The following is a 71745-nucleotide window of genomic DNA, read 5'->3' as shown; positions in this document are numbered from 1 at the left end:
GGGAGGAGAAAGCCGTGGCCACTGTCACGGCGGCGAGAGTGCAGATTGGAGGAGAAGCAAACGCGGCGGACCCGTCTAGGGTTTGGAGTGAAGGTAAAGGGGGGTTCTCTCATTTGAACCCTCCAAGTTCTTCCAAATCACGTTTTTTACCCCATCCCCATAGACTTATTGTTTCCAGCCCCAAAACTCCTCACATATTGCACCCCGTATCCCACTTCGAAAATAACTCCTCTAAACTCCCCAAAATTACTCATAAACACATTCCAACCCCTAAACCTTGTGAAAATCTTGTGATACATCCCACAATAAAATGCCAAAATTCCTTTGAAGCCTTGGCCATGTCATCTACCTCAGAAATAGGAGAAAAGAATAAAAATTGGATTTTTTTTATTGCGGTGCAACTGACACAATGTCTTTTGATATGTCTGATTTTGAAAGTATTTCCAAGTCAAATAAAACCCATGTTCAAACTGCGAGTGGAGATCTGGCACCTGTTCAGGGGGCGGGAACCATCACTATCTCCCAAACCCTTCGACTCTCGAATTGCTTATTTGTTCTGTCACTATCTCACAAATTATTGTCAGTTAGTCATGCGACTAAAGAATTGAACTGCAAGTTACTAATGCAGCCTCGTTTCTGTTTACTGCAGGATACCCAAACGGGGACGATAGTTGGGCGTGGCACTGAACGACACGGACTGTACTATGTGGATAAGGTGGCCCATCAGAGTAATGCGTTGCTGTCTCACGGACTGACCGATAAGCAGGCTTGGCTTTGGCATCGCCGGTTAGGGCACCCATCTATAGGAAATTTCCGTCTGCTTTTTCCTAAGTTGAATTCTTCTTTTACCTTTAATTGTGAAACATGTTTTTTGGCCAAAAGCCATAGACATTCGTTTAAGTTAAATAATACTAGAGTGAAAACTCCCTTTTCATTAATTCATTCGGATGTGTGGGGGCCTGCACCTGTTACTGGGGGATCGGGCTTTCGCTATTTTTTGTTGTTTGTTGATGATTATACACGCATGACTTGGGTTTATTTCTTAAAAACAAAATCTGAAGTTTTTGACAAGTTCACCCAATTCTATACCTTCGTACAAACTCAATACAAACACAATATCCAAATCCTTCGATCCGATAATGGGGGGGAGTTTGTCAATTCTAAAATGCAGTCTTTCTTCACTGAAAAGGGATTAGTACACCAAACCACCTGTCCACATACTCCTGAACAGAATGGGGTAGCAGAAAGGAAAAACCGATATATTCTAGACGTCACACGAGCCTTCCTAATCGAATCCCGAATCCCAAAATCTCTTTGGCCAGAAGCCGTAGCCACTGCTGTCTACCTTCTAAACCGTGTCCCTACCAAAATCCTGGACTTCAAAACACCTTTGGACATCCTATCTGCCCAAGCCACTATCCCATCATCTTTTCGTCTAGAACCTAGGATATTTGGGTGCTCCGTCTTTGTCCATATTCCCAAACACGAGCGGTCTAAATTTTCCCCTTGTGCTGTTAAATGTGTTTTCCTAGGGTATGGCCGGAATCAAAAGGGCTACAGATACTATGATCCTAAAACAAGAACCATGTATACCACCATGAACTGCGACTTTGTTGAGGGAGAATACTTCTATAGCCAACCTAGCGGTCAGGGGGAGAGTCGACCAGAAATTCCGGAAAATGACTCACTAGGCTGGCTACCGACACCAATACCCGAACCTACACCTGCACCCGTACCCGAACCTACACCAATACCCGAGCCTACACCAAACCAGGAAGAGAATCACAACAGTCAGGGGGAGGGAAACTTGACGAGTCCAAGTCAACCTGTTCTAAACGTCGGTCCACCAGAGACAGTTAGCGGTAACGCCGGGCCGTCAAGTTCCAATGTGCAGGACGAGGAGTTCGGCGACACCTCGCTATCTACCCCGGTCAGGGATCCTGAGGTAAATAGTCATAACTCTGGAAATATTACTCCTGTGGAAGAAACTAATAGTGACAGGGAGAATGAGGAAATTGAGGAACAAGCAGACATGGGTTATGAGTTACCGCTAAGGAGTACGAGAGGCGTTCCTCCTCGGCGATACTCTCCAGACTGGAAAGGACGAAAGTCCCAATATTCTGTAACTAATCTTGTGCATGGACATCTCACAGAAATGGCTAGAGATTTTGAGGCTGCCCTCTATGAGGATGAGATTCCTCAATCCTTTGAGGAGGCGATGAAACACAAACATTGGAGGGAGGCAATGAAGAAAGAGATAGATGCCTTAATAAAGAATGGAACATGTGAGAAGTGTACTCTACCAAAGGGAAAGAAGCCAGTAGGATGTCGATGGGTCTTCACAATCAAAAGACGAGCAGATGGTTCAATCGAGAGGTATAAAGCACGACTGGTGGCTAAGGGATACACTCAGGTCTATGGAGTGGATTATGCAGAGACGTTCTCTCCGGTAGCCAAGCTAAATACAATTAGAACACTGCTGTCTATAGCTGCATCTAGAGATTGGCCTTTACATCAGCTGGATGCCATTAACGCCTTTTTACAAGGAGAGTTGGAAGAAAATAAGGAAGTCTACATGGAAGCCCCTCCAGGTTTTCTTGGAGAATTCAGAGATGGACAGGTGTGCAGATTGAGGAAAACCTTGTATGGACTAAAACAGTCTCCCCGGATATGGTTTGGGAGATTCTGCCAGGCAATGTTCAAGCATGAGTATGAACGAAGCCACTCTGACCACACATTGTTCATTAAGAAGAAGGGCGACAAGGTGACATGTCTGATCATCTATGTGGACGACATGATTATCACAAGAGACGATGAAGAGGAAATCAAGAATCTGAAGGAGAGAATCTATCTAAGGAGTTCGAGATGAAAGAGTTGGGGGCACTGAAATATTTCCTTGGAATCGAAGTCTTGAGATCGAAGAAGGGAATCTTCTTGAGACAGAAGAAGTATGTACTGGATATACTAGCAGAGACTGGTTTACTAGATTGCAAGCCCTCAGATATTCCGATGGTACCCAACCATGGATTGAAGATAGAAGAAGGAGCAAAGCTAGCAGACCGGGAGAAGTATCAACGATTGGTGGGAAAGTTGATCTATCTCTCACATACTCGACCAGATATTACCTATGCAGTTGGTATAGTCAGTCAGTTTATGCACAAACCGCAAGAAGACCATATGGAGGCTGCCTTGAAGATTGTAAGATATCTGAAGGGGACTGTACGATACGGAGTACTCCTACAAAAAGAGGAGATCTGGAGGTTCATGGATACACTGACGCTGATTGGGCAAGCAATCCAGTTGACAGGAAATCTACGGGAGGATACTTCACGTTCGTATGGGGAAACCTGGTCACTTGGAGAAGCAAGAAACAAAAGGTCGTTGCCTTATCTAGTGCGGAAGCGGAGTTCCGAGGAATCAAGAGTGGTTTAACGGAGATTATGTGGTTGCGGAGGTTACTTACGGAGATAGGATTTCCTCCAACGAAGAAGATTCAGTTATTCGGCGACAACAAGGCGGCGATCGGTATTTCAGAAAATCCAGTGCAACATGACAGGACTAAGCATGTGGAAGTAGATCGACATTTCATTAAGGAGAACCTAGAAAAAGGAGTCATAGAATTTCCATTTGTGAGGTCAGAGGATCAGCTGGCAGACATCTTAACCAAAGCTGTGAATTCTAAAGTGTTCAAAAAAGTTCTTGGCAAGTTGAGCATCGGAGATGCCGCGGCTCAACTTGAGGGGGAGTGTCAAACCCTAGAAGACACAATTCAAGGAAAGAATCAATGAAAGAAATAAATCTATTTTAGGAGAATACTAATTAGTGATTATACCTAGAATAGATTGATATGTTTCCAAATATACTTGTATTTCTCTCATATAAAAAGAGATCATTGTATACAATGTAAAACACACAGAAATACAGAAATAAGAGAATCATAAACTTTGTTCTCTGCAATTCACCATGCCTAGCCTTTTATCCCTTATCCCTCTCGGTTACCATCTTCAAGAGTCATATCTCATTTAAATCATTTAAATATTTAATCACTTTCCAATATGTGTTGTTATCGTGTCGTGTTGACCCGAAGTGATTCGTGTCGTTAATGGGTTCGTGTCGTGTTCGTGTCTGAGGGTAGCGGGTCGTGTTCGTGTTCTGTTTGGGATTTTCTTAACAGGTCGTGTTCGTGTGGTTATCGTGTCGACACGATAACGACCCGACACGCACGATTTGCCACCCCTAATCGACTAGTTGGTTAACAGAAAAAAAATTGACTTTATTTCTTGCCGTGGGCCATTCAAATTGCTATAATTAACACTGGGTAGTACTACGTAGCACCTTGTTGGCCATGAGTACTCTCTCTTTCCCAAAATATATATTTTTGGTTGGATATGATTTTTAATATATAATTGGTAAAATAAGAAAAAAATAAAAAGAAAAAGTAATTAAAGTATTGTTAGTGGAGAATGAGTCTTACTCCCACTTCATTAGAGAGAAAAAAGTTTTCAAATTTAGAAACTACGTATTTTTGTGGGACAAAATAAAAAGAAAAAAGTAGATATTCTTGTGGGACGAAGAGAGTATTATAGTAAGTTGTTTTAATCGTGCTTCACATGTTATAGAGACAACGAGAAGATATCTAATCCAATTTCAAATTAAATTTATGAATGATATACATTATGAAATGCAATTTAATTTATTCACTTATACTACTCCTATAACAGAATGATTTAATTCATTCAAAAAGCGTGTTAAAGCATTAAAACTAATGAAAATGACACTTGAAAATTACAAAAGAAAGGATTCGAGGTTCAATACATTTATAAAGAATGGTGAATCCTTAAATTAGAGCATCTGCATCGGTGTTCTTGCAGGCTCTTGCCGACGCAAGAGCACGTCAGTGCTTGCCGCTGTGCTCTTGCTAAGAGAACGTCCGTGCCGACGACAAGAGCACGAACAACCAACGTGGCATGCTCTAGTTGGCCAACGACAATGCCGTTGGTTTATCATTTTTTTTAAAATTTGAAAAAATCTGAAAAATTCAAATTTAATAAAAAAAATATTTTCTCACTTCCCAATAAAATATATCTGTTTTTTCCCCACTTTTAATTTATTTTTTCATTATTTTTACCTCAAAATTCACACTTTTATTTATAAATACCCCCATTTCAACACAAAAAATCACACTACATCAAACAACTCTCTCAATCTCAATTTTTAGTATTTTAATTATGTAATTTTTATTTTTTAGGATTTTAACTATATAATTTTAAATTTTTTAGTAATTTGTAATAGTAATTCGGGTATTTTGAATGCATTTTAATATGCGGAAACGTTTTTAGTAATTGAAGTATTTAAATTGAATAATAAAATGATGGGACCCTTGAATGGTGTAAAAGCATGCTCTTACGGAAGAGCATGGATGTAGGTGTTGTGCTCTTGTGGAAGAGTAGGAAATTAAAAATGAATAAATGTGGGTTCGGGCCCACATCTATGCTCTTTGGCAAGAGCATGGATGGAGATGCTCTTAGTGTTAGGTTTGGTATACTGAAAAGCATGTTTCGAGCAAGTTCGCGCGAATAGGCCCACATTGTTCATTAAGAAGAAGGGCGACAAGGTGACATGTCTGATCATCTATGTGGACGACATGATTATCACAAGAGACGATGAAGAGGAAATCAAGAATCTGAAGGAGAGAATCTATCTAAGGAGTTCGAGATGAAAGAGTTGGGGGCACTGAAATATTTCCTTGGAATCGAAGTCTTGAGATCGAAGAAGGGAATCTTCTTGAGACAGAAGAAGTATGTACTGGATTTACTAGCAGAGACTGGTTTACTAGATTGCAAGCCCTCAGATATTCCGATGGTACCCAACCATGGATTGAAGATAGAAGAAGGAGCAAAGCTAGCAGACCGGGAGAAGTATCAACGATTGGTGGGAAAGTTGATCTATCTCTCACATACTCGACCAGATATTACCTATGCAGTTGGTATAGTCAGTCAGTTTATGCACAAACCGCAAGAAGACCATATGGAGGCTGCCTTGAAGATTGTAAGATATCTGAAGGGGACTGTACGATACGGAGTACTCCTACAAAAAGAGGAGATCTGGAGGTTCATGGATACACTGACGCTGATTGGGCAAGCAATCCAGTTGACAGGAAATCTACGGGAGGATACTTCACGTTCGTATGGGGAAACCTGGTCACTTGGAGAAGCAAGAAACAAAAGGTCGTTGCCTTATCTAGTGCGGAAGCGGAGTTCCGAGGAATCAAGAGTGGTTTAACGGAGATTATGTGGTTGCGGAGGTTACTTACGGAGATAGGATTTCCTCCAACGAAGAAGAGTCAGTTATTCGGCGACAACAAGGCGGCGATCGGTATTTCAGAAAATCCAGTGCAACATGACAGGACTAAGCATGTGGAAGTAGATCGACATTTCATTAAGGAGAACCTAGAAAAAGGAGTCATAGAATTTCCATTTGTGAGGTCAGAGGATCAGCTGGCAGACATCTTAACCAAAGCTGTGAATTCTAAAGTGTTCAAAAAAGTTCTTGGCAAGTTGAGCATCGGAGATGCCGCGGCTCAACTTGAGGGGGAGTGTCAAACCCTAGAAGACACAATTCAAGGAAAGAATCAATGAAAGAAATAAATCTATTTTAGGAGAATACTAATTAGTGATTATACCTAGAATAGATTGATATGTTTCCAAATATACTTGTATTTCTCTCCTATAAAAAGAGATCATTGTATACAATGTAAAACACACAGAAATACAGAAATAAGAGAATCATAAACTTTGTTCTCTGCAATTCACCATGCCTAGCCTTTTATCCCTTATCCCTCTCGGTTACCATCTTCAAGAGTCATATCTCATTTAAATCATTTAAATATTTAATCACTTTCCAATATGTGTTGTTATCGTGTCGTGTTGACCCGAAGTGATTCGTGTCGTTAATGGGTTCGTGTCGTGTTCGTGTCTGAGGGTAGCGGGTCGTGTTCGTGTTCTGTTTGGGATTTTCTTAACAGGTCGTGTTCGTGTGGTTATCGTGTCGACACGATAACGACCCGACACGCACGATTTGCCACCCCTAATCGACTAGTTGGTTAACAGAAAAAAAATTGACTTTATTTCTTGCCGTGGGCCATTCAAATTGCTATAATTAACACTGGGTAGTACTACGTAGCACCTTGTTGGCCATGAGTACTCTCTCTTTCCCAAAATATATATTTTTGGTTGGATATGATTTTTAATATATAATTGGTAAAATAAGAAAAAAATAAAAAGAAAAAGTAATTAAAGTATTGTTAGTGGAGAATGAGTCTTACTCCCACTTCATTAGAGAGAAAAAAGTTTTCAAATTTAGAAACTACGTATTTTTGTGGGACAAAATAAAAAGAAAAAAGTAGATATTCTTGTGGGACGAAGAGAGTATTATAGTAAGTTGTTTTAATCGTGCTTCACATGTTATAGAGACAACGAGAAGATATCTAATCCAATTTCAAATTAAATTTATGAATGATATACATTATGAAATGCAATTTAATTTATTCACTTATACTACTCCTATAACAGAATGATTTAATTCATTCAAAAAGCGTGTTAAAGCATTAAAACTAATGAAAATGACACTTGAAAATTACAAAAGAAAGGATTCGAGGTTCAATACATTTATAAAGAATGGTGAATCCTTAAATTAGAGCATCTGCATCGGTGTTCTTGCAGGCTCTTGCCGACGCAAGAGCACGTCAGTGCTTGCCGCTGTGCTCTTGCTAAGAGAACGTCCGTGCCGACGACAAGAGCACGAACAACCAACGTGGCATGCTCTAGTTGGCCAACGACAATGCCGTTGGTTTATCATTTTTTTTAAAATTTGAAAAAATCTGAAAAATTCAAATTTAATAAAAAAAATATTTTCTCACTTCCCAATAAAATATATCTGTTTTTTCCCCACTTTTAATTTATTTTTTCATTATTTTTACCTCAAAATTCACACTTTTATTTATAAATACCCCCATTTCAACACAAAAAATCACACTACATCAAACAACTCTCTCAATCTCAATTTTTAGTATTTTAATTATGTAATTTTTATTTTTTAGGATTTTAACTATATAATTTTAAATTTTTTAGTAATTTGTAATAGTAATTCGGGTATTTTGAATGCATTTTAATATGCGGAAACGTTTTTAGTAATTGAAGTATTTAAATTGAATAATAAATGATGGGACCCTTGAATGGTGTAAAAGCATGCTCTTACGGAAGAGCATGGATGTAGGTGTTGTGCTCTTGTGGAAGAGTAGGAAATTAAAAATGAATAAATGTGGGTTCGGGCCCACATCTATGCTCTTTGGCAAGAGCATGGATGGAGATGCTCTTAGTGTTAGGTTTGGTATACTGAAAAGCATGTTTCGAGCAAGTTCGCGCGAATAGGCCCACATTGTTCATTAAGAAGAAGGGCGACAAGGTGACATGTCTGATCATCTATGTGGACGACATGATTATCACAAGAGACGATGAAGAGGAAATCAAGAATCTGAAGGAGAGAATCTATCTAAGGAGTTCGAGATGAAAGAGTTGGGGGCACTGAAATATTTCCTTGGAATCGAAGTCTTGAGATCGAAGAAGGGAATCTTCTTGAGACAGAAGAAGTATGTACTGGATTTACTAGCAGAGACTGGTTTACTAGATTGCAAGCCCTCAGATATTCCGATGGTACCCAACCATGGATTGAAGATAGAAGAAGGAGCAAAGCTAGCAGACCGGGAGAAGTATCAACGATTGGTGGGAAAGTTGATCTATCTCTCACATACTCGACCAGATATTACCTATGCAGTTGGTATAGTCAGTCAGTTTATGCACAAACCGCAAGAAGACCATATGGAGGCTGCCTTGAAGATTGTAAGATATCTGAAGGGGACTGTACGATACGGAGTACTCCTACAAAAAGAGGAGATCTGGAGGTTCATGGATACACTGACGCTGATTGGGCAAGCAATCCAGTTGACAGGAAATCTACGGGAGGATACTTCACGTTCGTATGGGGAAACCTGGTCACTTGGAGAAGCAAGAAACAAAAGGTCGTTGCCTTATCTAGTGCGGAAGCGGAGTTCCGAGGAATCAAGAGTGGTTTAACGGAGATTATGTGGTTGCGGAGGTTACTTACGGAGATAGGATTTCCTCCAACGAAGAAGAGTCAGTTATTCGGCGACAACAAGGCGGCGATCGGTATTTCAGAAAATCCAGTGCAACATGACAGGACTAAGCATGTGGAAGTAGATCGACATTTCATTAAGGAGAACCTAGAAAAAGGAGTCATAGAATTTCCATTTGTGAGGTCAGAGGATCAGCTGGCAGACATCTTAACCAAAGCTGTAAATTCTAAAGTGTTCAAAAAAGTTCTTGGCAAGTTGAGCATCGGAGATGCCGCGGCTCAACTTGAGGGGGAGTGTCAAACCCTAGAAGACACAATTCAAGGAAAGAATCAATGAAAGAAATAAATCTATTTTAGGAGAATACTAATTAGTGATTATACCTAGAATAGATTGATATGTTTCCAAATATACTTGTATTTCTCTCCTATAAAAAGAGATCATTGTATACAATGTAAAACACACAGAAATACAGAAATAAGAGAATCATAAACTTTGTTCTCTGCAATTCACCATGCCTAGCCTTTTATCCCTTATCCCTCTCGGTTACCATCTTCAAGAGTCATATCTCATTTAAATCATTTAAATATTTAATCACTTTCCAATATGTGTTGTTATCGTGTCGTGTTGACCCGAAGTGATTCGTGTCGTTAATGGGTTCGTGTCGTGTTCGTGTCTGAGGGTAGCGGGTCGTGTTCGTGTTCTGTTTGGGATTTTCTTAACAGGTCGTTTTCGTGTGGTTATCGTGTCGACACGATAACGACCCGACACGCACGATTTGCCACCCCTAATCGACTAGTTGGTTAACAGAAAAAAAATTGACTTTATTTCTTGCCGTGGGCCATTCAAATTGCTATAATTAACACTGGGTAGTACTACGTAGCACCTTGTTGGCCATGAGTACTCTCTCTTTCCCAAAATATATATTTTTGGTTGGATATGATTTTTAATATATAATTGGTAAAATAAGAAAAAAATAAAAAGAAAAAGTAATTAAAGTATTGTTAGTGGAGAATGAGTCTTACTCCCACTTCATTAGAGAGAAAAAAGTTTTCAAATTTAGAAACTACGTATTTTTGTGGGACAAAATAAAAGAAAAAAGTAGATATTCTTGTGGGACGAAGAGAGTATTATAGTAAGTTGTTTTAATCGTGCTTCACATGTTATAGAGACAACGAGAAGATATCTAATCCAATTTCAAATTAAATTTATGAATGATATACATTATGAAATGCAATTTAATTTATTCACTTATACTACTCCTATAACAGAATGATTTAATTCATTCAAAAAGCGTGTTAAAGCATTAAAACTAATGAAAATGACACTTGAAAATTACAAAAGAAAGGATTCGAGGTTCAATACATTTATAAAGAATGGTGAATCCTTAAATTAGAGCATCTGCATCGGTGTTCTTGCAGGCTCTTGCCGACGCAAGAGCACGTCAGTGCTTGCCGCTGTGCTCTTGCTAAGAGAACGTCCGTGCCGACGACAAGAGCACGAACAACCAACGTGGCATGCTCTAGTTGGCCAACGACAATGCCGTTGGTTTATCATTTTTTTTAAAATTTGAAAAAATCTGAAAAATTCAAATTTAATAAAAAAAATATTTTCTCACTTCCCAATAAAATATATCTGTTTTTTCCCCACTTTTAATTTATTTTTTCATTATTTTTACCTCAAAATTCACACTTTTATTTATAAATACCCCCATTTCAACACAAAAAATCACACTACATCAAACAACTCTCTCAATCTCAATTTTTAGTATTTTAATTATGTAATTTTTATTTTTTAGGATTTTAACTATATAATTTTAAATTTTTTAGTAATTTGTAATAGTAATTCGGGTATTTTGAATGCATTTTAATATGCGGAAACGTTTTTAGTAATTGAAGTATTTAAATTGAATAATAAAATGATGGGACCCTTGAATGGTGTAAAAGCATGCTCTTACGGAAGAGCATGGATGTAGGTGTTGTGCTCTTGTGGAAGAGTAGGAAATTAAAAATGAATAAATGTGGGTTCGGGCCCACATCTATGCTCTTTGGCAAGAGCATGGATGGAGATGCTCTTAGTGTTAGGTTTGGTATACTGAAAAGCATGTTTCGAGCAAGTTCGCGCGAATAGGCCCACATTGTTCATTAAGAAGAAGGGCGACAAGGTGACATGTCTGATCATCTCTGTGGACGACATGATTATCACAAGAGACGATGAAGAGGAAATCAAGAATCTGAAGGAGAGAATCTATCTAAGGAGTTCGAGATGAAAGAGTTGGGGGCACTGAAATATTTCCTTGGAATCGAAGTCTTGAGATCGAAGAAGGGAATCTTCTTGAGACAGAAGAAGTATGTACTGGATTTACTAGCAGAGACTGGTTTACTAGATTGCAAGCCCTCAGATATTCCGATGGTACCCAACCATGGATTGAAGATAGAAGAAGGAGCAAAGCTAGCAGACCGGGAGAAGTATCAACGATTGGTGGGAAAGTTGATCTATCTCTCACATACTCGACCAGATATTACCTATGCAGTTGGTATAGTCAGTCAGTTTATGCACAAACCGCAAGAAGACCATATGGAGGCTGCCTTGAAGATTGTAAGATATCTGAAGGGGACTGTACGATACGGAGTACTCCTACAAAAAGAGGAGATCTGGAGGTTCATGGATACACTGACGCTGATTGGGCAAGCAATCCAGTTGACAGGAAATCTACGGGAGGATACTTCACGTTCGTATGGGGAAACCTGGTCACTTGGAGAAGCAAGAAACAAAAGGTCGTTGCCTTATCTAGTGCGGAAGCGGAGTTCCGAGGAATCAAGAGTGGTTTAACGGAGATTATGTGGTTGCGGAGGTTACTTACGGAGATAGGATTTCCTCCAACGAAGAAGAGTCAGTTATTCGGCGACAACAAGGCGGCGATCGGTATTTCAGAAAATCCAGTGCAACATGACAGGACTAAGCATGTGGAAGTAGATCGACATTTCATTAAGGAGAACCTAGAAAAAGGAGTCATAGAATTTCCATTTGTGAGGTCAGAGGATCAGCTGGCAGACATCTTAACCAAAGCTGTGAATTCTAAAGTGTTCAAAAAAGTTCTTGGCAAGTTGAGCATCGGAGATGCCGCGGCTCAACTTGAGGGGGAGTGTCAAACCCTAGAAGACACAATTCAAGGAAAGAATCAATGAAAGAAATAAATCTATTTTAGGAGAATACTAATTAGTGATTATACCTAGAATAGATTGATATGTTTCCAAATATACTTGTATTTCTCTCCTATAAAAAGAGATCATTGTATACAATGTAAAACACACAGAAATACAGAAATAAGAGAATCATAAACTTTGTTATCTGCTATTCACCATGCCTAGCCTTTTATCCCTTATCCCTCTCGGTTACCATCTTCAAGAGTCATATCTCATTTAAATCATTTAAATATTTAATCACTTTCCAATATGTGTTGTTATCGTGTCGTGTTGACCCGAAGTGATTCGTGTCGTTAATGGGTTCGTGTCGTGTTCGTGTCTGAGGGTAGCGGGTCGTGTTCGTGTTCTGTTTGGGATTTTCTTAACAGGTCGTGTTCGTGTGGTTATCATGTCGACACGATAACGACCCGACACACACGATTTGCCACCCCTAATCGACTAGTTGGTTAACAGAAAAAAAATTGACTTTATTTCTTGCCGTGGGCCATTCAAATTGCTATAATTAACACTGGGTAGTACTACGTAGCACCTTGTTGGCCATGAGTACTCTCTCTTTCCCAAAATATATATTTTTGGTTGGATATGATTTTTAATATATAATTGGTAAAATAAGAAAAAAATAAAAAGAAAAAGTAATTAAAGTATTGTTAGTGGAGAATGAGTCTTACTCCCACTTCATTAGAGAGAAAAAAGTTTTCAAATTTAGAAACTACGTATTTTTGTGGGACAAAATAAAAAGAAAAAAGTAGATATTCTTGTGGGACGGAGAGAGTATTATAGTAAGTTGTTTTAATCGTGCTTCACATGTTATAGAGACAACGAGAAGATATCTAATCCAATTTCAAATTAAATTTATGAATGATATACATTATGAAATGCAATTTAATTTATTCACTTATACTACTCCTATAACAAAATGATTTAATTCATTCAAAAAGCGTGTTAAAGCATTAAAACTAATGAAAATGACACTTGAAAATTACAAAAGAAAGGATTCGAGGTTCAATACATTTATAAAGAATGGTGAATCCTTAAATTAGAGCATCTGCATCGGTGTTCTTGCAGGCTCTTGCCGATGCAAGAGCACGTCAGTGCTTGCCGCTGCGCTCTTGCTAAGAGAACGTCCGTGCCGACGACAAGAGCACGAACAACCAATGTGGCATGCTCTAGTTGGCCAACGACAATGCCGTTGGTTTATCATTTTTTTTAAAATTTGAAAAAATCTGAAAAATTCAAATTTAATAAAAAAAATATTTTCTCACTTCCCAATAAAATATATCTGTTTTTTCCCCACTTTTAATTTATTTTTTCATTATTTTTACCTCAAAATTCACACTTTTATTTATAAATACCCCCATTTCAACACAAAAAATCACACTACATCAAACAACTCTCTCAATCTCAATTTTTAGTATTTTAATTATGTAATTTTTATTTTTTAGGATTTTAACTATATAATTTTAAATTTTTTAGTAATTTGTAATAGTAATTCGGGTATTTTGAATGCATTTTAATATGCGGAAACGTTTTAGTAATTGAAGTATTTAAATTGAATAATAAAATGATGGGACCCTTGAATGGTGTAAAAGCATGCTCTTACGGAAGAGCATGGATGTAGGTGTTGTGCTCTTGTGGAAGAGTAGGAAATTAAAAATGAATAAATGTGGGTTCGGGCCCACATCTATGCTCTTTGGCAAGAGCATGGATGGAGATGCTCTTAGTGTTAGGTTTGGTATACTGAAAAGCATGTTTCGAGCAAGTTCGCGCGAATAGAATCTTGCTTATGAAAAACTCTACAATCCACTTTTAACCCGATTCAGTATTATTCGAGCAGTTTTGCACGAATAGAATTAGTATATTATTATATTGTGTTTGCTTGTGCATTTATAAGATGTTTTATAAACATTTAAATATATAAGAAGCAAACAAAGTCTAAGTCTTTTACTTAGTAAATTGGTTGTGGGCGTCGTCCACTTTAAGGTAACACAGTCGGTTCTATGCAATGCTTTGCATAAGAAAAAAAAAGAATTTCACAACCCAGATAGGCTTAGACTACCTATCGTGAAAGGTTACAATGTCAGTTCGATTATTTCTAAGCCTTTCTGAAATAAGACGACGTTGGTGTGGTATAGCACGGAATGGATCTAATAGCAAGACGTGTCTTTATGCTATCTACTGAAAGACTAGGTCTTGATAAAATACTATTTCTTAATCTACATACGTTAGCATTGAGCATACTGTATTGGTTATGCACTACTTTGACTTATCAAATGGTGCAGGTTTTTCGCAACCCAATAATCCTGATATATTGGGTAGTGGTGATTAATATCTAGCGGTGCTAAGATTGCTATTATGTTGAATCGTGCGCGAGGTGAGTCTCGTTTGATAATGTCCTCAAGAGGAGCTTGAACAAGGTTTTATTATTCGAAAACTAGTCAGTTGGAGTTTTATTACTCTATGAATAATAAATAAGTGTTTCTTGCTAAGTCCACTCCTGGAATAAATAAGATGTTGATTAATTAAGTCCATAGCAGACATTAATAAATTAATAGACATTTATATCTTAAGCGTGAGAAATAAACAATAAACAAAACGGAAACCTAGATTACTTGTAATTTCGGATTTGGATGGACAGTGCAATATTACTTCTGTAGTGGCTGCTCGTAATATTTCAATATAAGCTTATATTAAATTGTGGGCTCAATTTAATTAGTAAAAAGCTAATTGGTAGAGGCCATATCCAAAACATTTCATAGATCTCTGACATGACCCAATATGAATTTAATATAAATAGGAGAATAAATGAGACATAAAACACACTTATTTTTATTGATAATTTTCAGTCCATCTCCTCTCTTTAGTAGGAGATGAAATTTTCATGATTTTATCCTCCGTGAGTTTTTCAGCTCTCCTCCGTGAGAAAGTTCTATCTTCTTTATTCGAGTCCTAATATTTTGATAAGATCAGCCCACCCTGATATCGAGATACAGTTCGGGAACTAGTCAGAAGATCCGTGGTCTAGTATTGAAGACCACCACGTGGAGAAGGCGCGAGCAATCGACGATTCTTTGGAGAATCAAATCGGTAACTCTAAACCGTAGTATTCATGTTTAGGATATATTTTCCTTGAGCATGAATTATTTGCGTTCTAGCATGCAATTATCTGTTTAACATGTGAATTGATTAATCGCATAATCGGTCAAATAGATCCTTATCCGATTTATTTGTTTTGTACAAGTTTTCCGTTGTTCAAGGGGCTTCAAACCCCAACAATTAGAGTGCTAAGAGCATCCACAATAAGACAGACTAACCAAACACACCTCCTGCCACGTCATTAGGACTAACCACTGCCACATCACTAGGACTAACCACTGCATAATAATATCCTAGCACTAGGACTAACCAACAGCCTAGCCAATAAAACAAATTCAGAAATTCACAAATACGGAATTAAAAATTTGACACGGATACGGACGGATAAAATATAATAATAATTTCATTAAATAAAAACAAATTTACACAGTACTAACTCAACAAAAAAACCGCTGATAAAAACAAATTATATTATAGATATCAACGTGCACTCATCTGTGCCCATAACTCTTCAATTATTTCTTTTTGTAGTCGAATATGGGTTTCTTGTTGTTGAAGATCGGCAAATGCGGCGACCCGTTCGGCGTCTGCATGAGGTATCCACATTCGTACATTGGCGGTGGCCACGTCGTGGCTTGGACCGACAACATCTTCATTGGCCCAATCAGTTAGTTCTAGACCTTCATGTTTGACGATCATGTTGTGTATGATAATACATGCATACATGACATCAGCAATGCAGTTTTGATACCACAACCGTGTTGGACCCTTCACTGCCGCCCATCGAGCCTGGAGCACACCAAATGCCCGCTCCACATCTTTGCGCGCCGCTACCTGTCGTTGCGCAAAGTAAATTTTCTTTGGATCTGTTGGGCATCTGATCGTCTTCACAAAGACGGGCCACCTAGATATATCCCATCCGTCAAATAGTAGCCCATATCGTGTTAGTTGTCGTTTGCGTCGAAACTGATGGCCGAACCAACGCTCATGCACTGCTCGTTGAAAAGGGGCGACGACTGGAGGACGTTGATGTCGTTGTTCGACCCGGTTACCCCAAAATACGCATGTCAAATCCACAGCCGGTAGTCAGCTAAGGCTTCGAGGATCATCATGGGATTCTTGCCTTTGAAGCCGATCGTGTACATCTCTTTCCAGGCGGTGGGGCAGTTCTTCCATTTCCAATGCACACAATCTATGCCCCCAACATTCTGGGAAACCTGTGCACATTCTCGTGCATCTGCATCAGACCCTGGCAGTCTTCGGGGGTAGGCTTTCGAAGATACCTCTCCCCGAATATGTGAATGATGCCCCGACAAAAATGCTGCTGACACTCGCGGGTAATTATCTCGCCGATGTGAAGGTACTCGTCGAACATGTCGGCCGCACCTCCGTAGGCCAACTGCTTGATTGCGGAAGTGCACTTCTATATGGACGAGTGACCGGGTCTGCTACTTGCATCATCCCTGAACCAGAAATACTTGTACCGACGCTCTAAAGCGTTCACGATACTCATAAATAGATCCCGGTGCATCCTAACACGCTGCCGGAAAAAGGCCTCCCCAAACTGCGGCTGCTCAGCGAAGTAGTCGTCAAACAACCATTGATGGGCACCAACGTGGTCCCGGGCTACTACGTCTCGATGATGGTTGAGGCAAGGTACCGCCGGCTGCTGCTGCTGGCGCAAGTTATCTTGCACCATCCGATTTATCTCCGCGGACGTATAGACCCACAACTCTCCGTTAATTCGCCTCGACTCGTCTGCATCCCCACCACTAGCCATTTTTCGATCCACAAATCAAATGAGAAATGTAGAGAGAAGGAAGAGAAACTCGTTAATACAAGTGGTGTAAATGAAATAAAATGCAACGAGCCGTATATATAGAGTTTTAAAAAGAAAACAAAAAATCAAAAAAATGCGTTCGTCCGTCGCGTCTCCACAATAGCGGATGAGCGACCGACTAACGCTAGCTCATCGCGGATGACTGCTCGTCCTACCCGTTAGTCCGTTGCCCGCTCGCCGACTACAATAGTGGACGAAGGCAACAGACGAGCCGCTAGCCGGTCGCTCGTCTGTCCGAACGTCCGCTATTGTGGATGCTCTAACATACATCTAATCTCGTGTTGCCACGTGGCACAAAAAATGCAATATTGTAAACACTAAAATGCAATATACAATGCAAAATTATAGGCAAATTGTATATGCATTTCTGCACGTGTGTATGCATTTCCGCAGATTGCATTTTAGTTATAGGCAAATTGCATTTTATATTGTTGAGTTTTGCATTTTAACATAAATTGTCTACAATGCAAAATAAACTACATATAAATGCAATCCGTCTATATATAAAATGCAAATTAAATTGTCTATATCTAAAATGCAAAATTCAACAATAAAAAAATGCAATCGACATATAACTAAAATGTAATCCGCCAAAATCCATCTATCACTCTTACAAATGTATATTACATTTTAGTGTTTACTATATTACATGTTTTGTGCCATGTGCTAACATGAGGTTGGAAGTACGTTAACACTTTAAAATAAGTTACTCCCTCCGTCCTCCATTAATTGTCCACTTTGATTTCGACACTAGTTTTAAGAAATGTAAAGGAAACTGGGTTGAAAAAGTTAGTGGAATATGAGTCTCACTTTTATATATTAATTTTATATAATAAAATGTGAGTGAAATGGGTTAGTGGAATGTGAGACTTATTTACCTTTTATGGTAAAAAGTGAAAGTGGATAATTAATGGGGGATGAATGAAAATGATAAAAGTGGAGAATTAATAGGGGACAGATGGACTACCATATTAGTACTCCATATCCCTATATAGAAGACATTATGTGTTTAAACTTAATTATTTAAAAAAAAAGGAACAAGTTTCAACCTCACACTATCTTTAACTAAGATGTAGAAGTTGTTTGTATATAAGTTACGAAATTTAGATAAATTAGAGTAATATTTAGATCGAATATCTCTATGAGAATATAACCATTTAGGTATCGAATACTGATCTTAATTGATGGTTAATCGGTAATCAACTACCTGAATATTCATTCCTAGATCGACTCGCACGTTTCGGTTAAAATTTTTGGAGGTGATGAATTTGAGCACTACTACCTGTTAGCGTAACAGCATCCACAATGGCAGATGTCCCGGCGGACGTCGGACCGGCGTGCCGGATGTCCGCGCGGGACATCCGCCATTAGGCAGCATGCATACGGATACGGACGTCCGCTGTGGACACCAGAGTTCTGCGGCTTTCCGGGACGTTTGCCATTGCGTTGACACGACGGACGTCCCAGCGGACGTCCCGATTTTTTTATTGTTTTTTGTGGATGTCCGCCATTGTATAGTGAGATGTCATTATGACATGACAGTGCAGTGGAATGTCCTTATAACGTGGCATGCGGTGTTTTTAGGAAGTCCATCGGGAGGTCCGCCGGGACATCCATCCCATTGCGGATGCTCAAGAAAGAAAGACAAGGATTTGGTGTAAATAAATACTCCATGTATACAATAGTGGAACAGATTGACCTATTTAATTACTACTACTAGCATTTATCATCATCCATTATGAAGTTGGAATCTGGATTTAAATGAATTTCAAATGAAACCAGTAATTAATGATAAAATTAAACCAAAGATAGTTTTGGCTGATAAAATTAAACAAAAAAAAGTATAAAAATAAAATGAAATAAACAATAATTCTTTCTCTCTCTACTCTCTTGGGCCTAATTTTCAGGCTTCAATCAGTGCCCCCTACTCACATAGTCTCGATCTTTTAGCCTGTTTTTCCATCAAAATCAACCAGCTATATATGCTTCAATGACCCACAATTCTTGCACTCTCAATCCCTCTTTTTTCATGAATACTTTCTAACTTTTCTCTGCACTGATTCTTTTGTTACTTTTTGCCATTGTGATTCCCTATAAAGGAATCGTAGCTGGGTTTGTCTAGATCGTGCCCGGATCTTATTATTTGCTGATCTAGAACTGACATGGAGTTGAATTTGAGGTCAGAATCTTGCTTCACTTACTTTCTTTTCCTTTTAGATTGTGCAATTGGGTGCTATCTTGTTTTTATTTAGTTACTTTAGTTTAGTCTCTAATTTTGACTTGTTTCGCCAATTGGGAGTTTTTATAAGCTTTATGACTCTGATATGCTGATTATTTTGCGGGATTTGTAGTTTGATGTAGTTCTCTATTTAGTGGTGGTGGAATTTTAGCATTGTTTTCTTTCTTTGTAAGGTTTTGATAAACTTGTTTTTGTAATATGGGTTGATGAAATTTTGGTGTAGATGTATTGTTTCAGTTTTTCCCCAATTGCTAATGTTTGAGTAGTTGCCCTAATTTTTGCTGAAGATAGTTTTGTACATTAACTTGAATATGCAGTACTCTTTGTGGGAGAGGAGATTGCAAGTGTAGAAGGGACTAGATTCTGAGCTGACCGCGGTTGTTTTCGATATATGATCAGTTGAGTTCACTACATCATAAGTAGGAGGGTGTGCCGTCTGCATCCTAGCAGTTGATTGGTGGCTGCTGTTGAGTTTGCTTGAAGAAGGTTGCATTTGGTGGCATTAAGTGAAGTGATGATTAAAAATTTCCTTAACAAGCTTCCAAAGAAACAGGGAAAGTCGGCAGAGAGTCGCGATGGAGGGTCTTCGGCTCTCTCTTCAAATTCTTCGACTTCTTCTAGAAGCAATTCTGCTTCAAGTGCTCGGTCAGGCAATGTGAATTCGACGGGGACCAATTCTAATCAGAATTCTGGTGTGAATCATGGGAACAAACTGCAAGACCCATTACATAACAAAGCAAATGGAAGTAGTCCGCCCGTGCCCTATGAGGCTTTACCTGGTTTTAGAGATGTCCCGAGTGCGGAGAAGCAGAACTTGTTTATCAGGAAACTGAGCATGTGTTGTGTAGTATTTGACTTCACTGACCCCACGAAGCATTTGAAAGAGAAGGACATCAAACGACAGACTTTGGTGGAGCTTGTGGACTATGTCTCTTCAGCAAATGGGAAATTCAGTGATGTGGTCTTGCAAGAGATCGTGCGAGTGGTGTCTACGAATTTGTTCCGCACCCTCTCTACCCAGCCTCGTGAAAACAAAGTCTTGGAAGGTCTTGACGTAGAAGAAGAGGAGCCCCTAATGGATCCTGCGTGGCCCCATCTACAAATCGTGTATGAGTTTCTCCTCAGGTTTGTGACTTCCCCAGAGACTGATGCGAAGCTGGCAAAGCGCTACATTGACCACGCTTTTATTCTAAGGTTATTGGATCTGTTTGATTCGGAAGATCCGAGAGAAAGGGAGTACTTAAAGACAGTGCTGCACCGCATATACGGAAAGTTCATGGTGCATCGTCCGTTCATTAGAAAAACCATAAACAATATTTTCTACCGTTTTATCTTTGAAACAGAGAAGCATAATGGGATTGCAGAGCTGTTAGAAATTTTGGGAAGTATTATAAATGGATTTGCGCTGCCGTTGAAAGAAGAGCACAAACTTTTTCTTGTCCGAGCACTCATTCCACTTCACAAGCCAAAGTGCATACCTATGTATCATCAACAGCTAACTTATTCCATCACACAATTTGTAGAGAAGGACTGTAAGCTTGCAGATACTGTTATCCGAGGCTTGCTTAAATATTGGCCAGTAACAAACAGTTCAAAGGAGGTCATGTTTTTGGGTGAGCTAGAGGAAGTGCTGGAAGCAACTCAGGCTCCAGAGTTTCAACGCTGTATGGTTCCTTTATTCCGCCAAATTGGTCGTTGCATGAGCAGCTCTCATTTTCAGGTTGGCTACATTTTAAATTGCTTATGATTCTTGTCATTTGTGAATTTGTGAGAAACCGTCTTGTTATTTCTTGCTCCATACTCCATCTAAACAGTATCCTTTTGTTTATGTATTTGCATCCTGCCCTCGTTTTTTAACATTAAACAATGTTAAACTCATAAAGAATTTGGTTCGTGTTTGATGCTCATATTTTCCTTGTTATATTGTGCCACTGTCTTCATTACTTTGGTTTCATTTCACACCTTAAATACCGACAGATGTGGCCTGTGGAGCTTAGTTACAGTATGTTGGTATTATGAGGCTCTCATGTTATAAAATGATATATTCGCGTTGCTTATGAGTCATGAATCAATTGGTGAAAATTACTGATATTATAAAATCAGCCAATCCTTTGTTTAGGTTTTCCCTTTGTCCGTCCATGTTCTACATATTTATCACCGTCTTCCATACATACTTTATGTGTTATGTTGTCTATTGTTTTTGGTGATAAAAAAACGATGAAACCGCAAGTTTGAGATTGCCAAATAACTGAATAAGATGCTGTCTTTACTATCTCTGTGTGTGTGTGGTGACTGTGGTCAAAGAATGCACTCATTGAATTATTTTGGACAGCAAATGCGGTCCTTGCCAACCAACATAAGGATTGGAAAATTAAAATAATTTACGATGTGGAAAATTAGAAGAACCAATTTTTACTTTCATTCTTGATGGCTGCCTACGACACACCATCTGGATTATCTTAACTCTGTACTTGCATAGACGTTGATCTTAGCAGATAGTATTAACAAACTACACCTTCTTGTCCAATACCGCTGCTGAAGGAGCCATTTCTAACTTTACAGATGAAGATTCAGTCTGGTCATAGAGGTCTAATAGAAACAGTGGTTTCTAGATTGATATGATCACAATCAGTGTTGTCAAAATGTCGCTCGGGTCGCTCGGGTCGCCCGGGTCGCCTGGGTTGAGACCATCACCGCCCCAACATGGGTGGGTCGATCGAGATACAGGGTCGCCGCTGGGTCGGCTGGGTCGAGTGGGTCGCCTGGGTCGAGTGAGTCGCCTGGGTCGCCCTAAACACATGCTATCTCTGATTTTTTCAAATCTCTCACATGTTTTCTGACTCTCTCAATCACAATTCTCTATATATATATGCATGCACCACATCAAACTTTTCAAACCTACTTTCTACACTTTAGAATTCGGCCTCTTCACTCCTAAACAAATAAACAATTCAAAGATCTGTTGCCGCCACCCTTCATATATTCCTTTGTTTTGATATTTTCAGAAAATGGTTTCAATTATTTATTGTGTTATGACTTATGAATTGTTTTGATATTTTGATCATTTCTATTTTCAGACAATGGTTTCAATTATTTATTGTGTTATGACTTATGAATTGCGTCTACATTTATATTATTTGATATATTATAAACATTAGAGCAATATATTTATTTTATTTAATATTAAAAGGCAAAAAAATTAACCTAGCTTTGTGGGTCTCTCGACCCCGTCGACTCGTCGACCCGCGACCCGAATTTTCACCCCATCGACCCGGTGCGCCCCGCGACCCTAACAACACTAATCACAATGATTAAAAAAAATCATTTTTTTCATCCTATATGATCTCTATCCTCTTGTGATGTCAGTATTATGTTTTCCCCGATTTCGTTTGTGCTATCCACTTATCCTCCCTGCTCGTGTAGGTTGCAGAAAGGGCTCTCTTTTTATGGAACAATGATCACATCGAGAACCTGATCAAGCAAAACCGCAGAGTTATACTTCCAATCATCTTCCCTGCATTGGAGAAGAACGCACGAAACCACTGGAATCAGGCGGTGCACAGCTTGACGCTAAACGTCAGAAAAATCTTCTCTGACGTGGACCCCGAGCTATTCGAGGAGTGCTTGCTGAAATTCCAAGAAGACGAAGGGCGGGAAGAAGAAGACAAGGTGAAACGCGAAGCAACCTGGAGACGCCTCGAGGAGATTGCAATCTCTAAGGGTGCAAGCAGCGAAGCAGTGGTCGTCCCTCGCAAGGCCATGCTGCCACTATCCGGCTAAGTTACTCCACCACATCTTTCTTTTGCTTGCATATGTTTCGTTATGACAGATGCATCATGTGCTTGAAGGTGGAAACCTGAAATGAAACTCTGCATAATTTATTGATTACTTAACATTTTGAAGAAGCACAATCTGATCGACGGTCTATGACCTTGTCGTTCCGATACGAGATCAGAGGGAATGTACATACATAAAATGGATTGCCAGCCAACTGCAGGTGGGGTTATAGGTGCTTTAGCCCCAGTGATCAAAGGTTTTCTCATCTCTAGCTCTTAGAAATGTTGTTGAGATCAATCAAGACTTGTATTTCTATGTTGATGTGAACCATTCATTGTAAAAGTTATTAACAGTTGAAAGAGTTTTAGGATTTTTTTTTGCAATAGAGTGAGTGGCTTACTATTTTTCAATTTTTACTAAGAACTTCTTCAAATATACATTCTATTCGACTTTTGGTATCCTACTATTGGGTTTTAGTTTGGCTTATTGATTTTTTCTGCAATTTCTTGTAATTCTTGATGAGGGTTAATTCTGGGCAGTTAGGCTTTGTAATCATTTTTGCATTTATTTCATTTTAGTTAATTAAACTGTGTGTACCACTATTAGTTTTTTAGTTTACCTTACTTCGATTTCAATTTCTTGTATCTTAGTTTAATTATATAATTCCTGATAATGGTTGATTATGTGCAATTAGGCTTTATAAGCATTTGTTCACTTTTAGGTAATACTAGTAGTAATTGATTGTGAAGATTAATATTTTTTGGCTCGATCGTAAAAGCTATTCTATGAAACTGTATCAAGTTATATGCGTTTGCATTTAGATGGATCACTTGAAGGGATATTCAAGTAACGAAGGTCTTTAGCTATCCACAGCCTCATTTCTTAAATCATTTGCTCACTACATTATTCTTGAGTCTAACGTCTGACACCACTTTTTACCCTATTTTTCACTCAAGAAATAGCACCACAATCCACCATTCCTTCATTTAACAGATCAAGTAGAACTCACAATTTTTGGCATGATACGATAACTAGACAAGAATTCACCAAAATTAATAAGTTTGGATCAAAGCTTAGAGCATCCACAATAGTAGACTAGCTCACGGACTAGCGGCTAGTCCGCGAGCTAGTCCACTATTGTGGCGGACTAGCGGTTGGAGGACGAGGCCGACGGACAATCTCTTGTCCGTCAGATAACGCGCTAGTCAGCTATTGTGGGCTCCCGACGGACTAGCGGTTTTGTCGATTTTTTTTATCTTTTTATTCCAAAACTCTATATATACGGCTCGTTGTACTTCTTTTTTTTCGTGAACTATGTATTTTTTTTTATTATGTATGTTTTTTTTAATTTATATAAAATGATTGCATTTTTCCCGTATTCGTGTCGAAATTTTAATTCCGTATTTGTGAATTTTTTATTTTGTTTGTTGGGATGTCCTAGTGCTAGTCCTAGTGCTTGTCCACTATTGTGCAGTGAGATGTCCTAGTGATGTGGCAGTGCAGTGGCTAGTCCTAATGATGTGGCAGGAGGTGTTTTTGGCTAGTCCTAGTGTTAGTCCGCTGGCTAGTCCGGTCTATTGTGGTTGCTCTTATTGGCTCGTGTTCTTATTGGGTTGACTCGGTAAGAGCACGAAAATTTCGTGTCGGGTTATCCGTTATGAAATATTATTATAATATTATTAATTTTTATTATTTTAAAATTTGAGTTAGGATACGCAGTGTGAGTGAAATGTGATTTTTGATTCCTAAAGTCTGAATTTGTTAATACTTAAATTACTTATCGTGTCGTGTCGACTCAAGGTGGTTCGTGTCATGTTGGGGTTTGAGGGTAGCAGGTCGGGTTCGTGCATGAAAGAGGTTTGAAAGAGGGAACGGTAAGGTTTTTTAGTGTGAAAAAATTTGTGGATTGAATGAGATATTTATAGATGAGTTTGGGATAGTATTGTTGGATAAAAAGATAGTAAAAAAATATTAGATTAAAAAGTGTAATACTATTAACATACAGTACTAGTATATATTTGGAATAATGAGATAAAATTTGAATTAACAATTAATTTTCATTTTTTAATAAAAAAAAATCCCTAATCTACAACGGTCTGCTGCAATTCCAATCACAGGTAGAGGTGCCCACAGTTCCGGAATCGGCGGTTACGGTTTTGAAAATTGTCGAACCGGAACCGAACTGCGATAGTATTTTGCGGTTACGGTTCCAGTTCCAAAACCACCGATTTTAGTTTCGGTTCCGAACCGGTGGTTTTCCAATGATTTTTTAGGATTTTTCACGGTTTTGAACCAACGGTTTTGGCGGTTCCGGATCGGTTTCACGATTTTCCGACGGTTTTTTACGGTTCTGATTTCGAACCGACTGGAATCGTAAACCTTGGGCACCTCTAATCACAGGGGCGAGTCATGCCAACCGCCCATTGGTTCTCGGAGGGAGGGTGCATGGCCGAACAGCCTGCCCATACTCACCCCTCCGCATAACCCACCCCGGGAGGAAACGCGGCTTACGCCCCTCCTCGTGCCGCCGCAACATGATGCAACATCCGCAACAATGTATATAGAGGGATCAATTCTCACTGTTCTCCTTCTCTCAATTAAAAAAAATATATATCATAAATAAATATTTTGTAAAAAGTATCTATTATACTATTAAAGAAGTAGCAATAGATTGTATGATTTGTAAGACATAACATCAATATGGTTTCTAACGACCTTCCTTTGCTTACAATTGAAGATCAAGTAATATATGTGACAAAATATCAATCATAAGTGATAACCAATTTGCTTTTTTTATTTGATTATAACCAATATTATTAGTTTAGTAATCGACATATATACAATCAGTCACACTAGACATGCACAAACCGAACCGGACCGGCGGTTCACAAACCGGAACCGGAACCGGCGCCGGCGGTTCGGCGGTTCAAGCAGGCCGGTTCAGGTTCAAAAAGCGTGAACCATAACCGGCGGTTCAGTCGGTTCGCCAGTTTGAACCAGCGGTTCAGCGGTTCCAACGGTAGGATTCCGGCTAGAGCGTAAGTTTTCAGGCTAGGTGTGCAGAAAAACCAGCGGTTTACGTCAGAAACCGGCGGTTTCTGACATAAACCGCCGGTTTCTGACATAAACCGCCGGTTTCTGACGGTTCAGCACCTTTTTCAGGTGGCAGCGTATAGGTGGCAGTGTATAGGCCTGAAAACCGGTCAGAAACTGGTGGTTGCCATCAGAAACAGTGGACTGAACCGCCGGTTCAGGCAGTAAACCGACCGAAATTTGAAATTTGATTTTTTTTTATTTCTTCCAATTTTACTCCTATAAATACCCCACTTCCCCCATCATTTTTACTCACCCCATTCTTGTGTTAACAATGATTTCCTTCTCAATCTCAATTTCTCTATTCTCTATTCTCATTCTCTCTAATTGCTCTAGTTGTTTACTACTATATTTGTTGTTGTGTTCGCAATTTACCATTTATTCAATACTCCATATTCCATACTACTTTCATTTTGCACTATGTCTTCTTCTCGTGGTGGACCGGGACGTGATAATCGGAGCAAAGGAATTGCCCAAGATCAAAGTAGTAGTCCCCAAAGATCAAAGCGACCTAGGTTTCCCGAGTGGCGGCTGAACGCATGCAAGTAAGTTCTAAAAAATAAAATTATTTTTACAATTCATAATTTCATAAGATTGAGTTTTTTAATATTTTTTTGTGTTCCTAATTAAAACTTCAACTTATATAATATTTAAAGATAGAAGAAGATCATAGGATGACCATGCTACTTGCTGAAAATGCATCAAGGTGGGGGAGGGGCGGTGGTAGTTCCCAACAACAAGATGACGAGTACGACGTGTCTATATCGTCGGACTCGGACAACAATGATGATAGATCTCATTCTCATATTCCGTCTAGCACCGGCGTAAATGAGGACATGCCTCCCCCTCCACCCACTAAAAAAGCATTGAAATCTGATATTTTGTTAAACACTACAAGAAGGTCCCGATGGTAATTCAAAGTCCTAATGATCCGCTCTCTCAAGAAGAGACATTGGCGTTTCATGCATATTGGAACTATTGTGATAAAGTCTACAAATTTGCTAGTGGTGGGGGATATGGTACCCTCCGTCGTCATTTGGTGACAAAGCATCCGGTAGAATCTGGCACTGCCTCTACCCAAACCCAACTAAACTTCCAACCCGGTGGCTCAGGTTCGTCAGGTACTCCTCTTTTTAAATATGATCCTAAAAATTTTGCTGACGTTATGACTAAATGGGCTGCAATGAAGCATTTTCCTTTTAATGTTTATGATGACAAAAAAATTTGAGGTTACTATGCAAAGAGGTTTGAACGTAGCTGTCAAAAGAGTAGGTCGAATGACCGTTCAACGATCTACCGTTCAATAATGTTAGGAGAAAAAAGTTGAATTATCACGTTATTTCAAAAAGCATGTTAGTCCTATTAGAACTGCAGTTAGATTAATCCATCAAAAGCCGCCTATTGGCAAAGCTTGGAAGAAATATTGCCATCAAAAGAAGGTAAGATATACGAATTTTACCATGGATGTGTCTCATAGATGGAATTCGACATATGATTGTCTGAATTCTACTTTGACGCATAAAGATTCTTTGTGTGATTTTTTAGAACCTATCCCGTTTATGATTTATATCTGTCGCATAGTTGTTGGGATCATATCGTGACTTTATTTAAATTGTTCAAATATTTCAAAAATGCTACTGTTGAGTTATCAGGTGTTTATTATTGCACCGCTGTTCTTGTTTTAGAGCATTACATGTATATATCACTTAGTTTTAAAACTGCGATGAAAAATGCTTCATCTCCTCCTGAATTGATGTCTGTTTTATATTATATGATTGAAAAATGGCTTAAGTATTTCAGTGAGATTCCAACGGTGTTTTTGATTGCAAAGGTCTTGGATCCAAAATGGAAATTAGCCGGTACCTCCAGGATTTTAGATTTTTATTAAAACAATTTGAGTTCTATTGATCTTGTTCCACTTCAAGCATTGCAAGCGGATACCAATGACCAATGGAGAGTAAACCTAACCGAAACATTTCAAATAAACCTCCCGGACCGGTCAATTATCCAACAAACCTTCAAGTTTAACTTGCGTGCTCTCTACACCGAATATGAAACCAAGTATAACAGTACCCACCAAGTCAGAAGACCTACCCCTCCTCAACAACATAACTTTGGCTTCGCATTTCAAAATGATGAACCCGTCGCGCAATCCCAATTAGCCGACCTATACAACTACAGCATCAGCGGAAGGTCGTACTCAGGTATGGTAAGTGAGTTAGATTTATATTTCGATTCACTCTTTTCCTTTGGTGATGAAGGTCCTACTCCTCCCGCCAAGGAGATATTTTCGGTTCCGGCTTCCACTGTCGCAGTCGAGTCCGCTTTCAGTGTTGGATCACGTGTGTTGGATGAATCAAGAAGTAAGCTCTCCGCGAAAAATATGGAAGCCGTGATGTTACTTGATATTTGGGCCAAAGCTGACGTCAGAGAACAAGAAAATGATTGGGATGATCGTCAGGAGGAATCATAAGAAGAATGCACCGGGGATGAATCGTAGGCCAACCGTCAACCGCCGGCCAACCCAAATAGGTAAGTAAGGCAAGAGAACTACATGGGCGTTGATTCCCTAATGAAAATGAGCATTGGGGATACGTAGGCACCTCAACTTAAATTTTAAATTTAAGTTGAGCTCAAGTCCTTTTTCCTTAATTTTTTTCCCATTTGTTTCTACTTTAAAAATATGTAAATACAATTAAATAATTGTATTTGTATATACTCTACTCGGTGAAATATATTTCTCTATAAGGCTAAATCCGGGAAACTTTTGACAATTCTACTATAATTGTTGATTGTTAGACTAAACTCAACATTTAAGGTTGAATTGCTAAAGATGTCCTCAATTTAATTATGTAGAAACATCTCCTTCGCCGACTAAGAGTATATATACTTATAAATTTATTGTTCAAAACTTCAAGTCTTTTTTGTAATTAGCTTCGTTGTAGACTAGTAGTCTCGTTGTATTTAAATTTTTTGTTTAAGACTTCAAGTTTTTTGTGATTTGTAATTGTTGTAACTTGTAATCTCAATAAAATTGCAATTTTCATCGTGATTTTTTGAATTTTATTTACGCACATTTTATAGATAAATAAATAAAAAAATGCAAAAAAAAATTACGAACCGCTGAACCGGCGGTTTTGAACCGCTGATTTTTTAAACCGGAACCGGAACCGCCGGGGACCTTGGCGGGCCGATTCAGGTTCAAGGAAATCTTGAACCGTCGGAACCGGCGGTTTTTCAAACCGTGTGCATGCCAAAGTCACACTCTAGTTTCATGTGAGTTTTCAACTACTTTTATCAATTATCGCATCATGTGATGCACTTAACATCTTTTCTATAGTGAAAGTGGTACTCACTCAACCTTTCATAATTTTCATATCCATTTTTTTCATTTTTTCTGCAATACATAAAAGAAAAAAGTTTTTTAAAAGTAAAGCCAATGGGCATATTGTTTTGTGACAAATATGCTTTAGTACTCCATAGTTTAAAGAAATTCATCTGATATGTATTTAATTAATTAAACACAAAAATGTATTAGAGCATCCACAACCGTGCTCTTGCCAGCGGCACGGTTGTGGGCCCGGGCGGTACTATTCATGCCTGCTCTCTGGCAAGAGCACAACACCCACAACTGTGCTCTTCCGCAAGGACGAGCACAATTAATATAAAATTCAATTACACAACAATATTTTCATAATACTAAAATTCATTAAAAAAACCACAATAAAAATTACAAATTACAAATAAAATAAAAAGACATAATTAAAATCCTAAAAATTAAAAATTACATAATTAAAATATTCCGAATATTACACCCCGAATCTTGGGTGAGAGGAGGGGCCGAATATTCCGTTTCCGGACTAGGAAACGGTTGCGAACCGAACCATTCGGGGTTCCAACCGTGAGAGCCGCTTGGGTTGTCGTCGTTACCGGACATAGTGGTGTTGTAGGGTGTGAGAGGAAGATGAAAATGGATATGAGAGATTGAAGATGAGAATGGAGATGAGAGAATGATGATGAGAATTGTGTAGTGAAAGTGTGAATTTTTGGGAGTGAAATTGGGGGTATTTATAGATGAAAGTGTGTATTTTTGGGGTAAAAAACATAAAAAAAAATTAAAAAGTGGGGAAAAACGGTTATAAACGGATATAATTTTTTGGGGAAGTGAAAAATTTTTTTTTTTATTTTTTATCGGTTTTTTTAATAAAAAACCGATTTTTAAAAAAAAAAAATAAAAAATTGTTTGAAACCAACGGCTATGCCGTTGGCGAATGGGAGAGTGACACGTGTGCGTCCGCTGGCACGGACGTGCTCGATACATCGAGCAGCGCCGTGCCAGCGGCGCGGTTGCAGCGGCGGCGGTTCTTCGCCTTGCTGCTGGCACGGACGGCGGTGGCGCCAACCGCCACCGCTGCGGATGCTCTTAAGTCACAAATAAGAGTAAATCTATTTCGGTATTTGAAAACATATAAATTCTCTCACTCTTCCCATTGCGCCATTCATTTTCATTCCCAAAAATTTCAGCTTTTTTTTCAACCCATATAGTTAAAGTGATCTATTTGAATTTCGCAATTCTCGACAAAATTGCAACTTGGGTTTCCTAGATCGCGCTCAGATCTTCACACCTCCTGATCCAGCTAAAAAAGTTTGAATTTTGGGAGAAAACGAACTTTGAGGTCAGTTCAAATCTTGTATTTTTAAAATTCTGTGTGTTTATGGTGTGATTAGAGCTCTTCGAAGTGAATATCGTTTTATGCCCAGTTGAGTTATGATTTGAACTCGATTTCTGCACCTTGGAGTTTGAGCATTGAGGAAATTGTGATAAGATCTATGTTGCTTTTTTAGAGGTGGAACTTAATTTATTTATTTTAGGTTTCATTTCAGAGATTGAGAGAGCTGGTTAAATCTCATTCTTGTTCAATCTGGCTTCTGCAGTTGTTTTTTTTTGGAGTTGATTCTATCTGAATTTCTTTGTTTATTTGTGATTTCTCTGTCATTTTATGTTAACATAGGAGAATTCATGAGGCTGTGGCTTTGGCAGCAGAAATTGAATCCATTAGGCCATTTTTGGCATTTGATGGTGAAGAGGGGAAGGGAAAGTCAGTGTGAAATTGGGTTGATGATCAGTATGTCGCGTTATGTTTAGGTCATTTACCTCTGCATTTGTGGCTGGTGATTCTTTAAGAGTGGTTGGTTGGATTTGTTTGAAAAAGACTTTGATCTGTGGCTCCGAGTGATGATCAAGAATATACTCAATAGGATCCCTCGCAAGCAAGGGAAGTTAGGAGAAGGTTGCGATGGAGGGGCCATGACACTCTCCTCAACGAATTTGAAAAGCAATGTAGTTGCAGGTTCTAGGTCAGGAAATTTGAATGCTGAAGCTGGGTTGAATCCAGTTGTGAACAATCTTCTTGAATATGATCCATCAAATGTGAAGGCAAACGGGGTTATTGGAAGTGCACCGTATGAGGCTCTTCCTAGTTTTAGAGACATTCCAAATTCTGAGAAGCAAACCTTGTTTATCAGAAAATTGAGTTTGTGTTGTGTAGTGTTTGACTTCACTGATCCCTCGAAGAGTTTAAAGGAGAAAGACATCAAACGACAAACATTAGCCGAGAAAGTGGATTATGTCACCTTAGCAAATGGGAAGTTCAGTGAGACAGCTACGCACGATATAGTAAAGATGGTGTCTGTGAATCTATTCCGGACACTCTCAACTCAGCCTCGTGAGAACAAATCCATAGATGGCTTTGATTTGGTAGAAGACGAGCCCTTGGTGGATCCAGCATGGCCCCATTTGCAAATTGTGTATGAATTTCTCCTGAGGTTTGTAGCTTCACCGGAGACGGATGCCAAGTTGGCAAAACGCTACGTTAATCACTCCTTTGTGTTAAGGTTATTACACCTCTTCGACTCAGAGGATACTAGAGAGAGAGAGACTACTTAAAGACTGTCCTACACCGGATATACGGAAAGTTCTTGGTGCATTGGCCGTTCATCAGAAAAGCTATCAACAATATATTCTACCGTTTCATTTTTGAGACGGAGAAGCACAACGGGATTGCTGAGCTGTTAGAAATCTTAGGGAGCATCATAAATGGATTTGCATTGCCACTCTAGGAAGAACATAAGCTCTTCCGTGTTCGTGCTCTGGTTCCACTCCACAAACCAAAGTGCGTATCCACATACCATCAACAGCTATCCTATTGCGTCACACAGTTTGTGGAGAAGGACTGCAAACTCGCTGATACAGTTATAAGGGACTTACTCAAATACTGGCATTTTACAAGTAGTTCTAAGGAGGGAATGTTCTTGGGCAAGCTTGAGGAAGTGTTGGAAGTGACCCAGCCCCCAGAGTTCCAGTGTTGTATGGTCCCACTATTCCGCCAGATTGGCCGTTCCAGTGTTGTATGGTCCCACGTTCTTGCAAAATTATACGACGTGATGTTGATTTGTGGCGATTTCTTGTCTTTGTCCATTGCTGTGAACATTTTCTTGATTTTAAAATGAACTAATGTAGGTTCTGATGGCTCTTATGAATTAGAGGAACAATAATAAACAGTTATGAATAAAATTATACGATCATCCTCGTCTCCCACCTCCCCTGCGCACAAACTCACTTTCTATCCGATTCTTGTATCTGCAGGTTGCAGAGAGGGCTCTCTTTCTATGGAACAACAGCCACATCGAGAATCTGATCAAACAAAACTGCACAGTCATACTGCCAATCATCTTCCCGGCATTGGAGAACAATGCAAGGAACCACTGGAATCAAGCCGTGCAGAGCCTAATGTCCGGAAAATCTTCTCTGATGTGGATCCGGAGCTCTTTGAGGAGCGTCTCCTCAAGCACCAAGAAGACGAAGCAGGGCAAGAAGAAACCAAGAGCAGACGTGAAGCAACTTGGAAGCGCTTGGAGGATATAGCAACCACCAACAACGAGCACTGAATGAGCCCCACCGGGTTGAAGAGAGGAACACATTTTTTGGTTAGCTTCGGAAAATGGATGAGTATTTATTCCACTGTGTGATCGGCCTACACGGAGTGTATATACACAGCTCAAGGAAGTGTCAAATTCTTCAACACACACCTTCCAATTTCCTTGGAGATGGAGGTAATTTATGTACAAATACACCTTTTTTTTTCTCTCAACTTGTGTAGCTTATAGAATGAAGTGAAACTAAATGAAAAATTGTATTTGCAGTCCATTTTGGTTGGCTTGGTTAATACCCAGTTTGATTTCATGTGGTATATGTGTATGTTTGATTGTAAGGTCTATGAATGTATACCTACACGATAAATTGTACTCCTATTTTCAAGGGTATTTTCGAGTTGGTTCCTTTAACTTTTGTTAAGTGGAGTACTAGTTTTGCATACCAACTTTTAAATTTGTCTATAAATTACTAAACTAATGATTTATTTTGATTTTGCAATCAATCAAGATCTTCGAGCATGACTGTATGACTTCCTTGCGTGGCACGTCAACCAAAATGAAATCAAATTATAAGCAGCGAAACCTTGTATTAACGAAATTAAAGTAATTTATAAGTATGTTGTACTCTCTTTCTCTTCAATATCATTTTTCATTTTCTCCCTACACTCTCATTTTTCTTAATATAAACTCTAATTCAACAAATGAATTATTTAATTTAATATAATACGAATTTGTTTGTCGCCTAAAAAGTGATGTCGTTTTGGTTAATGTGCGATGATATATGTTAATGTTAGAATCGTGATTGATTGTCAAAACAAATCAATGTTTGGTAATTTTAAAAGTTCTAAAGTTGGTATGCAAAACCTGAATTTGGCAAGACTCTTACGGAGTATTATAATTTTAGGCAAATTACATTTTTTTTTCTAATTTGGTTAATGGACAATCAATTCCAAGGATCATGTGAAGGTGGACACGCATCTAAGATATTTGGTCTCATACATTGACGATGCTAACATCGAACCAACGCACACACATTTATGCAAGTGTTGCTTATTTATCTGCTTCGACTCATGACACAAGAGATCTTATGTTCTCAGTGCACTCAAATTTGGTCTTAGACATGCATATAGAAACTGTTTATTACTTACGGGAATGTGAACGAACTTCTTTTTCCGAATATTTATTTTTTTTATAAAAACAAAGAAAAATATTTTAAAATTCAAAATTATTTCTGAAGATGATTGTGGGACTCGAAAAGAAGTTTGGGTTTCTAGTTTAATTATTTTGGATTTTCTTTGAATTTTAATTAAATAAATTTTAACTAGTTCTACATTTCAATTATAGTATTTTATAATGAATAAAGTGAAATAAAAATAAAAAAGTGGCATGAGTATTCGATGAAATTAATGGATAATTTAATTTTCTAGTTTTTTACTGAGCTTATTATATTTGGTGATGAATCGGAAAATTCCAGAAGCTGAATTACTCCACTCCATAACCGCTTTCTTCATTCCTTCTTTCTCAACTCATTCACCTTCGAAAATTCTGTGTTTTCTTCATGACAATCGCATCAATTTCAGCTCTCCGCCAGAAGTTACCGCCGTTCCTCATCCGCCAGCACCGTTTCATCTCCGCCGTTCAAAACCCTATCAATGCGAGAAGGCAGCAGCAGCAGAAGCAACATCAACCCAACAAAAACGTGCTCAGAGCTCGAGATACCTTCAAAAAGCAACTCTCCTCTCTGGCGCCGCTCCTCTCCCCCGACGACAAGCCGCCGCTCACCGAGAATCAGGCAATCGGCACGGTTGTTTCGTCCCAGGCTAATTTCATGCGCGTCGTTGTCAATTCGGCGTCGCAGTCGGAAGATTGGGGGAATTTGGGGATGGAGCTGCTGTGCGTGGTGAAGGATGTGCTGAAGAAGATAAAGAGGCGCGTTTTGGTGGGGGATAGGGTTCTGGTAGGGGCGATTGATTGGGTGGATAAAGGAGGCCGGATTGAGAATGTGTTTGAGCGTAAGAGCGAGATTTTGGATCCACCTGTGGCGAATGTCGATCATTTGCTGGTGCTTTTCTCGATTGAGCAGCCCACCGTCGAGCCGTTTACTCTTACTAGGTTCCTTGTGGAGGCTGAATCCACTGGAATTCCGCTCACGCTTGCGCTCAACAAAGTAGAGCTCGCTGACGAAGGGGTATGAAATTGCAACTTCAGTTTTTTGTTTCTTTGAATTTGAATTCATATTTCTTTTGGCATGGAGTTGTTTATGTTTTAGGGCCTAATTTAGGCTTTTTTTGATTGGATTAGGTCTTGCTTTAGAAGTATCGTTTCACATCTTTACTCAAATCAAATGTCATTTTTGTACCTATTTCTCTCATATATGGTTGTGTTTTTGACTTGTGCTTATAATTAATTGGCTTTTGAAGGCTCTGAAGGAATGGAAGTCTCGGCTTCATCAGTGGGGCTATGAACCAGTATTCTGTAGTAATGATACCAAACGAGGCCTTGATACGCTGCAATTTATTTTGAGAGAGCAGACCTCTGTGATTGTTGGTCCCAGCGGTGTTGGTAAATCAAGTTTGATCAATGCTTTAAGGGGCAACAGAAGTGTTGTTGGGGCTGTTGAAGATGAAAATTTGTTTGAAAATGTATGTTTGCCTTTCGTTGTTGTTTCTAGAGTAGGTTTGGCTATTACATACACGTTGCTCCGTGTTTGATGATTTCTGAATCCTCCTTCAAATAATGAATTGTTCAGACTCTAGGAAGCAAGTGGTTTGAAGAGCAGCGTGTTGGAGAAGTGTCGACAAGGAGTGGGAGAGGAAAACACACTACTCGAAATGTGTCGCTCCTTCCATTATCTGGAGGAGGATATCTTGCGGATACCCCCGGCTTTAACCAGCCTAGTTTGATGAAAGTAACAAAGCAGTCCCTCGCACAATATTTCCCCGAGGTTCTGCTAGTGATGCTTTTCTAGATTTGCTTGAATTTTAGATGCTATCGGGAAACTGAGCTGAATGATTGAGTGATTGATTCTTTTCCCAGATTCGGAAAATGCTGGAACAGGATGGGCCTGGGAAGTGTTCTTTCAGTGATTGCTTGCATATAGGTGAGCCTGGGTGTCTAGTCAAAGGAGACTGGGAAAGATTTTCGTACTATCTTCAACTGCTCGATGAGATTAAAATTAGAGAGGAGTTTCAGCTCAGGACTTTTGGAACTAAAAGAGAGGGTGGTGTGAGGTATGTTCATTTTAAATTATGAAAGCTATATGTACATACTTGCTTCCAATAAACGTCTTGTGATGAAATTTGGTTAAGGCTCAAGGTTGGAGAACTGGGTGTGAAGCAAGCTGAACCAAGATTGGAACCCAAGAAGCACAGGAGGCAATCACGCAAGACGGTAAACCAGTCCATACTAGACGAGTTGGATGATGAAGATGATGACGACGAAACTCTTGATAGTGAAAATCCTATTCTGAGGGCAATGAAGGAAGAAAATCAATGAGCCAGCATTGGTATATTACAGAATAGCAAAACCTTGTAAATAGACTTAAGGTGGCTCAACTAATCTGAGAATGGTAGTGTTCATAGTAAAACTCTGTCGTTTTGCATCTCGAAAAAGAACACCCTTTTAACTGGTAAATCGAATGAGAAAGATGATTTATAAAATCTTGGTTGTTTTTCTAGTAGTTTGGTCTAGTTCCTTTATCTTCAGAGATCCTGAATCACTAGATGGTGTTTCATCTTTTATACGAGATTGTTGTCACATGTATCTCGAGAAATCCCGATTCATTGCTATTAGTTTTAACGGGTGGATTTGGGATTTCTGAAATGCATGTGACAACAATCTAATTGTTGGAATAAAAGTAACAGTTGTTATTAAAAGTGATAGTTGTTGTGTGGCGATGTAGTAACTAGAGGAAGATCGAAGCTTTACATCGTTAAATACTTCACTTCAACAAACAACTCTTCCTCACCAATTTTTCCAGCGGATTAATACCCTTTTTCACAAGCAAAAGCATCACATTTTTTACCCAAGGTTTAACCAACACAGCCTTAATCAATTTTTACTTCACTTTTAGACAAAATCGACATGCACCTTACGTTAAGAAATGCCCACTTGCACTATTTTGATATTCTAAGAGGAAGAAAGGAACGATTTTGACATTTAGTCAAACCCTATTTTTATAAGTACATGAGATATCGTTTGTATTTTGTAATTAAATTTGAGTTTTAAAATTTGGTTGCTGGAATGAGTATCCTTTACAATTTAATTATTAATCGTTAAAAGTTGGTTAAGATAAAGATTCTTATACTAATAATGAAGTTGTCGTATAAAAACATGCCGTCATTTCTCATTTGACCAAATGTTGCAATTCCAATTATATCAACTATGCAAATGCTCAAGAAAACTAATTTGAAAATAAAAAAAATACTCCATTTGTTCCCAAAAAATTAGCACGAGTTTTAATATGCAATTGGTAAAATAAGAGAGATTGAACAAAATAAGAAAGAGAGAGAAAAAATATTGAAAGCAGTGGAATGTGGGGTCCATATTATTAGTGGTGTGTAATTGGTTAAAACTTTCTATATTTACACTTTGTCTAATTTTTGGGTACGACCCAAAAGAGTAAAATTGTTCTGTTTTTTTATGGCCGTGGGAGTATAATTCAATTTTACACTTATTTTGCCTATCATCCTAAAATGATAAACTATCTAAAATTGGAGCGAATCCTCTACTCCACAATTTCTACTCAACTCCTACTCCACACTCACAACAAAATAAAATAATCCACCATCAATTATTAAAATTGCACATAATTATAATATTATTTTATTTTGTTGTGAGTAGGTGGAGTAGGAATTGTGGAGTAGGGGATCAGCTCCGATCTAAAATGACACAATTATCAAGTCATAATGCTTAATCAAATTAAATGTCTTAGATTTAAATCTCAGGCCATCCGCAACGCTGTCTCTTATCCGTCTCTTAATCGTCTTATCTTTTTACTATTCATGGGCCCCACTGTACTTTTCATCTCATCTCTTAACTAAGAGACAACACCTGCAACCCTCCATCTCTTAACCATCTCATCCCTTAACTATTCATTCAATTTTATTTTTATTTCCAACAAATTCAATTAATAAAAACACACTTCATTAAATAAAATAAAAATACCAACTTAAAATTCAAAAAAATAAAAAAAATACATAATTAAAATCCTAAAAAAAATAAAAATTACATAATTTAAAATACAATTTTATAGAAATTGAGTAGAACTACTCCGCCGGCGAATCATCCCCCGAAGGCGGTGGCGGAGCACTCAAGCTACCTGAAGGCGGAATACCAATTTGTCTTGCCATATACTCAATTCCGACAAGATGGGCATGGTATTGGGGAGGCGTCATGCGGGAAGTGTCTGCCATCGTGGTGGTCAAATACATGGACAATAGAGTGTTCGAGCCCGAGACCGAGCCAGCTTGGCTAGATTCGCCTCGGCCCCTCCTCCCTCTAGCCGCCTTCGCCGCTTTGGCCCCATGCGGCCGACGATGCCCACGAGAGTAGCCCCCTGCATCGGTGGTCGTGCCCTCAACCTCTTGTGAGGCGTTGCCTGACCCGCCCTCACTAGACGAGTATTGGCCACCCGCCGTGTGCTTCGTGCGTTTCGAGCTCGAGCCCGTGCTGGACTGGACACCGCCGGTGCACCTTTCAACGTCTTTGACGGCCTCCCAAACATTGACATGTTTGAATTCTTTGTCGTAAAAAAAGACTCGCATATCCACTCTCATAATGTTGGCTCCACTGGCTCCGCTTTGGTATTGAGCCGCTTCATTCTTGTAGATGCCGCAAAATTTTTTGACATCTCTGTCGACTCGATCAAAATGACTGCGGAGCATCTTCATGGTGCGGCGGCGGGACCGAGACGACTTGTTCTCGTTGTAGGCGTCGGTGACCTTTACCCAAAAACACTTGCGGGTTTGTTGATTCCCAACGATGGGATCGTACAAGACGCTGACCCAAGCGTTGAACAGAGTCATCCTGTCCTTGCGGCTGTATGGATGACGGTCTATATCCTCCTCCTCCTCGGCCGCCTCCTCCTCTTCCTCCACGGCGTTGAATGCGCGACCCCTGGAGCTTCCACCACCTCGTCCTCCTTCCGGATTGGGTTCATCCGGAAAATCCTCCCTAATTTGGGATAATCCCTGCGATTGCCCATACCTCGGGACGGAGGGACGAGAGTATGCATCCACATCAAAATAGGGTGGTTGGTACGCCGCCGCCGTCGACGAACCGGAACCGGCAGCACTCAAGACATTGTACATACCCCCTAATCGCCAAACGTGTTCAAGTCATATCCGCCGGAGCCGCCCTCGTTTCGGTCGCCGAACATTTTGAGATGAAAATTGGAGAGGAAAGAGAGATGATTTGAGAAGAATAGATGTGTGTTTGTGTGTATAATGAGGATGAAAGATGAGTATTTATAGAGTAAAAAAAGGAAAAAATAATAAAAAAATACCGTTGAAAACGGTAAAAAAACGGTAACATTACCGTTTAAATTTTTTATTTTTTATTTTTTTAATTAAAATCGTTTTTTTTTAAGAAAATTATTTATTGCGTCAGCTTGACGACGCCCACTCCCGAGCCAGCGAGTGAGCGTCACGCCTAGCGCCACCGCGCGCCACGTGGCACTGGCGCGTGGCGAGCTGTCGCGCCAGCCATCCCTCCGGGACGAGACACCCGCCGAGACGTATCCCTGCAACGCCGTCTCGCTGCCGTCTAGTCTCTGTGAGACGAGATAGAGATAGCAACGAGACGCGTTGCGGATGCTCTCACCAACACTTTACAAGTAAAGTCCATATGCTTAATTTTTCAACGTTACTTAATAAACTCAATCGGTACATTATTTCGGATTTGAAAAAGAGAAATCGAACGTTATGTATAAAGTGGAAAGTTTATCCCATAAACAAAGAGGTGAGAGAGTTTAAATGTTAGTTGTACTCTTTTATACGCATGGGCCCACCTTTTTGCGTCCCAACGTCTGCTTTTCTCTTTTGAAATTCAAATCGCTCACTATGCACACGCCGTTAAACATAACCTTCATACCTCACACCTCAAAACTAACATTCCATTCCACTAAAATAATGATAATTATATTATTATTATTATTATTATTATTATTATTATTATTATTTTCCTTTCGCCCTTCTTTCTTTCCATTTTTGGTTTGAAGCCGTTTATTTCGTCTGTAAAAAACAATGGGAGATTCTTCTTGTCTCTTGCATGGCTTCTCTTATGCTTCTGCTGTACCAAATGAATCCAAACAGGTAGCCATACATTTCAAAATCAAATCTTGTTTTCTTTTTCTTTGTGGGTTGCTGAATCAGGAATCTCATTTTCATGACTTGATATTTGCTTTATTTGATTGGGAAATTGAAAAAAAGTTAGCTTTGCAGTTGCAGTGGTGAATCAAGATCCTCATTTTTCAATTTTGCGGTTGTGAATGAGTTGATATTTGCTTTTTATGATTGGGAAATTGGAAAAACTGTTTGCTTTGCAGTTGCAGAGGTGAATCAAGATCCTCAATTTTCAGTTTTCATGTCTGCGGTTGTGAATGAGTTGATATTTGGTTTATTTGAATTGGGAAATTGAAAAAATGTTTGCTTTGCAGTTTCAGTGGTGAATCAAGATTCTCATTTTTCAATTTTGCGGTTGTGAATGAGTTGAGATTTTCTTTTTAGGAATTGGAAAATTGAAAAAAATGTTTGCTTTGCAGTTGCAGTGGTGAATCAAGATTCTCATTTTTCAGTTTTCATGTCTGTGGTTGTGAATGAGTTGATATTTGGTTTGTTTGAATTGGGAAACTGAAAAAAATGTTTGCTTTGCAGGGGAATCACATGCATGCTTTAGGTGAATCCATTTCATTTTGGAGGTTCACAGCAGATTCCTTGTCATGGGAGAGATGGTCCACATTCCCTCACAAGAAATACGTGGAGGAGGCCGAGAGCTACGCGAGACCGGGCTCTGTCGCGCAAAAGAAGGCCTTCTTCGAGGCTCATTACAAAATGATTGCAGCTCAAAGGGCTGCTGCTGCAGCTCTTCTTGAGCAAGAAAATGCTGCTTTGACTCAAAAGGCTCAAAATGAGAATGTTGGTTTGAAGGATGATGGTGGTGATCATGAAGAGGGAGGGGTTTCCTTGAACCCTCCACCGGATTTAGCTGATTTGGGAAGTGGGAGTGTCAAGACTCTTGATGTGAAGGGAGATGATGGAGTGAGAATCAGTAATGGAGGGAGAGAGAGTGGTGTGGTGAGAGGAAATAAAGTATCAAAGCAGCCTTCAGTTAGAAGAAGTAATCTTGAAAATTGTGCTGCAGTTTCTGCTGCTTCAGAGAGTAGTGAGACTTCTTCACAGATAGAGAAGCCATTGCTAAAGGTGGTTGGCTAACTAATTGCTATCTCTATTTTTGTTTAATTGGAATGTTTGTGTTCTGAATTTTTTGGTGTTTTTGCAGAACAAAAATGTTGATAGTGAGGAAGTGTCGTCAGGGATGATTAGCAAGAGAAGAACAGGCCTTCCTTCAATGAAGACGTCCGCTCATCACAAGCCTCGAAGAGTCCCATCCACGCCTGCAAAGGCCATGACTCCACAACTCAATAGAGAGAGCAATGTCAATCGCAGCACGAGGAAGTCCAATGTGGACGCATTGGATGGGAGAAGATCGTCTCCAAAGTCGTTGCGTGCCTTGCTAAGCTTGGGCTCTTTCCGGGAGTCTGAAAAAGAGCCGGTTTCCAAGAACAAGGGGCCTGAAAGCTCGGGCCTTGCACAAAGTTCCACTAGAACGACTGGAGAGTGCCCGACTCCTTTCAAGACACCTGCTCCGGTGATTCTTGTGGAATTCAATTTGATCGTTTCGTGCTTATTTTTTAAGAAACTAATCCTATTTTTTCATTGCAGGCATCTACTAAGAGTAGTGTGTCTTCATATCCTGCAGCAGCCACCCCTCAAACTGAGAATAGAAGGTAACTAATTCAACGTGTTTCCAAATATTTCATCCATCTAATGCTGTTCAACAACGATAAACTTGCCCTGTATGTAAAATTCACAGGAAGAAAACACCAGATCCCTCAGCCTCAGGGAGAAAAACTACTGGTCCTAAATGGCACATCTTGTCTGCAGTGTAAGTCCATATTTTCCTAAAGTTGCTGCAATTATATTGATTGGGAGCGAACTATACATAAATTCGGACGTTACTCATGTATGAGCATGATAATTAAACCTTATATCTTTATGATCAATTCAAGAATGTGAAACAATGTTTGTAACTTGGTTTAATAGCAATACTTGGTTCAATGTGATCTGATAAAATGATGTTACCTGTGTGTCAGCTGCACAAAGTCGTTGTCGGCCTACAGGAACAAACTACAGTCACCTACTGTATCCACTCCATTCATGCTGAGAACTGAAGAAAGAGCTGCAAAGAGAAAACAGGCAAGAAACTGATGCATAACTTGTCTCATTCATACATTTGACTTCCTGTCTTTTTTTTATTGGATTTGTAGTTTAGTAGTCTTCCTAAAATCAATTTTCTTACGAAATATTCAGAAACTTGAGGAGAAATTCAATGCAACAGAGGTGCAGAAGACACAGCAAAAGACATTAAAGGTTGACTAGTCGAAGCCAAATTCATGTCTTCTCTTCTTCTGATTGTAGCATCAGTTGTTCCTGTGCTAAATTGGCAAAGGGATTGATTCTTTTTGTAGGAGAAAGCAGGAAATGAGTTTAGAAAACTAAGCTGTAGCCTTTGCTTCAAAGCTCGTCCCTTGCCCGACTTCTACAAAGAAAGAGAACCTCCAAATAATCAGACGAAAAAGGTACAAAAATGGTTTGTAGTGTTGTGTTTTTTCCAGATTTTGTCGTATGTATCTTCTAACAGACGTTTTTTAACGTTGTGTAGCCTCCAGCAGTGCAACCGCAGACAGCAGTACTAGGAAGAAGTGTCCCAAACAAGAAGCACGGCACCATCTCAATGCCGCCTCCTCCTCCACCACCGAGAATCATAGCCAAGAGCAGTGTTTCCAAGAATTTATCAAGAAAGAAAGTTATCAACCAAAGCAAATTTCTCAGTACTTCACTACCTGAAAGAATGGCACATGAAAATGCTTCTCCAAATATCCAGCAGTGATCAGTGGATATGCTGTGCATAAATTCTTTTTCATGATCAAATTCAATTTGTCATTGTTTAATGTGGGAGATGTAATCTTTACATATATATAAAACTGTGTTTGTGTGTGTTCTGAGATTAGAATTCAACCCCAAAAAGATGAATTATTATCTGTCTCAGTTTGGTATAAAAGGACTTTTTCTGTTTCAAATTTAAATCTATATCAAACAGATGCTGCAGAAGTACAAGAGGCAACAAAAACTTATCTAAATTAGTAGCCAATTGACCACTTTATAGAACCTTAATTAATTTCCACAAAACTGTACAATCAGCGAATATACAACTGTATAGGGTTGTTACATGATAGATACATTTCCATGCCAAAATACAAGCTAGAAATTAATTTCATGCCCTTGAGTCTCTGGTCCAACGCTTCAATATATATCGGCTAGGGACTATCTTTATATTCCTATAGTCTAGCACTTTCAGTGCATGGCTACACAAAATTCCTCCAGACTCGAACTTCATACAATTGCAAGCAACTAAATCATCTTCTAAGCTGTATAAAACAGTGTAATGACGGACCTCACCATATGTACTGACTTTATACTCGACTGAGGACATTGCATCCATGCATTGGTTGATCACGATATTGAGAGAGTTTTCGTATTCTTGGTGAAATGCTTTTAAAATGATGGGCGTGTATATTTCCCTTACCTGCTTCAGCATTATGACGTCTCCCATCAGTCTTGGCACGTGCTGGCCCATGTCATAGTTAGCTTCCAATTCTTTGTAGCGCCAATCGTTTACCACCCTTCCAAAATGCTTGACAAACTGGAGAATGTGCGATTCGTGCTTCACGTACTTTTTCAGGCTAGCGATAGAGCACTCAGAGAGGAGAGTAGTTTCTATGTCAGCTGAAAATATATGCTTGCTGTATGGCAAAGCCCACATCACTCTCTCTTCAAATACACCATGCAACCACTTGTTTTCCCATAGACTGTAAGCATCCAGCATGACTTTCCAGGAGTTAACAAAGTCTTCCTCATCCGAGTGGAGAAAGCAACCACATAGATCGCTGGAAAAAGAATCTGAGCTGGCAACTACTTGGTTGAGATGTTTGAGTGCATTTTGATATATTTGCCATGTGCATAACCCGTGTTGAGTTTTAGGCAGTTCAGAGCTGATTACTTGCGATAAAACAGCATCTTTATCAGAGAGAACAGTCTTTGGGATTTTTCCGGACATTGTTTTTATGAAAGTTCTCATTAGCCACTTGAAAGACTGAGCTGTGTCATCGTAAAGAAATCCAGCACCGAAGACCAGTATCTGCTTATGATTATTTATTCCAAGAAACAGGACTAAAGGCCGCCAATCTTTGTTGAGACGGTATGTTGTATCAAAGCAAACTACATCACCAAAATCCCCATAGTCCACCAGCATCTTCTCGTCGGCCCAGAAGAAATTGGTCATTTCCTCTTCAACATCAAGTTGTACAGCATAAACAAAATATGGATCCTTCAGATTCTTGCTCTGGAAATACTGGTGGAAACTTTCAGCTTCTTCCTGCGTCATGTTCCACGCACGTTTGGATGTAAGATTCATCTCATGATCTATGGGGTCAAAAATGGGATCATCCTGACCTCCTACTCCTGTTAGTAACATCTCAGCAACTGACTTTGGCAGCATATCAGAAGCTCCGGATGCAGATGCTTCCACAATTTGATTTGTCATAGACCTCCTCTGTGATCGCAGCATACGAACTTTACAGGCAGGTACAAGCTCATGATTGTGGCGTTCATCAAAGTGGGTAACACGGTATCTACCATCAGCTTGACGAGAAATGACTAATTGTGCCATGCACCCAACTCTGGTTTCCTTTCGAGGTCTCTTCACTTTTAAACCTCTTTTGTCGTTCTGCCTATAGCCTTCTCTGAAACAAGTATATCTCCTAGATGCCACAGCTCCATCTACTTTACTCCTGTTCACATAATCCTTTCGAATACTGAAACCTAGTCGCCCAGCATATGCATTGTAGAATTCATAAGCATGATCCTCCGAGTCAAAACCCATACCCAGCTTTGGAACCCCATCTGGCACCGGAGCAGCAGCTAATTCGGCCTCAACAGCCTCAACAAAGGATATCCGCTTCTGCGATGGTAGCAAATGGGCTGTGAATGGTGTCACGAACACATGATTGTGCCTTGTCTCGAAATGGATGACACGATATTTTCCGCTTGTTTGACGTGTAATTGTCATGTGAGCTAGACAACCAGTTCTTGTTTCTTTCCGGGGTTTTGTGTTCATATCACGCTTACTGGATCCATAGCCTTGTCTATGGCATGTATACCTCCTTGATACGACCAAGCCAGTAATCTTACTTTTATTAACAAAATCTTTTCGGATGCTGAACCCTTCAATCAGAGCATATCTATTGTAACACTTGTGCGCATGCTCCTCAGATACAAACTCCACCCCAAGTTCCGGCACAATGTACTCTTCAGCTTCATCTTTTACATCTTGAATGGATCCAGATGAGGCATTAGAAGGGGTTTCAGCTATAAAAACTCGTTTATCATCAGTATCCATTCCCAGCTGATTGTCGGAGGAAACACCAGGACTACGGTTATCCTGCTCACTCTCAATATCTCTCCCATTATTGCCACCGATGCGTGTCTTAGGACTCTGACACTCGTGATTGACATCACTGTTTAAACAACCATTTTGGCTCGCGAACTCACGTTTACCACTGCTATTAAAACCTTTTTCCTCTGATGACGAAGAATTGAGGCAGCTATATGTGCTCTCACTATCCACATCCATACCATCTTTCTCAGTAGAAGAAGCTTCCTGACTCAACAACAAAGACCCCCTTTGCATCATACGAGAAGCTTGAAACTTCACGTATCTGATTTACACTAGCATCCACTAGTGCAGTAGGATCACATTCCCCTATGACCGCATCCGCAGAACTATCCCTCACCCCAACACCAAGGCCAGAGTCCATGGGCCTTCATTTACACCAAAGAATCCTGAAAAAACGAATTCTTAATTTCATACGCATCGATCTATACAGGCTAAGAAAGATAGTGATTATAATCTCAGTTATCCTCCAGACTAATGCATCAAAACAAAACCACCAATAATGGCTAACCAAATTGTACTAAGTTGGAATAATATCAAATTCTTTGATATCTATAGCTGAAACAATCAATAAAAGTTTTTACTGAATTATTGAATCTTCGATCTGTTTATAAACAAGCTGCATTGACATAACTAAAGATTAATTTCCATAGTTCTGCATTTCATAAAACAAAATACCATGTTTGCCTCCAGAGGTATATCTATCCCGTTTCATGCCTCCAGGGAACAAAGAGCCATAATTACATTGCATGAACTTCAAAAATCGAAAAACTAAGCTTAAATTTAAATTCCATGAAGTTTGTATCGCACAATAGGCTAATTATGCAAAATCCCCAAACCAAAACCTACTGGGAATTTGTTAACTGCTTGCTCTAGGTCGAACAAATAGTAATGAAAAAAAAATCGGCTCTTCTATTCTATATTAAGTCCATCAGAGAATATACGTATATATACATACATATATGAAAACTGAAAATAGAGATTGATTTTGCTTCCATTCATGTTCAATTTGATATAGAAATATGCAGCCAGAGGAAACCTGATTGAAGAAGGAGTAAAATGAAGATGCTCCAAACGACGTCGGATCCGCTCCGCCGTTGAAGTGAGACGGAACTCAGAGAGTAGCGCGGTGGATAGAGATTGAGAGAGAGAGAGAGAGAGAGAGAGAGAGAGGAGCGGCGCCTCTGCTGTAACTTTCACTCCAATCTTATCAAGTGGGAAACAAATCTGTGTTTTATGCTCAGCGACTCTAAAGTCGATATACGGCTTGAAAAGCGATTTATGCTTTTAACTTAACATTGCATAAAACCGGAGAAATAAATCGATATTCAAAAACATGGTTAATGGGAAATAATTTTATTTAGACATCAAACAAGTGATTCGAAGAATATGTTTTTCTTCATATCACTTATTTTTATTAAGTTGACAATTATAAGCCTAACTTACCTGATGAAAAGACACTGAATCAAAAACAACTTGAAGTTGTTATAAAATATAAATAATTTGACTCGATCAAATTACTTCAAATCAAGTACTACCAATCTTCATCCCATTTAGCATTCACTAACTTCCAATTTGATAGAAGATAATTCTAACATTGTGTATCTTCGTCTTCATCACCACCTTTGTAATAATGATCCGCACGATCGATCCTATCTAAATAGTCCAAAATATCAATGGTTGAAAATCCCGACAATTTCATACTAGACTTGGTATCCACCACCCTCCAAGTGGTCAATCTATAATCTGGAACCACGTCGACCGACGACTTAAGCCTTTGCGCCTCCTTAGTCCTCTTGTCTTTGGACTTGGAAGACGGGCACATATAACATTCATGGCACGTTGGACGACCACGCTTGCCTGCAAACTTTGAGTGATTGGTGGGCTTGATCTGAGCTTGATCGGCCTTGGGGGCGGAGGTGGGGCCATTGGAAGCCCGCAGTCTAGGTCGCGTGTTCCACATAGCGGATATGACGGGATAGGTCTTGGCCATGCCATTTTGGCGACCCTATTTCTTCATTTTGGTTGGCTAAATGTGAGTTGAGATGATGAGTGAATGGATGTGAGCTTTCTTAGTTGTGTGGATTTATATAAGGCCAAAAAAAGAAAAAAAAAAGCCTGGGGAGCAATGCCAAATGAGATAAGTCAATAAGTCAACCACTGTATTATTATATGCGTGCATATAAAGTAGATATACGCGTACAATATATTATAAACAGTGGAATAGTAATTATTCGTTGGAAAGGTAATTTCCTCAATTCATATTCATTTAGAGCATCTCCAATGCACGGATTTCCCACTCGGACATCCACTAGGACTTCCCAAAAACACCTCCTGCCACGTCACTAGGACTTCCCATCCCACTGCCACGTCAGTAGGACTTCCCCTGCACAATCCGCCCTTCCCATCGCCCTTCCCACTAGGACTTCCCGCAATAAAAAAAAATCACAAATTCACAAATAAAGCAATTTACGTTTACGGAAATAAAATTTCAACACGAATACGAACGGGAAAAACTAACAACTTCATTAAAAAAACATACATGATTCGAAAAAAAAATACAAGTGGTGCGAATGAAATGAAGTTCAACGAGTCGTATATATAGAGTTTAAAAAAAAATAATACCAGACGTCCGACCCGGACGTCCGAGGACATCCGACGTCCTTACGGGACGTCCGTATCCGAGTTGCTTCGTTACAATGGCGGACGTCCCGGTCGCCCGTCGCGGATGTCCGACCGGACGTCCGCCATTGGAGATGCTCTTATGGACTGAGTCGTGTTCATTATTATCTACTTTCTTCGTTCTGAAAAATTAGACATATTTATAAATAATACATATTTTAATTACATTCATAAAGTAAGAAAAAGATGAGAAAAAACAAGAAATAGGAAAAAAAATATAGTGAAAGAAGTGTTAGAGGATCGTATGGTCCATATTATAAATGATGTGTAAGATTATTATTTATTAAATACTTTATATATTTAAATTTGGTATAAAACGGTCCAAAATGGTAAAATTAGTCTATTTTTTGAGGACGAGAATTACAATTAGATTATTTTTTTCATTTTGGTAAAATTAAATATATTTATCTTTTTCTTATTTTCTTCCATCTTTATTGTATTCTCTACTCTATATTTTAATCTCATTTCTTAATAAGTTTAGTCTCATTACTTTTGTAACATTCCAAAACATGGCCTAGTTGAAAGCATTTTCTAACCTGAAATTCGCCGATTTGGAGTGAAATCCTTAGAAATCAAGAATAGAATTAATTAATGAGTCAATAAAAATTTTTATATGAAATTAAGGAACTAAGAAATGTCTAATATGAGAATTAGAATAATGGAAATTATTTTAGTAGAATGTGTAGGAAAATCGATCGAATAAACTACCAAGTGTGGTTTAAAAAAATAATTTATTGTAATAGTACTAAATATTGGTAACTAGAAATATGATGGATTATATAATAAGAAATTAAATAATACAAGAAAATAATTCTTCAAATATAGTAACATATCTATTTCTAGATAGATATGTGGTGGACGTTTTTACCTTGTTGGAAAGTATGAAATGATCCAATGACTAAATCTTCTAGTAGAAGATATAAAATAAAATAAAGACAAACAATGTAAAACAATAAAAAAATCTAGTAAATCAAATAAGAAAATAAATAAAGAGAACTCTAGAAACTTGGAAGCTTGCTATAAATATCCTCTAACCTCTCTTTTGAAAGTGTGCTTGGACACCTCATTCCTAGTTTAGCATGGGAGTCTCGGTGCTTTGTGTAACATTCTCTCTACTAGATTTTCAAAAAAAAAAGAAGTCTCGGTGCTTTGTGTAACACTCTCTCTACTAGATTTTCAAAAAAAAGAAGTTATTGTCATCTCAGAATTTAATTTTCTTTATTCAATTATCTTTAAAATTACCAATGATTATTTCAATCTATACAAAAGAGTCAAAAGATACTTGCATAAACAAAGTTTTTTAAAAAAACTTATTACATGCCACTGAACTAACGAGCTTAAAACTCACTTAGAAATTTAGTGATCTGGCCTTCAGCTGCATGTTTAACATGATGAGATTAAAATCATAGTCTACAAATATATAAGAAGAATATCTGACAGGGGTGAAATTCACAAGCCCAATAAGGCCATCCACAATAGGAATAACACAGCAATAGCCCAGTTATAGTCTAGCCACAAACTCCTTCTGCCACATCATCAACACTAAAAATCCTCATGCCACATCATCAAAACAACCAAATAGCCCAGGCATAGCATAGCCATAGCCTAGCCACATCACTCAAAATTATATAAAACAAATAATTAACAATCACACAACATACGGAATTAAATTTACGACACAGATACGAGAAAATTCAATAATATTATTACAAATTGAAAAAGTACATTAATTTAAAAAAATTACATAATTAAAAAAGTACATTAATTAAAAAAAGTACATTAATTAAAAAAAATACATAATTTAAAAAAAAACTAACGTCGTGCAGTCCTCCGCGCCCATAAATCTTCAATTAAATCCTTTTGAAGTCGAATATGAGCCTCCTTTTGGCGCATGTCGGCATGTGCTTGGAGGCGGCCGGCTTCATCCTAAGGTACCCCACTCCGTACGTTGGGGGCGGCCACGTCGTGGCTTGGACTGGCTTCATTATCGTCGTTGGTCCAACTGGTCAGTTGTACAACTTCATCTTCGACAATCATGTTGTGCATGATAATACAGGCGTACATTATATCAGCAATGCAGTCGACATGCCACAAACGCGTTGGACCCCTAACTACCGCCCATCGAGACTAGAGCACACCAAATGCGCGCTCCACGTCCTTGCGCGCCGACTCCTGCCGTGCCGCAAAGTAGGCCTTCCTCTCATCTGATGCGCATCGGATCGTCTTCGCAAAGACGGGCCACCTAGGGTATATCCCATCCGCCAAGTAGTAGCCCATATCATGCCCGTTGCCGTTGGCGACAAAACTGATGGCCGGACCGACACCCTGGCACTGCTCGTTGAAAAGTGGCGACGAGTTGAGGACGTTGAGGTCGTTGTTCGAACCGGCTATCCCAAAATACGCATGCTAAATCCGCAGCCGGTAATCAGCTACGGCCTCGAGGATCATCGTGGGATTCTTTCCCTTGTAGCCGGTCGTGTAGAACCCCTTCCAGGAAGCGGGACAGTTTTTCCACTCCCAATGCATACAATCTATGCTGCCTAACATCCCCGGGAACCCATGCTGTTCTCCGTGCATCCGCAAAAGATCCTGGCAGCCTTCGGGGGTAGGGCTTCGAAGGTACTGATCACTGAATATTTCAATCACGCCCAGACAAAAATACTTCATACATTCAAGGGCAGTCGACTCACTGATGTGGAGGTACTTGTCCCACATGTCTGCCGCGCCGCCGTAGGCCAACTGCCGGATTGCCGCAGTGCACTTTTGAATAGGTGTGTGGCCGGGTCTGCCAGCCGCATCGCACCTGAAGCGGAAATACAGATATCGATGCTCCAAAGCGTTAACAATACGCATAAACAGGGCCCTACTCATCCTAAAACGGCGCCTGAAATGGTTGGCGTTGAACCGCGGCTCCTGTGCGAAGTAGTCTTCGTATAGGCGCTGATGTGCAGCTACGTGATCACGATCAATCACTTCTCGGCGGTGGACACTGGGCGAGGTCGAGGTACCGCCGGCTGCAAGGCCCTCTGCATCCATCGATCAATCTCACGGTTCGTATAGGCCTCTAGCGCTTCGTTCATTATACGATCGTACTCCTCAGCATCCCCACCACTACCACCACTACTACCACCGGCGTTACTCAGTTCTCGGTGTTGATCTTGTACAAAAATTAATATAGAGAGGGTACTAGTTAAAACAAGTGGTGCGAATGAAAATGACGTGCAAATCGTGTATATATAGTGTTTCGAAAAAAAAATAAAAAATAAAAAATTCTGCTCGGCGGTGCGCTAGGTGATCCGGGCGCTGCAATAGCGCCGAGCGGATCGCCCAGTGCACCGCATAGCGCTGCGAAACCGCCGAGCACTCGGCGGTTTTTAATTCCGAAATCTGCTGAGCGGTTGCAATGGACCGCCTAGCGCCGGCGCTCGGCTAGGCGGTGCGCTAGGCGCCATTGCAGATGGCCTTATGAGATGGCTAATCTCAGAGACACAAGCCAGATACAAACGCAACTCTAAGATTGCAAGTTGACTAAGAACAAGATTTACAATCGGAAACCCTAGACTAATCTCAAGTACACCACTGGACTTGAGACTCCATCTCTTCCAACAATACCTGCACACTTAGTAAACGAATCAATAACAGAGATAAGATCCCTAAGGATCAAAACAGAACAGAACTCGAAGAGACAAGGTCACAAGCACTGGAATATGGCTCAGGTCGCAACAGGCGACTATGCCGGGACCTCCCCACAGCTTCAACCGACAGTCACAAGATGAGCACTGATGAACACAGTGGCCAGAAACCTTAGTTTCACCGACCACCAGCCAACACAGCCTACTCAACACACGGATCAACACAGATCCCTTACACCGCTTCACAACATAAGAACCCTCCAGAATATCTCCAATCACAACTAGATCCAACATAAGAATTGGACCTAACCCTAGATCTGAGAAGGACACCGAAGAAATCGCCCAACTCAAGATCTAATCCGATGGACCTCTCTAAAACCGAGAATCATCGGTACAACTAAGAGATCGGAGAAGATGACCGGCAAACAAGGCCGGAAAACCAGAGGGAGAGAGAGTAGAGAGAAGGCGGAGAGTTATCGCAAGAGAGAGAAAGAGAGAATGAATGAGAAAGAGAGGAGTAACAGACTAATAACAAACACACTCATCAATCCAACGACCTAGACGCTTGATCCGCGTGGAGCTGCTACATGGCAGCCATTGGCTTCATCAGGTAAGTAACAGACTAGCCACAGAACGGGCCAAACTCACCAAGGGTTTGGGCCTATCCAATTAATTAAATCAGGCCAGCCCAATTCAATTAATACATAAGTCCACACCAATAAAAGTCCACATAATATCCAACATTCTCCACCTTGGACCTATTGGGAGCACATGGGGAGAGGCTTAGTCAGCTGTTGCTTCATCATAGCCTACAAGGAATTCCTACCACCAATGAACACAAGGTTCATTACATAAGAAAACCAGGTTGCCTAACAAAACACCAAATGGTAAACCAATTAGTTTTGTAGGACTTTAGTTGCCTAGTGACTTCATGAGTCAGCAAGGTCTTTCCCCGGGACATGCACATGCTCAACCAAAATCAAAATGCAACTTTTTGATGCATGAGAGCAATTTATCCACAACAAGACATTTAGTACCCATATCAGCATGGTTATTATCAGTATGCACCTTTTGTAAAAGAACTTCACCTTTTTCCACAATATCTCCAATGAAATGGAGCCTAACATCTATATGCTTAGTTCTATCATGGAAAACAGGATTTTTGCACAATTGTATAGCAGACTGACTATCAGAATATAACATAGGAGCAGATTTAATAAACTTGAGTTCAGAAAGAACTCCCTTTAACCATGTTGCCTCCTTCATAGCTTCAGTGATAGCTATATATTCTGACTCTGTTGTAGACAGGGCTACAATATGCTGGAGTTGGGATTTCCAACTAACACAAGACCTGCAAACTTGAAACACATAGGAAGTGGTTGACTTCTTCTTATCCTTGTCATTAGCATAGTTAGAATCCACAAAACCACATAGCTCAACACCTTGATCATGCTTAGAAAAACAGAGACCATACTTGGAAGTATTTTTCAAATATCTAAGCAACCATTTAAGAGCTTCCCAATGCACAGGTCCTGGATTAGACATGTATCTACTTAAACAAGAAACAGCATACGCAATGTCAGGCCTAGTACTAACCATGAGATACATCACAGAGCCAATAGCATTAGAATAAGGGACCTTGTTCATAGCTTTAATTTCAGACTTAGTCTTAGGACAAAGGTCCTTGCTCAGCATGTAATGGGCAGCTAAAGGAACAGAAACAATTTTGCACATAAGGTTCCTGGTGAAGAACCAGAGAAGATGACTTCCTATCCCTAAGGATATTGATCCCCAAAATCTTTTTTGCATCACTAAGATCTTTCATGTCAAAATTATCACATAAAGCAGATTGCACATGTTTAATAGACTCAATGCAAGGACCCATGATGAGCATATCATCAACATAAAGCAGCAAGAACACATACACATTATCAAGATTTTTCACATACAAACAAGCATCAAAGGTACTTCTAACAAAGCTTAACTTCTGCATGCATGTATTAAACTTGATATTCCACTGTCTGAGGGACTGTTTTAAACCATACAAAGCCTTTTTAAGCAAACAAACATGATTGGGAGAATTTGGATCCACAAAACCCTTAGGTTGTTTCATATAGATAGGTTTATCCAAACCACCATGAAGGAAAGCATTTTTGACATCATATCGAGACTTATAGCAGAATTTGTCATTTAATACAACAAGTATCTGAACTGAATAGAATCACATAACAAAATCCAATTACGTAGTCCAGATATCAACACATCATATCAAAGTTACCATATATTCCATATATTCACACATTATTACACGTTTTGATCACATATGCTAGTTCGCACATTATCATGCATAGAAACAAATATACCAATCATTATTATTCTCACATATCAAAACACATACTGCATTTTTATCCACATACCAACACGCCTACACATCACATACATCATTGCATACCATAACAAGTATAGCCCCTTAAAGTGCTTAGTGACAAACTAGGGTACGCGGACTATATCAGATACAAAATCAGATGCAAATCGGATTTTGTCCTCGAGAGGACTCCGCACAGACCACCCATTTAGGGTGCAGACAGATCAGATAGCAGATCATCAGACCACCCATGAGGGTGCATATCAGACAAATTAGATGACAGATAGCAGACGATCCTCGCTTTGATTATACGGAAGATGACAGAAACTTGGAAGCTTGCTATAAATATCCCCTAAACTATCTTTTTAAAGTGTGCTTCGATACCCCATTCCTAGTTTAGCATGGGAGGCTCGGCGCCGTCTGTCTATTTAAGAAATGGTATCATTGATGCAAACCAAGACAAACATTATGTCGTGCATGATCTACGCTGGCCAATGACGAAAGCGATGACTTGAAAGCGACAAGAGGTGATAAGCGCCGCTCTTGGAGGAGGAAATTTGGAGTCAACATGGGGGGTCGACAAGCTGTAGCGGAGGAAGGGTCGAACATAGCTGGCGGCTCGCTAGCTTCACTCTCTGATGAACCTGTGACTCACCAAGCATGCCGAGGAATTCGAGGAATCACGAGGATCCAATGGCGGATCTAGGAATTCAAAATCGTGAGGTCGGATGAGACAATATATATGATATAATAAATATATATTTTTGATAAAATTACGTTACAAATGAAATATTTGTTATCTTAGGTTAAACGTGATAGTTAACTTATGATCCAAATGATAATGTCAAAATGAAATGTAGGAATCATAATAAAAAAATAACGATAATTATCATATAGGGGTGTGTTATACTGCTAACTCCCTCTTAAATTGCTAACTACAACTAAATGATATGTAACACCGCTTACCCGATTAATTTAATAATCTCGGATAAGTGATATCACACTTTGGTACAAAACTCGAATTTAATAGAAAATCTTTTTATATATATAGATACATTATTTTTCTTTGCTTAGTAAACGAGAAAACTGCTATATAACATCTAAAATTAGGCCGTAAACCTGTTTTCAAAAGTCTATATGTATTTATACAACAACAACAACCATCTACAAATATATACTCCACATATTTTAGTAAACTTGTATGGAGTAACAAAATCGTTCCACTTACATTACACTTCCTATACATGCCACAACTAATATATCAAAAATAATTATTCAAACACAAAAGGTTAGGTACTGACTCGACTTGAGCAGCTGTGAAGCAAAGAAGCTAATCTGACCACCAAATCTGCAGGGGGAAAATAAAGGAATGAGCTTCAACAAGCTCAGTAGTATACTCAACATTAGAGGCTAATTTCTAGAATTAAGTAACCGTTATGCAACCTACACGTTTACACGATTATTAAATACGAGAATACACTAAACCAACGATCGTCATATTCATGCTCATGTGTATTTAGTATCAGAAACGAACCATAGTAAAGTCTTACACTTATGTCGTCAAACTTTGATTTAATGAAGTTTATCAGATTCATAATAACGTATCAATTCATAAATCACATATGAGAGTACAAAATAAATTGCATAACACCAATGATCGAGTGAAACACAAAATATATAGCAATAGTATCCAGCCACCAACACATGCAACGCTTAAGCAAGCAGATCATCAATATATTCACATATTCAAACACATATAGCCCCTTTAAGTGCTTAGCGACAGACTAGGGTACGCGGACTAGATCAGAAACAGAATCAGATACAGACGCAGGTTTTGTCCTCGAGAGGACTCCGCAGAGATCAGATATTAGAGACAGATCAGAGTAAGATCAGAGACGATCCTCACTTCAGTTATCCAGAAGACGAGTGATCACAGATAATGCAGCGCTGCTGTCCTATGGCATGGCAATTGTACCCACAGAATACACTCAAGCACGGGGCATAAACACAGTCAAATATAATCATTCTCATTTCACTACTTATTCTCAATAATTTCGACATAACACATCAGCAAATTAGTCAGACCATATCATATCAAATGAATATATTAAAATCCAGATTGTATCACTGATTAGCACACAATATTCGATATGCATTCACAGAGACTTATTTCAGGAATTAAGACCTAATGTAGAATACACTACCTCAAGTCCAACGAGCCTTTGACATCGAAATCCCAGATTCTTGTTCCTCCTTGCTCGTAATACCTTACCTTTTCACATATATATTCCATGCATCAACATCATTACAAAATATATTCCATGCATCAACATAATTACAAAATCGTGTAACCAAATTATAGCTATAACATTAGAAACTTGAGTTCTAAGACCAAATTAAATAACATAGCATACAGATTCACCATTTTTCTCCAACTTTGACTTAATCTTATGATAGATATTCTCAAACACGCACATCTTAATTAGTGTGAACATAATCAGTCAGAAATATATAAAACTCCTCCAAATTCTATGTCGTGTATGGGCTGTCCCAAACCTTCCCATGCCAAGAATACACATTTCATGTTTATTAAGGTGAAAATTGTGTGTAAAAGATCAACGCCATGGTCAATCTCAAGCAGCTTAACAAATTTCTCAAACCAAAATGAAGAATCATAAGCTTTACAACATTCACACATCAAGATAAACATTTCATCCTGTATCATCCCTCCAACTATCTCTAGGCAAGGAGTCAGAAATTAAAAGGTCAGATTTTGCAGATTTGCACCTAATTTACTTGAATTCCAAATTAGGGAAAAACCTGATTATGAACCATAGCTTTAAGTGAAGAAGAAATTGAATAAATAAGAGGTGTAAGGGCATCCACAGTGGTGCGGATGTCCCGACAGACATCCCCGCGGACATTCCAAAAACACCTCTTGCCACGTCATAAGGACTTCCCACTGCACTGCCACGTCATAAGGACATCCCACTGCACAGTGACGGATATCCCCAAGGACATCCCGACAGACTTCCCACAATAATAAAAATTCACAAATTCACCAAATTAAATAATTTACGGAATTAAAATTTCGACACAAATACGGAGAAATTGCAACCATTTTATTTAAAAAAAACATACATGGTACCAAAAAAAATTAAAATTAAAAAATTGGAAGTCTGCGCATCGCCGCAATGGTGGACGTCGCGGCGGATGTCGGCACGGACGTCCCGCGACGACCGCGCCCCTCCCGTGTCCGCAAGCCACGGGCGTGTCCGCCCCTCTCCGCCCCAATGCTGGACGTCCCGCGCGACCTTTCCTGAAGCCTCTCCGACGTCCGCCGGGAAGGGCGGCATTGTGGATGCTCTAAGAGACTTTCTTACACAAATGTGAGACAATTACAGCCTAGAGCTGCCGGAAATCGACGATGGTGGCGCAGGGAACAGCCGGACAGCTGTGACGCAAAGAAAGAGACGGAGGGCGTCCTATTTGTGTTCGTGCAGTGGAAGAGAGTTTGAAAGAGAGAGAGAGAGACGAAAAGTCAGAGACGGCGGTGGTTGGAGGACGGTGGTTGCTGGATCAGCTTCGCCGACGAAGGAAAATGTGGCTGTGTGTCACGGTGTGTGGGTGTAGAAAAAGTGAGGTGTGTGTGCTACAAAGTGAAAATGTGGGTGTAGAAGGTTCCCGTAAGTGGGGGGAATTGAGATAAAAAATCTCATTCCATTTTCCAATTTCTTTTTCTATTTCTTTAATTAATTTTTTTTTCAATTCTTATATCTTTTTTAAAAGGGATAACTGGCTTAAAAGTCACCAACTTTGCCCAAATTCTGATTTTTCCCACGACCTTTAAAATTGGTGTATAAAGTTACCAACTTTGCATTTAGTCGCCGATTTCCCATGATGGTTTTTCGGCCAACGAGTGAGCTGACGTGTCATTTTTAATTGACGTGGCCGGCTCGTGGAGGCTGACATGGTCAACAATTATTGACTGTGTAATAAAATAAAAAATAAATTTAAAAAATAAAATTAAAAATCAAAATAACCCTAATTCACCCCCAATTCCCCCAATTCGTCCCTAAATTGACGAGCGACCTAATTAACCTAAATTGACGAGCGACGTTGAGGCGACGGCGAGAAAGACGACGACGAGTAAGACGACGACGAGTCCATAGGCTTACCTGCAACGGCGATGGACGGGCGACGAGCTATGCGTAAGGTTTCCTCAACATGGAGATGTGGCCGGGTTTCTTCCCAGACAAGCCAAATCCCAACCAGTAAGTATATCTTTGCTATTTTTACAGCAAAAGCGTTGGTTGGTCCCCAGTTTGCATCAATTTAGTTTACATTATCTTAAACATGCTTTGGTTCTGTTTTTTTTTTTATTTTTTCAGCAAGCCTTTTCTGCTTCGGATTTACCATGGGGAGATTTTCAATCCTGATGGGAAGATTTGCGAGAAATACATAGTTGGGGAAATGTGGGAAGGCAGTGGGTTTGATCTAGATAGATTTGGTTACTTCGACTTAGTGGATGAACTGAACAAACTAGGGTTAGATAGCTGGGATAGACTTAGCTTCAAGAGAAAGTGGGAAATGGAGTTATTAACATCAAAGGTGATGCAGAGGTGATGTTAATGCTGAAGTTTCTAACCACAGTTAAGGAGCAAGTATGTGATGTGTATGTTGTTGGTGGGAAGAAGGGTGGCCTAGAGCATATTGACGAAGATCAATCCGTGGGTGGGAGGGACACTATGGGTGATGAAGCTGTCAGACATCGAGTGGTTGAGTTTGAGTCAGTGAAAAGGAGTAATGTTGAGTCTGTAAATAAGAGTAAGTGTACCAAAAGAAGTAGAAAGGAAACAACTTCAAAGGCTGGCAAGTTAAAGTCAGTTTCTACCCAAGATATTATGGAGAAGAGTGTTGAAAGCAGTATGAAGAAGAGTTTGTTCCACTCTTCACAGAAGTCAGTGGTTGAAAGTGTGGGTAAGAGTGGGGGAGCTAGGAATTCTGCAGCTAAGGAGGTTGGTAAGAGTGTGGGTGAGGATGTGGGAGCTAGGGATTATGCAGCTAAGGATGTGGGTAGGAGTGTTGTTGAGGATGAGGCAGATAAGAATTTTGATGCTGAGGTTTTGGGTGAGGAGGTGGGATGTAGGATTAATGAAGCTGAGGATTTGGGTGATGATGTGGGAGTTGTAAATGTATCTGTGGGAATGAGAGATATAACTGATGAGAGTATGGGGGATAAGGCTGATCAAAGTATGGGAGTGGGTATGGATATGATAGTGAGGATGATGAGAGTTATATACCATCTTCTTAAGATGAGGAAACTGATGATGACATGGATGCTGAGGAGTTGGTGTCTGAGGATGAGGAACACACACAGGGAAGGAAGAAAGCAAGAAAGCAAAAGACAATAAGGAGAAAGAGTTTGTTGTTACTAATGACATCTTCTATGGCTTAGTCAGTGGATGGAAGAAAAGTGACTATGTGTCCGAGGAGGAGAATTCTGAAGAAGGTGATATGTACTCTAGCTCAACTGATTCTCAGGATGAATGGAGAAGAAGGTTGGAAAGTCATGCTAAAGTGATGTATGATCCACGGTGCGATCATAAGAATTTGAAATTGTGTATTGGAATGGGTTTTATTGATGGTTTTCAAGCAAGAGATGCTCTGACAGACAAGGCAGTTGAGAATGGTTGGGAGATTCATTTTAAAAGAGCAAGTAGGAAGGCATTTGAGGCAGATTGCAAAAGTCCTTGCAAATGGTTCTGTTCTGGGAGTCTAGTGAAGATACAATACATGGTACTGTAGTAATAAATAAACTTAAACCAGAGCACACATGTCCTAGGGCTATGAGAAACAAGATTGTGACCTCTAATTGGATTGCCAGAAAATACTTGCATGTGTTTAGACTTAGACCAAAGTTCAGTTGCAAGGAATTGGGTAAGGACTTGATGCAGCGGTTTGCATTTGATGCAACCAAGTGGAGGTTATACCACTCCAAGAGAAAGGTAATTGACATGCTAAGGGGAACAGAGGAAGCTCATTATGCTAAAATGAGGAGCTATATTCTGGAGTTAAGTAAGTCTGACAGAGAAGGGAGGTTTGAACTACATGCAGATGTAGGTGCTGTTTTCAAGGCTGTGTACATTGGTTTCAGAGGTCTAAGAAAGGGATTCAACGAGGGATGTAGACCTGTGATTGGTCTAGATCGGGCATTCCTTAAGACATATCTTGGTGGGATATTGCCAACCGTTGTACGGACTGATGGAAACAATCAGATGTACCCCATTGCTTGGGCAGTGGTTGAAGCTGAGAATGAAGTTTGCTGGACTTGATTCATTAAAATTCTTGTTGAAGAGTTGACATTGGGTGAAGGAGTAGGAATTACCATTATCAGTGATCAGCAAAAGGTATATACTATGCTAACTTATTTGTTATGTTGCCTGCTTTGTTATTTGTTGTCTGCTTTGTTATGTTGACACTTACAATGTTGCTTGATAGAGACTTGAAAATGCAGTACAGAGTCTACTTCCTTTGGCTGAGCATAGAAATTGTGCAAGGCATATCTATGCAAACTGGAAAAAAACACACAAATGTCCACTGTTGAAGGCTTTTCTGGAAGCTGGTTAGGAGTACTTACATGGAAGAGTATGAGATTGCTTGCAGAGAGCTGGAGAAGGAAGATGGACATGCATATGCAGATTTAATGGACAAGAACCCGAGCAGATTCTGTAAGGCTTTTCTAACACCTGACAACTGCTCTGATGCCATTCTAAACAATGTTTGTGAATGTTTCAATTCCTATATTCTGGAGGCAAGGAGTAAACATGTGTTAGACATGCTAGATGAAATGAGAACGAAACTAATGGAGAGACTTTATAGAAAGGGTGTGGAAATGGAGAGTGCTGGGATCAATTCAACTGGGTGTCCAAAAGTGAGGAAAAAAATAGAAGCTATGGTCTATGAAAGTAGAAACTGTACCACCATTCCTGTAGTTGGGGGAAAATTTGAAGTTAGTCACTTTGAGGATAGGTTTGTAGTGACTCCTTCCTTAAGGCAGTGTGGGTGTAGGAAATGGGATTTGACTGGCATCCCTTGTCTTCACACATGCTGTCACGCCCGCATTTTTTAAGGACAGAAAACACGGTTGATCGCGATTAGGGGAGGATTAAAGAAGCGAGGAAGAAAGGGGAAAACAACACAAATCGATCATAACTCGAAACAAATGGGAATAGCTCGAATAAAATCAGAGTATCTCAACAATCAACAACTCCAAAAATGAATATTATCTGAGGGATACAAGAACTCAAAAGAAGGACAACTACTCAGCGGAAGCATTTGAGAGAAGGAATATACCACGTGTGAAGACATGACACATTCTAGACACTTAAATTTCTTCAATGGTTTTGCTCAACACCCACCACACCCGTCACACTCAACCTGCACAATTTTAAAAAGAAATGCAGGGCTGAGTACTTGATGCACTCAGTTGACACATGGCAAAATAATTTTCATAAAATATTGTGTCAGCATTTAAAAGTGAACTCGGGGTTTTATAAACGGCCAAGTCACCAAAAATTTTTCTCGCTCAAAAGTATGGCTGCAACCAATTTTTCTCTCTCCTTGTACCATATCTGAACCTCATATGCAAAACGAGAACGTGGCCACATTCTCGATTACTGGACCGGCAAACTCGAAAGATAGCGCACGATCCCCTCTGTGTACACTAGCTTGAATAGGGACTCACTCCCTAGACAAACCCAAATTCGATTAAATTCATAACTTCTAGTAGGGACTCACTCCCCACTAGGGCGATCACATAGGCACATTCACAAAACAAAATACGGCATGACACAATATATTTGGAATTTAATCACATAACTCATACTTGAAAGATATTGCGTAAATTTAAAAGTAAGCCTACACAATAATGTAGGATAGAAAGCCCACAGCAAAACTTTAGTTCGAAATCCCACCTCGTTCTCTTATAATTCTTAACTTGAAAATTCTCACTCCGCCTTAACTAGCTTGCGAAAGAAATCCTTTTAAAATAAAAATAATAAGCTCATTAAAACTCTAGAAAACATCTAATTAAAAGAATGTATGTATCCTAAGTGAGTGCTCATTTTGTCCTTGGTCTCTTCTTAGGGAACGTATCTTAAAAGCTCCGTTGAACACCAGGTCAAGAGTTTCTTAATTAATCGGTAGGGATCAATTAACATAGCCAACCAAACAAAATACTCCAACCCATTACTAAACTACCACTGCCGGCCCAACATAAAAAATAAAATCAAGTGGCCCAAAATCCTAAAATTAAAAAAAGGAACTCGTAAAAATTAAACAAACCAACTAAGTTAAAATACTCATCCCAATCATATTACGTTTTCTTTTTATATCCCCAATTTCAACTCTCTCTCTCTCTCTCTCCCCTACATCTCACCTTCTTCTTCCAACACACAATCCTCCTCTCGTTAAGTCCCAAATAAAATTCCCAATTCGAAACTGAAAATCCTAAACTCGTCTCTCTAAATCGCACTCTCTCTCAATTTCTTTCTCCTCCATCCTACGTTTATTCGCCGACCCCAGCCCCTAACTGTCGAAGACCGGCCGCCGTTTCTGCCTGCTGTCATTCCTCCGTCGTTACCTTCCCTCTTTCTTCTCCTCCTTTCCCAAATCAAATTAGGATCTTTACTCCCAAACTCTCTTCTCTAATTTCTTAAGTCGATTGACTATTGCTAAAGAAAGTTATACTCCTATATATGAAAAACGTGTTGGGTTTGTGTGTGTAATAATGCATATGTTCGGCAGTATGGACGAATGTCTCAGCGGTGAAGGTGAAGATTTTACCTGAAAGGCGGTTTCTCTAGAAATTCTCTCTCGGATTTATGAAATTGTTACTGAATGCCTCCTAATTCTCTGCGAAGAGATTTGAATGCAAGATTTGAGTAGATTTGAGCATATCTACGGTTGGTCTCATATTGGATTCTTCAAAAGTAGTTTCATAGAAAGAAAATTGGGCTGGGTACATAAAAAAAACATTATAGGCTCTAAAATTTTATTCTTTGGCTAAACATAAATTTAAATTCTATTTTCTCCTCAAAAAACGTGTAACATTCCTCGATTTCTTATGCAACACAAATCTCCAATAATTTTGAGAATTCACAAAATTCGACTTCCATTGCTACTTAAAATTCTCTACTCTCTAATCAAGTAAGGCTTAAGGAAAACACGAGCTAAAAAAAAATAATTCCATAAACTCTAAAAACCGATATTCGACTAAAAGTTTGACGGTCATCCAAAAACTAACTTAAAAGAAATAGGAAAAGTCGGGGCGTCACACATGCGCTGCTATTCATTTCCTTAAGCAGAATGTTGATTATTATGTACATGAATACTTCTCCTTGAGCAAGTACAAGTTGGCCTATGGATATGGGTTGCCAGCATTAAATGGGTACCAGGTTGTACCTCCATCTGTGAAGAAGATGCCCGGTAGGCCCAAGAAGGTGAGAAAGAGGGATCCATTCGAGAAGGATCCAGCCAGACCCAATAGAATGAGGAAAATATGTGTGATGACATGCCATAAGTGTTTCCAAGAAGGCCACAACTCCAGAACTTGCAAAAACGATCCAGTTGAAGTTTTACCTAAGCCAAATGTATTAAACTCTAGTTTTGATCAACGTACGCTCTATTTTGTTATAGTTATTACTAACATTGCAAGTACTCAACTTATAGGCCAAGATGGGAAGGCCTCGCAAGACACCATCCAATGCAGAAAGTGGTACCACCGCAATAACATGGAGAGCTGGAAGAAGGGGAGGTCGTGGAGGGGGCCGTGGTGGAGGCCGTACTGGAGCACGTGGTGGAGGCCGTGGAGGAGACCGTGGAGTAGGTGATGCCTCAATCCCCACACAGCAAAGCAACAACAACAATGGTTGAAGATGGTTGAAGACACCTTATGTATTTGGAATTGGGAAGTAATTGTATTTGGAAGAAAACAATGTTTTTTTTTGTGAGCACCAAACTATGTGTTAACAATGTGTTTTGTGAACACCAAACTATATATGATTGGGTGCTAAATTATGTGTAAACCGTGTGTTTAGTGGCACCAAACTGTTATGTGTAAACCATGTGTTTGTGGCACCAAACTATTATGTGTAAACAAGGTGTATTACACTAAAAAACCAAACTATTATGTGTATTTAACCCTTGTCTTTGCAAACTTACATCATACCAACAATTCCTTTCAGTTTCCATCATTACAAAGTTCCTAATGCTTATAGTTTCAAATGGTATGCACTTTAACCATCGACAAAGGTAGCTACCAAGCGGAGTCCCAGAAGTAACAATAAGCTGTTTTTGAACTCATAACTCAATGCATTCATAGGGGAAAAATCATTACAATGTTCTTGGTTCCGTAGTGTATTACATTGGAGTTCAACTTGCATAGACTATTACATTGGAGTTCTATTAGATAAGCTATGACAATATCCAAATGACGATACATAAAATGCAAATGACAACCTTCAAGTTCCGGTTTTGACGCTGCAAATCTGCGACAACACCTTGGAGTGCTTCAACTTCAGCGGTTTTGGAACGGACGCTCTCGTCAAGTGCATCCTGCTTAGCAACTCTATCTCTCAATGCTCTTTGCACGTTGCCCCTATCCATCTTCAATTTTTTAAAGAAGTACTCTTGATTCGGTGACAACGATGGATCAATCCAATGAAAGAATTTGCAATCGTCCTCCTTCCAGACTTGGCAACGATAGAAGCGTCATCCGGGATTAGCATCTGTATTTGATGTCACCACATCAGCTTCAAGACCGTGATCACAGACCACTACCTCAAACCTCGGCCAAGTCATTCTGCTCGAATTCTAGGAAGACGTGGACATCCTACACCAAAACCACAACTATTAACCCAATTGAACATTCACACCAGTCATGAACCCTAAATCTGGATTAAACATTAATTTGGAACCCAGAAACGAACACAACTCTAAATTGCAAATTCAAAATTCGGGATTTCAAAACCACAGTCATGAACCCTAAATACAAATTTCCAATTGCACATTCGAAATCGCCCAATCCAACCAAAAATCGGGAACCACAAATTCGCATATTCAAAATTGAACCCTAAATCGGGATTACAAGCAAGCCCTAAAATTGAACCCTAGATCGAACCCTAAATCCAACAAAATCAATCGCATATTCAAAATTTGGGATTTCAAATGTGAGTTCTCAAAAATCGGGATTTCAAGCCCTAAATGAAGCTATGATCTTACCTTGTCACAGGTGAATCGTTCGCCGCAAATGGAAGGAAAATCGAGATTGCAGCAGATTTGTAGGATGAATCACGATTTGATTCTGAAAATCGACAGTGTGTGGATGAATCGCGATTTGAAGGATGAGTGTTTGATTTTGGGTTCAATTTTAGGTTTGATTTAAACCTAATTGCAGATTAAAGGGATGAAACGTCGTCGTTTTAGGTGTTAGAAACGACGTCGTTTTACGATTTTCTGATGCCATCCATGTCAACATTCAGGCATGCCACATAGGACACTTAGTTGCCGGAAAACACAGGGTCGGGTGTCACGACCACATATCCATAGTCAAAGAAAGTGTAGCTATATCGCGACTAAAACTTACTGAAACTGTCTCAACTCATCAAGATGCTTAAATCAAAGGAAACATTGTCTGAAATGTGTTGAGGGTACAAATCATACTGAATCAGAGTAGTTATGGAACAATTGTCTTTGCTAAAAGCAAGTTCTAAATTTGCGCAACGGAAGAGTACCAAGACAGATATAATATGTATGAAGACATACTACACCAGCTATCTTCCTACTTATTTAGCCTTCTGTCTCAACACCTCCTCGGCCTTGACAACGATCAACCTGCACATTAAGGAAAACAATATGCAGGGCTGAGTACTTGATGCACTCAGTGGGCTCATGCCAAAAACTGTTTTCTTTTAGTTGCCTGCCAAGCTGAGTGAACACGGGGTTTTTCTAAAAATAAGTCCCGGTCACTAAAACTGTTGTTTCTTTCTGAAAATAGACTGCGGTCTTTTAAACTTCTGATGATATACCATATCTCCATGCGTGAATCGGGAATGTGGCCACATTCCACGATCACAGGGCCGGCTAACCTGGCGCTAGCTCACGACCCCTGGACTGGCCAACCTGGCGCTAGCTCACAGTCCGTATGTGTACACTAGTCCGAGTAGGATTTACTGACCTACTGGGACCCGAATTCGATTTAATTGGGTTGGCATCGCCAACAGATAGGCAATCATAAAAAAAAACATGGTATGACAACTCATTCAAATAATCATGTTTTCACATAAAACACGCTTTAAAAGAAGGAAGAGAAAGCCCACCTTGTCTGCTTAAACTCTTTCGAACGAGTGCTTTTCCTGTCCTGAGATTACGCGTCGAGCGACGACGTTCCTTTACAAAATTAATATACTTAAATTAGGCTTTAGGTAACTATTCATCTTGCATGAATGCATGCCTAAGCGTGTGCTTATTATTTTATTCTCTTCTTTCTAAAAATTAGCAATCTCAATCTCTTAATTAAATCGGCGATTTAATTTATTCGGAATCTGGCCGAACTGTTCGGGTATAAAAAAAATTCCCGGATTATCTGAAGTATTTTGAAATACTTTCTTGGCTAATAAAGTTCCCGTCTAAGTATTTACTGAATTTTATTTTATCACGGCTAATATTCTCCTTCCTCTGTGGCTTCAATGAAATTTCTGTTCTTAAATTTTGAATTTACTTGAGGTGGTGTCTCAATCTAATTTGAAGAGCTATGGCCCAGATTATTAAATCTGATGGCCCGAATTAATTAGATTTCGGCCCAGTAAATTTTATACCATGGCCCCAAACCATCTCTTCTATTCATCTTCATTTCTTTTCTTTTATTAAGGGAGGAGGCCCATAATAAAATTTAACTATGGCCCAATTGGTAAAAAAAATACTCTCCCATCCGTCTACTGCCTCTCTCCTTTCTCTTCTCCCCAATTTCTCATTTCTTCTTCAAAAACCCCAAATGAAATAGGCAAACCCTAGCTCCATCGCCACTGTACCGGATCCTACTTCTCCTTCCTCTCTCGAACCCTCGCCTCTCTCTGGCTTTTCACTACGTCCCCAATCTGGAGCAAACAAAAATATGAATCCAATCCTCCAACTGAGACGGGGGTCTAGACCGGAGGAAGGAACCAGCGTCGCCGTCATCTCCTCTCCGGCGCTCGCACAGCAGCTGCTGGAATCAGCAGTGCTCGCCGACGCTTCGCGAGGCATCAGCCGTCGCTGTCGATTCGCACCGCTGGTTCGAGGTCGCCGCTGCACCAGGGAGTTCCCGTGGCTGATTTCGCGGCTTCGCCGTCGCCGGTGGTCTCCGAGCCCCTCTGCCTTAAAGCTAAGCCCCCCCTTTCTATAAGTTAAGACTTCTATTGTCTTCTCTAGCATAATGCGTTATGGTTTAGATAGCAACTCTGTTAGTCTAATTATTTGAGCTTACTGTTGAGATTATAAGCTTTGAGGCAGTCTATGATTGTTCTTGTTTCAAAATTGTGTGATGCGGGAAATCTAAAGCTCTAAGTTCTTGAGTATGAGATTCGAATATGATGCAGAGGGGAGTATTTTGATTACCTGTTGGGACCATGATTTGTAAGGTATTCTCTTGCTGGACTTACACCACTATTCTAACTTCTAGGAGATTTCCAAGTATGGAAATGAGAAAGTGTTGTGGTGTATGGTGGGGTTTTTATAGGTGATTTGGTAACTACAAATCTGCTACTCTTGATCCTCTTGCAGGGACATTTTTGTTGGTTGTGAGAGTGTACTCATGTTTGTTACAAAAACCGATTCCCATTTTGTTTTCCATATGCCACATATCTTCCCTTCATGATCCTGCAGTACTTTTTAATTAATGTTGCTTGGTGTTTAGCTTGGGACAAAAAGGACTCTTGAAATTATGTTTCTTGTTTGATTTCTGCAGTGTGTACATAGGGCTGGGGTGGTTGTTAACTGTAGCTCTGCAGCGTCCTATTTCTCTATTCTTTTGCAGCATAAACACTGAGGTCTTTTTACGGTTTTGCAGGTGTAAGGTGAAGCAGGGGCAGGTGGCAGGAGTGCAGGGTGTTGCTGCAGCCTCTCTTCCCTCGCCGGACTCGCGGCAGCCTTGGCCGTAGAGTGCAGTCCGCTGCAGGGGTTGTCTGCCATCTTTATGTGCAGCTCCTTCCCACTCATAGAAAGGTAGTACTACCCTTCCCCCATCAGTCGTAAGTTGCCGCTTCCTTTCCTCGTTTTCCTTGGCTCACTTATTTGCATTTTGCAGGGAAAAGAGACTATTCGTTGCCGGCTATTAGCTCATTTCCTCGGCCCATCATCCGTCGGCAGTTGAGGCAACAACCGGTGTTAAACATGTCGTAGCTAGTTCACACTCCTTCCTCATATTGTAGAAGAGTAGCTCTACATGTAACTTTCTTCAATATGAAATAGCTAGTTGGCGAGTATTTCGTTTGTCTTTGTTTTTGTCGTCAAGCATTTTGTGAAATTAAGCTTAACTTGGAACTTCTAATTATCATGTTTGGTTCACTCAAGAATATAATTAAATACCCTTTCATCTTCCTTAAATAAATTTCTAGTCTTTATTTCATGAATTTCGAGAAATTGGATCTCGGCTATTACATTGGGTCAATTTGGGATATACCAGTGACCCGACGAAGTTGATGACTTTATACGCCAATTTTAAAGGTCGTGGGAAAAATCAGAATTTGGGCAAAGTTGGTGACTTTTAAGGCAGTTATCCTTTTTCAAAACACATTATTTCTAAAATTTAAAACCCCACAACTTAGATTTTGCATTATAATATTAACGTAAACACATTTCAAATCTATTTATTTTCCTACTAGTCCGGCACACAAAACTTCACTCACTTAGACTTCTAATTTAACTAACGACTTCTATTGCATTTTAACTAATTTTCAAATTTATGAAATTTTGGGTCGTTACATGATAGGCATTAGATCACTAAATCAAGGTAGAAGATCATTCATCCACGAATATCAATACGATACACAAAAAATGTCAATTAGGGGTATTAATGTAAATTAACAAAAAGTTAGTTATAACCAATTTTTAAAAAATATCTCAAAACTTTAAATGACTATAACTATCTCAATTCATATCATTTTTTACACAAAATATATCAACTTAGAGATAATTTTATAAAGATTCTAACGAGATATCACTTGCATATGTTCTGATGTCAAAATTTGATATTTGAATATCAAATTTTGACATCAGAACATATGCAAGTGATATCTCGTTAGAATCTTTATAAAATTATCTCGTTAGGATTGTATTCAAATCCTTTTCACCTAATAAATCTTTTATCCTTCTTAATCTCCACCGTCGATTTGCACTGATCTAGCGGTTCACATATTAAGCTGAAACATTAAAATTTAAATCATGTTAACCGTGTAAAGGGCATAATAGGAAATAACAAATGGAGTTGGTTATGGGCATAATAGCATGATTTTACTTCACTGTTGTTTACAAAACACATCACTCTTAGCATGATCTTACTTCACTGTTGTTAACAAAACACATCACTCTTAGCTTTATTTTACTTCAATGTTGTTTACAAAACACATCACTCTTAGCACGATTTTACTTCACTGTTGTTTACAAAACACATCACTCTTAGCATGATTTTACTTCACTGTTGTTTACAAAACACATCACTCTTAGCATGATTTTACTTCACTGTGGTTTACAAAACACATCACTCTTAGCATGATCTTACTTCACCATTGTTAACAAAACACATCACTATTAGAATGATTTTACCTCACTATTGTTACCAAAACACATCACTATTAGCATGATTTTACTTCACTGTTGTTTACAAAACACATCACTCGTAGCACGATCTTACTTCATTGTTGTTAACAAAACACATCACTATTAGAATGATTTTACTTCACTGTTGTTACCAAAACACATCACTATTAGCATGATTTCACTTCACTGTTGTTAACAAAACACATCACTCTTAGCATGATTTTTACTTCACTGTTGTTTACAAAACACATTACTCTTAGCATTATTTTAATTCACTGTTGTTTACAAAACACATCACTCTTAGCATGATTTTACTTCACTGTTGTTTTCAAAACACATCACTCTTAGCATGATCTTACTTCACTGTTGTTAACAAAACACATCACTCTTAACTTTATTTTACTTCAATGTTGTTTACAAAACACATCACTCTTAGCACGATTTTACTTCACTGTTATTTACAAAACACATCACTCTTAGCATGATTTTACTTCACTGTTGTTTACAAAACACACCACTCTTAGCATGATTTTACTTCACTGTGGTTTACAAACACATCACTCTTAGCATGATCTTACTTCACCATTGTTTAAAAAACACATCACTCTTAGCATGATTTTACTTCACCGTTGTTTAATAAACACATCACTTTTAGCATGATTTTACTTCACTGTTGTTTACACAACACATCTCTATTAGCATGATTTTACTTCATTGTTGTTAACAAAACACATCACTCTTAGCATGATTTTACGTCACTGTTGTTTACAAAACACATCACTCGTAGCATGATCTTACTTCACTATTGTTAACAAAACACATCACTATTAGAATGATTTTACCTCACTGTTGTTACCAAAACACATCACTATTAGCATGATTTTACTTCACTGTTGTTAACAAAACACATCACTCTTAGCATGATTTTACTTCACTGTTGTTAACAAAACACATCACTCTTAGCTTTATTTTACTTCAATGTTGTTTACAAAACACATCACTCTTAGCATTATTTTACTTCACTGTTGTTTACAAAACACATCACTCTTAGCATGATTTTACTTCACTGTTGTTTACAAAACACATCACT

At 39.3% G+C, this 71745-nt stretch overlaps 5 protein-coding genes, 1 long non-coding RNA gene and 1 pseudogene across 9 annotated transcripts; 5 read left to right on the top strand and 2 right to left on the bottom strand.

The window, feature by feature from the left end:
• Window positions 1-19199: 19199 nt before the first annotated feature.
• Window positions 19200-23764, top strand: LOC121805483 (serine/threonine protein phosphatase 2A 57 kDa regulatory subunit B' theta isoform-like). Of its 2 annotated transcripts, none has more exons than XM_042205352.1 (3): window positions 19200-19466; window positions 19844-21246; window positions 22950-23764. In XM_042205352.1, the coding sequence occupies exons 2-3, from the start codon at window positions 20041-20043 to the stop codon at window positions 23304-23306; spliced, it is 1563 nt and encodes a 520-aa protein (XP_042061286.1). In that variant the 5' UTR covers window positions 19200-19466; window positions 19844-20040; the 3' UTR covers window positions 23307-23764. The 2 variants fall into 2 exon arrangements, with proteins under 2 accessions (XP_042061286.1, XP_042061287.1); XM_042205353.1 differs by having other exon boundaries at window positions 19814-21246.
• Window positions 23765-30860: 7096 nt separating this feature from the next.
• LOC121805671 lies at window positions 30861-33719 on the top strand (annotated as a pseudogene).
• A 1077-nt stretch (window positions 33720-34796) lies between these two features.
• On the top strand, window positions 34797-37005 carry LOC121805287 (small ribosomal subunit biogenesis GTPase RsgA 1, mitochondrial-like). Of its 2 annotated transcripts, none has more exons than XM_042205092.1 (5): window positions 34797-35517; window positions 35750-35971; window positions 36079-36273; window positions 36366-36559; window positions 36638-37005. In XM_042205092.1, exons 1-5 carry the CDS (start codon window positions 34888-34890, stop codon window positions 36822-36824), a joined length of 1428 nt encoding a protein of 475 aa, XP_042061026.1. In that variant the 5' UTR covers window positions 34797-34887; the 3' UTR covers window positions 36825-37005. The 2 variants fall into 2 exon arrangements, with proteins under 2 accessions (XP_042061026.1, XP_042061027.1); XM_042205093.1 differs by having other exon boundaries at window positions 36645-36811.
• Window positions 37006-40441: 3436 nt separating this feature from the next.
• LOC121805480 (protein WVD2-like 7) lies at window positions 40442-43683 on the top strand. Of its 2 annotated transcripts, XM_042205350.1 has the most exons (10): window positions 40471-40642; window positions 40772-40883; window positions 41204-41749; window positions 41829-42197; window positions 42272-42336; window positions 42423-42494; window positions 42703-42805; window positions 42920-42979; window positions 43078-43188; window positions 43272-43683. In XM_042205350.1, exons 1-10 carry the CDS (start codon window positions 40599-40601, stop codon window positions 43497-43499), a joined length of 1710 nt encoding a protein of 569 aa, XP_042061284.1. In that variant the 5' UTR covers window positions 40471-40598; the 3' UTR covers window positions 43500-43683. The 2 variants fall into 2 exon arrangements, with proteins under 2 accessions (XP_042061285.1, XP_042061284.1); XM_042205351.1 differs by lacking the exon at window positions 40772-40883 and having other exon boundaries at window positions 40442-40642.
• Window positions 43684-43740: 57 nt separating this feature from the next.
• LOC121805479 (protein FAR1-RELATED SEQUENCE 5-like) lies at window positions 43741-47342 on the bottom strand. Its single transcript, XM_042205349.1, has 2 exons — window positions 47161-47342; window positions 43741-46510 (listed from the first exon to the last, which is right to left on the bottom strand). Exon 2 carries the CDS (start codon window positions 46359-46361, stop codon window positions 43884-43886), a length of 2478 nt encoding a protein of 825 aa, XP_042061283.1. The 5' UTR covers window positions 46362-46510; window positions 47161-47342; the 3' UTR covers window positions 43741-43883.
• Window positions 47343-47712: 370 nt separating this feature from the next.
• LOC121804151 lies at window positions 47713-48114 on the bottom strand. Its single transcript, XM_042203690.1, has one exon. The coding sequence runs from the start codon at window positions 48112-48114 to the stop codon at window positions 47713-47715; it is 402 nt and encodes a 133-aa protein (XP_042059624.1).
• A 19666-nt stretch (window positions 48115-67780) lies between these two features.
• On the top strand, window positions 67781-69447 carry LOC121805141. Its single transcript, XR_006051267.1, has 2 exons — window positions 67781-69062; window positions 69145-69447. It is a non-coding gene; the product is annotated as an uncharacterized LOC121805141 (long non-coding RNA).
• Window positions 69448-71745: the final 2298 nt, after the last annotated feature.

Source organism: Salvia splendens, chromosome 5 (assembly GCF_004379255.2).
Source record: "Salvia splendens isolate huo1 chromosome 5, SspV2, whole genome shotgun sequence".
In the NCBI taxonomy this organism is placed as follows: domain Eukaryota; kingdom Viridiplantae; phylum Streptophyta; class Magnoliopsida; order Lamiales; family Lamiaceae; genus Salvia; species Salvia splendens.
The sequence above is the reverse complement of the archived record's forward strand: the minus strand, read 5'-3'. Positions and strand labels throughout refer to the sequence as shown.

Coding starts and splice junctions, on each gene's coding strand:
- LOC121805483 (XM_042205352.1), top strand. CDS start 20,041: ATGATTAAAAATTTCCTTAACAAGCTTCCAAAGAAACAGGGAAAGTCG. Junction 21,247..22,949: donor TGAGCAGCTCTCATTTTCAG/GTTGGCTACATT, acceptor CTGCTCGTGTAG/GTTGCAGAAAGGGCTCTCTT.
- LOC121805287 (XM_042205092.1), top strand. CDS start 34,888: ATGACAATCGCATCAATTTCAGCTCTCCGCCAGAAGTTACCGCCGTTC. Junction 35,518..35,749: donor TAGAGCTCGCTGACGAAGGG/GTATGAAATTGC, acceptor TGGCTTTTGAAG/GCTCTGAAGGAATGGAAGTC. Junction 35,972..36,078: donor ATGAAAATTTGTTTGAAAAT/GTATGTTTGCCT, acceptor TGAATTGTTCAG/ACTCTAGGAAGCAAGTGGTT.
- LOC121805480 (XM_042205350.1), top strand. CDS start 40,599: ATGGCTTCTCTTATGCTTCTGCTGTACCAAATGAATCCAAACAG. Junction 40,643..40,771: donor TACCAAATGAATCCAAACAG/GTAGCCATACAT, acceptor TTAGCTTTGCAG/TTGCAGTGGTGAATCAAGAT. Junction 42,806..42,919: donor GAGCTGCAAAGAGAAAACAG/GCAAGAAACTGA, acceptor CGAAATATTCAG/AAACTTGAGGAGAAATTCAA.
- LOC121805479 (XM_042205349.1), bottom strand. CDS start 46,361: ATGATGCAAAGGGGGTCTTTGTTGTTGAGTCAGGAAGCTTCTTCTACT.
- LOC121804151 (XM_042203690.1), bottom strand. CDS start 48,114: ATGGCCAAGACCTATCCCGTCATATCCGCTATGTGGAACACGCGACCT.